This window comes from Telopea speciosissima, chromosome 11, assembly GCF_018873765.1.
Source record: "Telopea speciosissima isolate NSW1024214 ecotype Mountain lineage chromosome 11, Tspe_v1, whole genome shotgun sequence".
NCBI classification, from domain to species: Eukaryota; Viridiplantae; Streptophyta; class Magnoliopsida; order Proteales; family Proteaceae; genus Telopea; species Telopea speciosissima.
In genome coordinates, this window is record NC_057926.1 from 10844876 (window position 1) to 10906067 (window position 61192).

Sequence of the window (61192 nt, forward strand, 5' to 3'; positions counted from 1 at the left end):
GGAAATCTGGAAGAAATATTTAGCCCTATGAAATACTAATCAGATGGAATCTTGAACCTAAAATTAATATACAAGGCATAACAGATTGCAGCTATGCAAGACTGTTGCAATATTTAGCCCTGTGAAATACTAATAAGATGGAATCTTGACCATATATATTCTGCCATTAAATAGCAATGAACAATGCGCAATGAGCAATAGACCCAATTACATATAGAGACATAAAGAGAATGAGAAATGCATATATCTTATAAGGGTTAGATTCCATCTCTTTCTCCATCATCACCACCACCACAACCAAATAAAAGAGAATTTTAAACGACTCTTTACCTTGTTTTAGAAACAGAACCTTCGATCGTTCAGCCAGTGAGAACCTTCATTTCTCCAGCGAGTTAGAGAGAGAGGTGATAAAGAGAATCACTCCATGAGGGAGACGAGTTTGTCTGCTTTAAGTTACAAGCAAAGGGGTAGGGGCTTGGCATTCTCTGAGAAAAAAACTTACAGACAGAGAGGAAGAAATGAGAGATTCGCCACTGAAATCGCTGGCTGAACGAAGATAGAGAAGAAGAAGAGGAACAAAGTCTGTCCACACTCCACCGCTGCAGTCACCTTGGAAATAGATACTATATTTCAGCCACTGCAACTAATCGGAGACGGAGAAGGGGAAGGGAGTAGGATATTGAGTTTTTGAAGATGACTCGCCGGCTGCAGTCAACCTGAAACGAGAACGGCAACAGAGTAGAAGGAGGCAGCAACTAGGGTTCCAAGCATTTGGGTTTTGTTCGAAAGAGGAGATAAGAAAAACTTGACTGGGAGTTTGGGAAAGTGGGAATCGGGTAGGGCGAGGGTTTGTGAGTTGTGAGTTTTATTTCGTTTTTTTTTTTTAAAATAATATTAAAAACTTAAAAGCGAGCGTAGTATATGTTCTTTTTCCTAGTAGGAAGTGTATTATACGTTCATTATGAAAAAATCGAAAAAGAAATCAAACCAAACAACATCCCAATTCATAAATATAAATCACCCTATAAAATTGAAATAGAAATCATACCAAATCATCGCTTAGGCCATATTTGGTATTATTTTTATTTCAATTTTGCATTGATTTCATGAAATAGTCAACAAATAGATTTTTGGTCAAGAAATTGAAATTGTATTTCATTGAAAATAGGTGTAATTAGGGCTGCAACAGGGTCGGGTTGGGCCGGGCTTTTTAAAACCCTAGCCCAACCCTGAGTCCCCTTAGCTAGGCCCAGACCCGGCCTGACCCTAACTCAGCCTTGTCAAACTCGGTCAAGATGAGTCACATTTTTTTATTATGCTATAAATATGATTATATTTATATCATTATATGATTTGAACAATTTATGACCTTCCTCGTCGTTGGTCTTTTGCCGAGTTTATCATGACTTAGGTAAAATATCGAGTCTTATTTGACTCGGACAATTGATGACCCAATCTCGTCATTTTTACCCTGACCTAGTCTACAGAGTACAAAGTCTACAAACTCTGCACTTCTACAGTCTACCCGACTCTTGACCAAGTTTTCCAAAATTTGACTCGACTCGGGTGACTCGCCGCCCCAAGTCAAAACCCGATTTTCCAACTATGCTTTAAATAACTACTATGTTTTTTTAAGGTTTATGCCTATTTGATGAAGTGCCATCGTGTAGGTTTTATGTGCGTGAGATTCTTGGGATCTTCAATTATTTAATTGATTAAAAAAAAATCTTGAAACAAAAAGGGAAAATGTAAACAAAATACAAAAGTTGGAATCAAATATAGTTAGTAAATCAAACGTTTAATTGAAAAAGACGGTTTTTCCCATATAAAATGTCAGATATGGATCTATTATTTATACGTGCATTTTATGTTACTTTGCATATATATTTAGAGGTCATATTTTTTTTCTTTTATGTCCCCCTCTAGCCCCCAATACCTAAATTTGGCATTTTATAGTTTTATTTGTTTAATGAATTTGTACATTAATCCTTCGCAACTTGGTTATAATAAATAAATAAATAATATATATATATATATATATATATATATAATGTACTTAGAGGTCAAATTTATGAACCCTATTTTTTATTTTAAGAAAATCAAAATAATAGAAAAAGATTCAGAACAGTAGTTGGTGACTTGGTGTCATATTATCATATTTTGTAATATAATATCCCATATAATATAATATCATATTATCATTAATTCATTATATATAATCAGGGTCAAAATCAGGACCAAAACCAGGGTCGGGCCGACCCTAGGTCTCAACCCTGACCTGACCTGATCCTGACTCAGGGTCAGGAATTTTTAACCCTAACCCGCCCTCAGGGCCAGAAATCTTAGCCCAGGCCCTGTTCGGGCTTAGGGCGGGCCAGGGCGGGTTCGGGCCGACAGGGCCAAACTTGCACCCCTAGGCCTATCGATGTGTTACTCCCATCTATATATGTGTCTTAATTTGGAAGACACCTAAACCCCTTCAGGTTCAATAAAGCAATCAGTGTAATTCGTCCAATTCATACTAATTTACTATATATATATATAATATATTATATGGGAGTAGACAAAGGAGTTGATTTGCTCCCATTGCCTCTTCCCGCCAATGCCAAGCCCAAAGCCCACATTTATTTGGGCTTTTCTCAATAAAAACTTTTGAAATAATTTGTAAATCCCTTTTTTGTTTTCATAATAAATATAACTCTCCACTCACTCAATGCTAATTCCATTCCTAATTCTACCAACTTTTGATTATCTCTTAATAAGTTAGTTTCCTATAAACACTATCCATTGACTTAAAATGCTTATTAAATCCTAGTTAACACCGACTTCAGAGGGGAAAAAAAACCTGAAAAATTAACTTCTCATCACAAAAATTATCTGGAGATGCAGGGGATCGAACCCTGTACCTCTCGCATGCAAAGCGAGCGCTCTACCATTTGAGCTACATCCCCTTTATACGACTGATTATTATTAGTATCTCTCTCTCTCTCTCACACGTCTCTCTCTCTCACACACACACACACACGCTCTCTCTCTCTCTCTCCAATAAAATTTTCTTCCAATTGTGTTGTTGATGCCTCCTAATATCTCTCATATTGCAATTCAAGAGAAGCCCAAATTTTATAAACAAGCAGACCCCAAAGTTTGCTAATTCACATATAAAGTTTCCCCTCTATCAAAATATCCCAAGTGGCAAAGTAAATCTTTGAAAATCGACCACCGAGAGAGAGTGGTCGTAGATTAGTTAGCTCATAGTTGCTTGGTTGTTGGGTTTCTTTTCCGCAGCTTCTCAGGAAGATGGACTTAGTCTATTTATGAAAAAAGAAGTGAAGTGGACTTTCCCTTGAACGAACAATTCTTTCTTAAGATACCGTCGATCGAAACCTCGACCATAAGAGCCATAATACAAATATAGGGGACCGACGACTGCTGCTTCATCTTCTTATGCTGAATCGACTACTGCTCTTAGAATTGTTTGTCAAGCTACTGGATTAACGTTTCAACGTGTTTTAGGGCTATGACTAGAAATTCGGGTGTCTTCGATCTGCTGCTCGCTCTAAATCTGGGTCTGTCGTATCTGTCGTGTTGAAGGTAGTCAAAAGGTATGACTGCCTGGGTAGTACATTGGAGTATGAGAGAGTGCAAAGTAATGGCTAGAACAATTGTAGGTGTGCATGCACTAGGGGTGTTAAATGGTTATACAGGTCGGTTCAATGCAAAATAAAATATATAGAACCTGTTACCAAACTGTTTATTAAATGGTTTCAGTTTAAACAACTTTTAGTTGTTTTATTTATATCACCATTCACTCTCTTCATGGGTTGCGTTGCTATATTATAAATTGTGTGATTTACATTATATATATTTTCTCTCACTGACATGCTTATTTATATGTTATAAACTAGGGAAATTTATGAAACACCCCCTGAAAATGGGCCGATACTCAGATCACCCCCTCATATTTGAAAATACTCAGATCACCCCCTCTACACTAAGGGTGTTAGTCTGCTGTTAGTTATTGGTGTAAAAGGACTATTTTACCCTTGTACTAAAGCATTAGAATTAAATTTACAATACTACCCTTTCCTATTCTTCTCATCTTGTGTTTCTTCGAACCCTAGCTGACGCCCAACGGTGATACCCCTGCCCCATTGCTCAATGCCATCTCCGTCTCTGTTCACGGTGGCGGTCACCGGGTGGCCAGGGGGTGATTGCAGGTCCAAACCCTCGCCCTTCACGGCTTCACCCCTACCCTAACTGCTACTTCTGCTGCCCCTCCTTCTTCTCCGCTGTAGATTTTTGCTTGTTTTTGGGTAGATGGACAGGAAGAGAAGAAACTGATAAGACGTCAAATAAGGCAACAAATTGCTGTAAGAAATATCATCGTTGGCCATTACTAGAAACGAATTAAAGATTCAAAAGCTAAGTTTAACCCTTCAACTTGGAATTCATCGATATCTACATAGTCTTCATCACATCAAACAGAAGTCATGAAAAAAATGAGGAAAACAAAAAGGAATAAAAATGTTGCAATTTTGATACCTGCAGAAGTATAAGATTTCTCACCCTCTCTGATTTTTCTCACTCTCTCTCCCTGACTTTTCTCTTTGGAAATCCCTCCCCCGAAATCTCTCTTTCTGTTTGGGGTTCTCGGTTAGTGGAATCGAACCCCTGAAGTGAACTTTTAGAAACTCTTCGATGTGTACTGTTCCGAATGCAAGAAAAACACAAAGGTGGTGTTCGACCACTCTGCCGGCGACTCTCTCTAGCCCTAAATCAAATTCGAGTTCGTCTTTTTCAAAATTTGGAGTATCAATTCACACCATCAGAAGCACCACTCGACATGGTTATTGGCCTCTTCTAGGGTATGGTTTGTGAGTAATAAAAGATCTCCAAATTTAAGCCTAAATAAAGAAAGTTTGAGAACTCAGAAATCAGCCATTGGAATAGGCTAAAATTTTAAAGGATGGTTTCCCCTTGTAAGATCACCTCACGATGGTAATCCCTTCCCACTCTCACCCCTCCTCCTGCTGCAATTAATTTCAGACTTACTTTGTCGGAGCCCTTTGCGGCGGTGGCGGTGCTACGATCGGAGTTGCAGGAAAGAGGTGGGGTATTTTAGGTTGAAGATGATGGAAGGGTAGTATTGTAAATTTAGTTTTAATGTTTTAGCACATGTTGGGTTTTAAGATCTAAGGGTAAAATAGTAATTATACTCTTCTCAAGGGTAGTTTAGGGTTTCCAAAAAAATTTAACTAGCTGACTTCATCAGTTAACTAACGGTAGGGTCTAATTTGAGTATAGGGCTCTAATACAGGGGGTGATCTAAGTATTTTCAAATATGAGGGGGTGCTCTAAGTATCGGCCCATTTTCAGGGGGTGTTTCGTAAATTTCCCTACAAACTATATAGAGTCTCTCTCTCCCTACATGCTTTTACATTTCATATACACTATAGTAGTAGACAGTCTCTCATTTATTATATTAGTACATACACTCACTTATATAAATGGTTTAAAGTTGGTTTAAATGGTAGAAATCGTTACCGAACCATTTTTTAAATGGCTTGATTTTATTAAACAAGAAGCAAACTATTTAATAAACGATTTGCTGATTTTGATTTAAACGATTCGATTTTCAGTAAACGATTTGATTCGGTTTTGACTGCCTTAGCATGCACATGCATGGGATGCAATCCAACACAAAGAGGACAAGGATATATTATTTGATTGAATTAAAATTTGACACTTACAAATCTACATTAGTTCCTACATATTTAACTCTGGGAATTGCCATCTCATTTTTTCAAATGACAAAAAATAAAACATTTGCCAAGAGATCATTTTTTATTAAGTAGGGTTGTTAGAACAAAATATTTATCTATATATTTTTTATGGGGGAAAGAACTCTACTTGATCTTGTAGGGGGTGCATTTTCTACGCAAGCATCCTTTTAACTGTTGGATTAGGCAACTCATTTCAGACCTTTGATTTAGTTAAGGGAATAAAAAAAGACTAATTCAATTAAAACTAGGCCTATAAACGGATCGGGTGTAATCGGATTCAGATATTTCCTGGTCGAATACAAATACCTCTAAACAGATTCGGATGCGGACTGAATTCGGATTTTCGACCATCCATTGACACCTCTGCCTTGTGTAACCCGAACCTTCCTCCCCCTAGTGGATACAATTCACTCTCAATACATAGTTTTAGATCATGATTCTCTTCTCCTCATATTCTAGAACCTGTTGAATCTTCAAAAACCCACAAGATCGTTATTTACTTAATTTTAAAAAATTAAGTATTTGGATTCGGATTTTTATGGGAGTATTCGGATTTTTTTTCCGGATATCTCTAATCAAATACGGATGCCCCTAAACGGATACGGATACGGATCGAATTCGGATTTTCGATTATCCATTTACAGCCCTAATTAAAACATTAATCAATTTGGGAATGAAAAAAAGCTTTTACAAGTAATCGGTGTTAAGGTTTACAAATAAAACTAATTTAATTAAGGGAATAAGAAGAGAGAGTAGACACACACTACTTAGACCACCACCGGCACAGAGAATGTCAGCCCTTAGATTATGGGTTAATCTCGTTGGTTGCGAATAGATTAATGTGATCGGATTTTTAAAAAGAGTGGAGATGCAGGGGATCGAACCCTGTACCTCTCGCATGCAAAGCGAGCGCTCTACCATTTGAGCTACATCCCCCCATTGCAATCTACATGTAATTATATATTACACATTTACTTTCTTCCCCTCTTTCAAAGAACGATTTCTTTCATTTATGCTGTTTTAGGACGAGGTTTCTAGACAGCTTGCTTGTTAATGAATTGCTTGATGGCTCCGAAATATCAATCATATTATATAATTCAAGTGGAGCCTAAATTTTTTAAACAAGTACATCCCCAAGTGGCAAAATAAATCTTTGAAAATCTCAGAGTATGATTGAGTGCAAAGTAATGGATTGGAACAACTATAAGTGTACGTAAACATACAGGGGATGCAAGCCAATACACAAGGTGGGCAAGGAGATATTATTTATTTAATTGAATTAGGATATGAAATTTGATATTTAACAAAACCACATCATTTTCTAGAAATTTAACCATCAGAATTTCCATATCATTTTTCACATGACAAAAATAAAGCATTTGCCAATAGATCCTTTTGATTAGGTACGGCTGTTTGAACAAAAATTTTCTTATGTATTTTTTATTTTAAAATTCTTTAAGGCCTCATGAATTTTTTTGGGCTAAAGGTCAACAAGAAAAAATTAAGAGAAAATGGAAAAGTACAAGTGTTTAACGTCCAAACATATCGAGACGAATTCAAAAAAAAAAAAAAAAAAAAAACCAGAATAGGGAGAGAATTCCTTACAAAAAAATTAGTGTTGATTCCAACAAAGAAACTAAAAGCCAAAATAATAGTACACTGCTCGTCTCTGAGGATCCCACTTGGGCCCGCTCTAGGAAACCATCTACATTCAATTTGAGCTATCCCTTAAGACGTCTACACTAGAAGACCTCCCAAATTACCTGGGCCGGTTTGGGGACAATGGGTTTCAACCTTCTAGCACCAATTAGACTTTGGGTATTGCACACTGGAGAAGTGAATACTTATCAACTCATTAATTGATAGCTTGGCTATATTATCTATAATGTGGTCTTAGGAGTATTGTTGATGGTCATGGCGAAAGTGGTCTCTGAAGTCCAATCTTGTAAGACTTCCCCACTGCTAATGGTGATGCCCAAGTTAGAGGTCAAGTCTTTTTATTGTATTTGCTCAGTCTAGGTTAGCCCAGACTTTACTGGATCATTCTCTGCCCGCTCCTTTTCTCCAAGTTCTTCTAATAGGGGATGGAAATGGAGCAAATAAATTTGACGATCATGGATGGGTCATTCCAAGGGGAAAAAAAATCCTTAAATGGGTAGCATGTATAGAAAAGGATTAAACTTAACAGGGCACGGATTCTGAACTGGTTTTATCATTAATTTGTTTTTTTTTTAAAAAACCCAACAAAAGTTACAAAACATGGATTTATACAAATAGATCAAGTGACATAATGTTAGAAATTTGCAAGTCGGAATCACTAGTTTTACATACTTTTAATACATATAGCCATATAGGTCATGGTTGATGGACCCAAGGGAAAAATGTAGCATAGCTTACATAGGGCCAATCTATGTATTACTCCCACCTATATATGTGTCTTTGGAAGAGACTAGAACCCCTTCCCATTCAGTAAAGTAATTCCTGGACAACTTCCTACTTGGTCGTGTGCGGCACGCGGTCCTTGCGCTCAGACATAGGGCCTCAGGAATAAATGTCGCACCCCCATGAAAATATAGAAATTTATGAGGACACGGTAATCATTTGCGCGGCCCTATGTCTGGGTGCAGGGACTGCGTGCCGCATGCGACCAGGTAGTGTTCTCTTACCCTATTACTTATTTGGGAGATGGTTCTCTGAGTAAGCAGAATAGATGAGCCCACCAACAAAGTGTGGTAGAATGGTTTCATACATAGGAGGGCAATAAAGTAATTTCATGTGAGGGGGAGAAAGATAGATAGAGAGGGTGCTAGCGTACCCTCCTCTAGTGGTTGAGAGAACAACAACAACAATTCAACCTTATCCCAACTAAATGGGGTCGGCTACATGAAACCTTGCACCGATAAAAGATTGATAAAAGTTAAAAAGGAAAAAGCATAACATCAATAAAACACATCTCGAAAATATTCTAACTAAATGGTATTAGCAACATGGATCTTTGCCTGTTACCAAAAAAAAAAAAAAAACATTGATTATTGCCTTCCAATAAGCTTTATTCAAGATCATGCTTGAATTAAGACCTAAGCTAGACAATTTCCTATAATTGACATATCTTAATCTACAATGTCAAATTTAAACTAACTTGATTAATTGTCTCATTTGCTATACATGCCATTGACTAAATAAGCACAACCAAAATAATGATAGTTAACAAAAAAAGTTACTCTACCACCATGAAAAGAAATACACATGCCAGCATCACATAATAGGCTAAGTGAAATTAAATTATTTTCAAAATCAGGAACTACTTTAATATCTTTTAAAATTAAAGTTTTACCTGAAAACAAGACCAAATTTGTAATTTCTTTCTGAGTCACCTCCACTGATGCTCCATTGACAACTATAACCGTCTCTACTACTTTGGCTTCCTCAATCAGCAATTTTCTGTTGTTGCATACATGACAGGTTGCTCCAGAATCCAACTACCAATCTGGAGAAGATCTGGCCTAACCCTTTTCAATCATGACATTAAAATTGGTAGGCTCAGTCTTATCCACCATCATGTGGACTTTCTTCTTTGGTGTGTCAGAAGCCCCCTTTTTAGGGTGTCTACATTTAGATGCATAGTAAGTAACCCCACTTACCACAGTTGTGGCACTTGCCCTTCTTTTTGGCCTCCAATTGCTGTGGTTCATTTTAGATGGCTTCGATTTCTTAGAAAATTTCTTGGGATGTGAAATCATGTTAGCAGCTGACTGTTACTGTTTAACCATCTCCAAGTTATTTCTAGTCCTATTCTCATCTTCGATTCTGACGAATCGCTTGAGATCACCCAACCCCACTTGCACTTTCTTTCTATACATCTCAGTTTTAAAAGAATGTCAAGACGAAGGTAATTTAAAAATAATGGCACCAACTAGGAAAGCATCGCATACAGGTATTTTTTCTAGATTTAATTTAGACAGTAAATTCTCAAGATCAGTTGCTTGAGGGAGAAGGATTGCCTTGTCTTCCTGAAATTTGAAGTCTATGATCTTATCAACCAAGTGAGTTTTGGATAGTTCCTCCTCCTTCTTAAATTGAGTGTCTAAATTATCCCAGATCTGTCTTGTAGTTTCATATTTGTTGTAGGTTTCTGCAAGTTTATCTGATAGACAATTCAGCAAATAATCTTTGCACAAATCTTCATCACTAACCCATTGAGATTCCTCAATATCAACACAATCTTTGAAAGTAACCATTACGATATAAAAAAAATTCAAATATTTTAACCCAAACTGAATCTTCTGTTTCCATGCATTGAACTCAGATCCACTAAAAGTTTCCAATTTGATCATCTCAAACGGAACGACATGTTTCTCCATCTCAACGATTGCTATATTTTTTTTTTTTTGAAAAAAAAAATTTTAAGTAGAACAATCACACCTGTTGAGAGGAGAAGCGGAGGATACGGCAGATCAAGCATAGCCTACGAGGACCCGGTGGATCTCGTTGGTCGCTGGCGCTGGTCACTGGCTGGTGACCGAAGCCAAGAAGTTTTGACAAAAGGCTTTCTGCCAAATGAGTTTTTTTCCTTTTTGTCTTCTTCCTTTTTTTTTTTTTTTTTTAATCAATCAATCAAAACTGTTGAAGACAAAACACTAAAGCTGAATTCTCCAGAAACGTAAATGAAGACAAATACCAAAAAGGTGATTTCTCAAACAAAAACCGTGCAGTATCTCTTAAAAAAATCAGAACCGTCAGAGCATCCCTTAAAAAACCAGAATACTCCTTTTCGTAGAGAAAACAACCAACTTTCCTTTATCTTTCCTTGTGAATTAAGACAAAGACCAAAAGATAATTTCTCAAAAGGCCATAATCGTGAGTGAAGACGTCACGCACGATCGAGGAGATTTTGTAGACTTCCTTAACCGTGATTCAAAAATCCGAATAAATAACGCACGATTGAGGAGAAAAAAAAAATATTACTTTAAGATTGTTAAGGTTTGGGCTTAAGCACAAAGTTGCTAAAAACAATACACCGTGCATATCAAGTTTGGAATAAACAGGTTGTTGTCTCCAGCTAGTATTTATAGGAAAGACTAGGGTGTTAGGTTAGATGGGCTTTATCAAGTGAGGCCCACCATAGCCTGATTCCTTATTCAAATAGACTTATATTAGAACATATAAAAGGGTATAGAATATACCCAACACTACTAATGGGCAACACCCATGGAGTTGAGTACCTATCTCATCAGATCAGAAAAGAAAGAGAAGTGATGCAGCCTCGTTGGAAGCTACGGATCGGGAGAGTCAAGAACATGCGAACACGAACAAGAGAACAAAGAAATCGCAAGGGGAAAGCTACAACTCTTCGAGGTTGTAGTGAAACAATCTATGGTTTCAAGGGGATTAACGTGACTCTTCAAGGACACGAGAAAATTGTAAATTTTCAAGGATACAATGCAACTTTCCAGGATTACGGGGTAAAACACTTCAAGGTTCAAATTACTCAATTGAGCAATAATTCATTAATTCATTCCTCACTATCTCAGTGATTATAGCTCTTACATTTATATAAAAAAAAAAACTGTAATGTCTCAAGCCTACTAATTATAATCTAACAGTTGAGATTACATTTGAAGTAAAAGAAAATTAAAATATATAAATCCTAATTTAAGTTAGGCGACTAAGAAATACCAAAATTTTAACAAAACCCAAACTAAGGTTGTAGAAATTGGTCAAGGAATGAGTGCTTATCACCAAAACCGTCTCTCTCTCAGAATCGTCCAAGGCTTGCTGCCTTCATGAAATTCACCCTAGGCCATCCATGTGGCAAGGGTGGCGGCTAGGATTAGGGGTGTAAAAAAAACCCTGCCATCCCGATCCGGCCTTAACCAGCCCTGAGCCCGAATAGGGTTGGGCCAGGCCTGGGTTGAGGCCTTGACCCTGGCAGGGCCAACCCGACCCTGTATACACAATATATTATTTGTATAATGGGCTTTGTTAAGTGGGTTGGGGCTTTGTATTCATATATATATATATATATATATATATATATATATATTATATGTATAATGGGCTTTGTTAAGTGGGCTGGGGCTTTGTTATTTGTTAAGTGGGCTCATTAGATTGTTATAGACTGTTCACTATTCAGGGCCAATCAGGGCCGGGCCGAGCTTGGGAAAACCCTGCCAGGGTCAGGTTGGGTTGAGGGTATGCTTGACCCTAGCAAGGTCGGGTTGGGCTTGGGTTTAGGTTAAGGCTGCCAGGGTCAGGTTAGGGTTAAGACCAAGTCCGGCCCAGCTCGACCCATTGACATTCTTAGCTAGGATGGCTGCTAAAACCATTTTCTACAACTAGGAAACTGCATCCCCATAAATAGTAATCACCATAGCAAACGGTATTCCTTACTTGATGATGTGGCAAATCCTTTTAATAGTCTGAACTTGAGACAACTTTCCAAAATCGGAAGTCAATATATACTTCCCAAAAGATTAGGAAAACTAGTTACCATGGTTAACAAGGTCTCTGATGCAGATCCAAGGGCCTACATCTGTAAGAAGAAGAAGAAGAAGCAGCTCTAGGAGTATGCTTTAGAGATATGGTCCCTTGGGTGGGTCCGTAGGCAGCTGAAATGTGAATAAAAACTACAAGCTGTGGATTATTTGATAACTTTTCCTTTTCTTGCTTTGTTCTTGCTAAAGTTAGCATTTTTATTTATAGTCTTGAGCTCTTTTCTGTTCAACAAGAGTTCAGTTTCACAACATATTGGACCTAATTATTTATGAGAAAGTTTTTATTAAATATTGGTGGGTTTCAACTGAGCTTTCTCATTGTTGCAATTCAACCAGGTTCTCTGTCGTTTTCTGATGGTTTCGAATCTGTGTAAGATGGTTCTTTCGTGAATATTTGTTCTTGCAGCAATTGGGTATATGGTATCAGGGATGGGTTGTGCTTCGGCTCAGTACCCGATTGAAATTAAGGATTTGATAATTTATAGAAGCGGGAGTTTACCTCTCAACTCAAGTTCTTTTAGAGTTCCTTACCATCTGAGAGGGGAATCTCTGAAGTTGAAACTGTATCAACATCTTAGTTGGGTCGATTCTTCCAAGGTATGTTAACATTTCATAACTGCTTCCTGTGTGTATACGGGGTAGTTTATGCTTAGTTGAAGTTGAGGCTAGAAACAAGGGAAGAATTTATTTATTTTTAAATATTAAATTCGTATATGGATGGATACTCATCTGCAAAGGTTTCTGTATTTGTATGTTAATTCATATGTATGCTCTTTGAAACCCGAAGTAGTTCATAGATGAATATTGGCAACTCATAACTGTCTGAACTCATGTTTTAAAGAAAAAAAAGAACCAATTTTGTACTTTAGGGAAGAGAGAACAAAAGAATGGTTGTTAAAAATGTTGGGATCCAACCCAAAAGCTTATGCTATAAGTTGTAGATAGCCCAAGGTTATATGAAGACATCCAAGGTCCCAAACTTTAGCCCAAGTGAGGGAATCCTAGGGCACCCAATAGTTTAGGTTAGGATTCTCAAGGAAACCAGGAACATAGGGCAACTGGGATATTTAATCCAGGTCGAAGGACACAATGAATATGTGGGTTAAACTCTCATAATCCAACAGTTGGATTAAGAATTGTGGCATTGACCAGAAAATAGCGACTTTCCCAAACAGATTTAGAAAGCAGTTGAAATTAGCAATAGATCTCAGAAATCAGAAACTAAACAAGATATAGAAACTTCCAATGCTAGAAACTGAAATTGGAAGTACTGAGGCAAAGGTCAACAATTTAGTGATATTGAATCAGAATTAGAAACTCAAGAATTAGGGGTTGATTCAAGAGTTTGAGAGCAGCTGTGAAGCTTGTCTGCTGTCCCTTTTGAACAGCATACACAGGTCACTTGGAGAAGATATGAGACTTAAATGTAACTATAAATTTAAAACAGATCATATTGAAGTATGCAATAGGACTGAACACAAGAGATTGATCAAATTGATGAAAGAAACAAAGGTATAGTGTACCAACAATGCAGTGATTCGATAGACAGAACAAGTGAGGCAAACCTTACCACTGAATGATCTGTGGACTAAATTAGAAACAAAGGAAACAAGTAAGAAGAAGGATATGGTTGAGCATCCCACTCGAACCTAGGCTAAAATCCCACTAACCTACCTATTCTCCCACTAGGGTTTCTGCAGCCCATAGATCTACATCTCACAGTACAACATCATAAGCCATTCTTTTCTCAAACTTCAATTCGTGGCTGTCCATCCATTCTCTTTATTAAATAAGCATCTATTACAATTTTAGGAACTTTACAAATAAAAACTACTCCTTTTCTAAGAACTATCTTCTAGAAATATTACAAATTAGAAACTAAGACTCCAATATTGCTATTACATAAAATGGAAAGTCTACTTCATAGTTATCAAGGCGTCTCCTAGGTGGGCAGCTTGCTGCCTTGTTGGTGTCGGCTTGATTTTAGACCCTCTCCAACGCCATGGTCGCCTTGCCGCTTTGATAACTATGGTCTACTTTCTAAAAACTGAAAATAGAAACTAACTAAAATGCAAACTTCAAAAAATCTTAGCAGCATCTCTCTTTCCACGCAATTTGGCATCATACCCACAGAAATCTTCTAAATCTGCTGGAAATTCTTCTCCACGCAAGTCAACATTCATTCCAGAAAATATCTCCACGCAAGTCAAGGATGAGACCTAAAAGTCTGTTCCGATATTCCAATTGATCGATAACAGCACAAGGCATGATATCAGGGCTTAACTAATATCAGAATATGGACCCATAAATACTGGTTTGATGGGTAAGAATCTGGATAGGCTACTGGTGTGGCTGGTTCTACCTCATCAATCTACATCAATCCTCCCCAGCTTAGGAAAAACTCGACCACGAGGTTTAGACATTCGAACGATCACCTTGGTGTGATAAAGGTCGAAATTCAGTCCTTGACAGAACTCTGACAGCTCTTGGAAATGGAGAATGTAATCTTCTAGGCAACGAGTTCGCTCTTCATTATATTTTGGTAAGATGGCAAACTCTGCATGTTCGTCTTCTAAATCAGAGATATAGTCAAGTGTCGTGCCCATAGAGTCTTTAACTTTGGGAATTTGCCCATCACATATTTGAGATATGTACTCCATATCTTCAAGGACCAAAGCATGCTTGTTAATGATTTCTTGTGGAGTGTTCTCAACCACTACATCATCTATCACTGTTTCAGTTGTATCTACTTTGATGTCTTTGACTTAGACCTCTTCGGTAGGACCTTCTACTTGTTGCTCTTCAATTTTCACAACTTCAATGGCTTCCATGGTAGCATACCTTGGCTGTTGAGGGCAGAGCTTGGCTAGGTGACCAAACTTGTCTAACTTTTGCTCAACAATGGTTATGCGATCTGATAAATGCTTCAACATCTCAATTACTTGTGCATGAAATTGAGAAGTCTACCCTTGTCCATAGCTTTGATACAAAAATGATGGTATCCTAGAGCACCCAATCGTTTCGGTTAGGATTCTCAGGGAAAACCAGGATCACAGGGCAGAGATGGAACCAAAGCTGGGATATTTAGATAACTCAAGGTGAAGAAATTTAATGTGGCTGTAATTGAGGTCAAAGATCACCATGAAACTGTAGGTTAAGCTCTCAAAATTTGGGTCCAATCCTACGGTTGGATAAAGAATTGTGGCACTGACCAGAAAATAGCAAGTTCTCCAAACAGATGTAGAAAGTAGTTGAAATTAGCAATAGATTTCAGAAGTCAGAAACTAAAAAAGATGTAGAAACTATCAAATACTAGAAACTGAAATTGGAAGTCCTACAGCAAAGGTCAACAATTTAGTAATACTGAATTAGAATTAGAAACTCAGGAATTAGGGACTGATTCAAGAGATTGAGAGCAGCTGTGAAGCTTGTCTGCAGTCCCTTTTGAATAGCATATGCAGGTCTCTTGAAGAAGAAGAAGATTTGAGACTTTATGTAATGAGAAATTTAAAACAGATCATATGTGAAGTTTGCAACAGAATTGGACACAAGAGATTGATCAAATGATGCAGATTCATCATCAAAAGAGGCTTATTTTGATGGGAATAAGTCTAGGGTTAGGTTTTATCCATGTTGGGCTTTTAATCCTATGGGTTTCAATGTAATAGGTCACTTTTATGGACCTAAAGTAGGGGTACAGAGGTTGCATACGGGATTAGCTCTATACTTAGTTTATTTTCATGTCTTTTTTTGTTTCACTTTTATTTATATAATGGGCTTTGTTAAGTGGCTTGGGGCTTTGTATTCATATATATATATCTATATATATATATATATATTATATGTATAATGGGCTTTGTTAGGTGGGCTGAGGCTTTGTTATTTGTTAAGTGGGCTCATTGGACTGTTATGGACTGGTCAATATTTAGGGCCGGGCTGAGCTTGGAAAAACCCTACCAGGGTCGGGTTGGGTTGAGGGTATGCTTGACCCTAGCAAGGTCGGGTTGGGCTTGGGTTTAGGTTAAGGCTTTCGGGGTCAGGTTAGGGTTAAGACCAAGTCCGGCCCAGCCCGACCCATTGACACCCCTAGGTAGGATGGCTGCTAAAACCATTTTCTACAACTGGGAAACTGCATCCCCATAAATAGTAATCAGCATAGCAAACAGTATTCCTTGATGATGTGGCAAATCCTTTCAATAGTCTGAACTTGAGACAACTTTCCAAAATCGGAAGTCAATATATACTTCCCAAAAGATTAGGAAAACTAGTTACCATGGTTAACAAGGTCTCTGATGCAGATCCAAGGGCCTACATCCGTAAGAAGAAGAAGAAGAAGCAGCTCTAGGAGTATGCTTTAGAGATATGGTCCCTTGGGTGGGTCCATAGGCGCTGAAATGTGAATAAAAACTACAAGCTGTGGATTATTTGATTATTTTTCCTTTCCTTATTTTGTTCTTGCTAAAGTTAGCATTTTTATTTATGGTCTTGAGCTCTTTTCTGTTCAACAAGAGTTCATTTTCACAACATATTTGGACCTAATTATTTATGTGAAAGTTTTTATAAAATATTGGTGGGTTTCAACTGAGCTTTCTCATTGTTGCAATTCAGCCAGGTTCTCTGCAGTTTTCTGATGATTTTGAATTTGTGTAAGATGGTTCTCTCGTGAATATTTGTTCTTGCTGCATTTGGGAATATGGTATCAGGGATGGGTTGTGCTTCGGCTCAGTACCCGATTGGAATTAAGGATTTGGTAATTTATAGAAGCGGGAGTTTACCTCTCTACTCAAGTTCTTTTAGAGTTCCTTACCATCTGAGAGGGGAATCTCTGAAGTTGAAGCTGTATCAACATCTTAGTTGGGTCGATTCTTCCAAGGTATGTTAACATTTCATAACTGCTTTCTGTGTGTATACGGTGTAGTTTATGCTTAGTTGAAGTTGAGGCTAGAAACAAGGGAAGAATTTATTTATTTTTTAAATATTAAATTCGTATATGGATGGACACTCATCTACAAAGGTTTCTGCATTTGTAAGTTAATTCATATATATGCTCTTTGAAATCAGAAGTAGTTCATAGATGAATATTGACAACTCATAACTGTCTGAACTCATGTTTTAAAGAAAGAAAAGAACCAACTTTGTACTTCAGGGAAGAGAACAAAAGAATGGTTTTTTGAAACTAGATTTATCTCTAATGAGATGAATGCTACCTTGATATGTCTTGTACCGAAAGTTGCTAAACCTGAAAGTACAGATCAATTTCAGCCAATTGCCTTGTGTAGTGTGGTGTGTAAAGTGATTAAAAAAATTTTGGCGAGCCGTTTAAAGCTTATTCTTCATGATGTTATTAGCTCTTATCAATCAGCTTGTGTTCTTGGTCGTTCCATTTCTGATAATATTCTTATGGCTCATAAGTTGTTTCATTATGTACAGAAGTGGAAGAAGAGTAAAAGGAAGTTTCTTGCTATGAAGTTGGCTATGAAGAAAGCCTATGATAGGCTGGAATGCGTGTTTATTGAGCGGCTTCTCTTACGTATGGGTTTTAGCACTCATTGGGTTAAGATGGTGATGGGCTGTTTACACTCTGTTTCTTATCAAGTTTTAGTTAATGGTGCTCCAAGAGGAAGTATTATTCCTAGTAGGAGAATTCGGCAAGGGGATCCACTGTCACCAATTTTATTCATTTTATGTTCACATGCCTTGAGTTGTTTGTTGCTAAAGGCTGAATCAGAAGGACATATACATGGAATCAGGGTACGAAATCGGGCACCAGCAGTGACTCATCTTCTCTTTGTAGATGATAGTTTAATTTTTTCAGAGGTAAATATTGATGAAGTTCATTATTTGAAGGATATATTATCTCTTTATTGCAAAGCCTCAGGACAATCTATAAGTTTGACTAAGTCTTGTATCACCTTTACTCTCAACACTCACCAAAATTGAAGTGTTGGTTTTCTAAGACACTCAAGATTCCTTATGGTTCACCCCCAAAAAAATATTTGGGGCTGCCAATGGATTTTGGTGTCTCCAAAGCTTCACTTTTTAAGGAGATTATTATAAACATTGAAGGGAGGATACAAGGATGGAAGTCCAAATTATTATCACATGCAAGGAAAGAGGTTCTTTTGAAATCTGTTGTTTTTCCTATGGGGAATTTTGCATCAATGCATTTTAAAATGCCTGCATCACATCACCATCATATAAGAAAGATTGCTTCAAATTTTTTCTGGGGAGTTAATGAAGGCTGGCCTGAGATTCATTGGATTTCATGGGATCGCCTATGTCAATTGAAGAGAAAAGGAGATTTGGGTTTTCGTGACTCCTCTCTTCATAACCGTGCTTTGTTATCTAAGACAGTCTTTAGACTATGGTCTGATCCTGATTGTCTTTTGGCACGTTTTATGAAGTCTATATATTACCCAACATCAAATTTTCTTCATTCTACTACAGGACATGATCCTAGTTGGGGTTGGAGGAGCATTATGCTTGGGAAGGAGGTCCTAGATGCTGGTCTTGGTTGGTGTGGTGGAAATGGGTCATCAACAAACCCATGGAGGGATAAGTGGTTGCCAACAAAAGTTGGAATGAAGACTGCTACTTCACGTTTATTGAATCCGGATCTATCTATTGTTGCTGATTTTATTGATCACTCAAAAATGACATGGAGGAAGGACTTAATTTCTCAATACTTTTATCCGGATGATGTGGCAAGGATCCTTGGGATTAATCTATGGATTTTTCCATAAGGGGACAAACTTCTATGGTGTGCCTCCTGTAATGGACTCTTTTCAGTGAAGAGTGCTTATCACTTATTATCCAATCGCTGTTATGAATTGGATTTGCAAAGGGCCTCTACTTCATCAACCAATGTATCATCAAGAAGCATCCCTGATTCAGTTTGGCAAATTATTTGGTCCAGCAAAACTCTTCCAAAAATACAACGGTTTTTATGGCGCTCGTGTGCTTCTGGTCTTGCTACAGGTGATGCATTGCAACATCGCCATATTGCTATTGATCCACTTTGTGGTCGTTGTGGATCAACAGAGACTATATCTCATATTTTGCTTGGTTGTAGTTTTGCTAAGGCGGTTTGGTTTGGCAGTGGTATGGGCTATGTTGTTCCAATTCAAGATGACTTACAGATTTCATCTTTTATTCTTGAATGGAAGTCATTCTCTGTTTATGGTAAGACGAAAAATAGGCAGCTCCCTCGCATCCTTTATCTTATGGTATATTTGGTTATCAAGATGCGATTTTATTTTTGGGCGGAGAACTTGGAGTCCTCAAGATGTCATTCTATCATCCGCTAAAGCCTATGAAGAATATAGAAGATCGGTGCTTGATATGCTTGGTGGAAGTGCTGTGTCAGTAACCACGCAACCTGTGGATTGGTTGGTGCAATGGGAGCCCCCACTACCAAATTGGGTGAAAGTGAATTGTGATGCTAGTCTAAAGCATAGTTCTGATTCAGGAGGTTTGGGATTGATCTATAGAAGCCATCATGGTGATATTTTGCGTGCTGTGTCTATGCCTTATCACTTTCATACTGCAATTGAAGGTGAAGCTATTGCTATACGGTCCGCATTATTGGAAGGAATTTCTGAAGATTATGATCATTTGATAGTAGAATCGGACCAGCAAGCAATTGTGAATTATCTTCAACACAATGATGCTTCTCCACCTTTAACTCTTAAGCCTATTTTGGATGATATTCATCATTTATCATCCTTTTTTATTGATTATATTTTCTCTTTTATTCCAAGGGAGCAAAACAGCTTGGCTGACTCCCTGGCAAGGAAGGCACTGTTGGTTTTGTGTGCGACAGTACGGCTTGTTTCCGATCCGTGGATACTGGAGTTGGTTTCTTCTCCATCCATGTGTAATACACGATGGTTAATAAATATGCCTATTTCTACCAAAAGAAAAAATATTTTGCTTAAAACCTTTTATATAGGTTGCTTGGATGGGATTTCATTGCTTCGGTAAAAGATTGGGATTTCGGATCTCCAGTGAAACAATCGAACTAGACCAATATAATGGTCTATTCGACCTCAATCTTCTACCTCCAAAAGTGAATCTAAAAAAAAAATGTGAAATGAGAAGATGAAAGATGAGATTATCTAAGGGTGTCAAAAGCAAACCGAATCTATTTACTGAAATGACCCGAGCCGGTTATACCGAAACGTGAAATTGTTTAATATAAATGTTTCGGTTTTGGTTTCTAAAATTGAGACCATTTAGCTAAACATTTTAAATCGAACCGAACTGTTTAAACTGATGATAATCGAAACAAATATTTGTAATATGTAATGACAATAATTAAGAATTAATGCTTTAATGGTAACAAACTAACAATAAATAATTAATAAATATATAATGGTACACATAAACAATCATTTAAAGAAATATATAAGAATTCAATTCATACCTCCATTTTAATACAAAAAAAATTAGGTGTCTGGTCTTTGGCCGACTAATTCCCCTAGGGCTCATGCACGACCCCGCAAAACACACGAACCGGGAGATATTAGGGCCCCCATGTTCACCAGGTTTGCTTCCGTAGGCCTCGTCCATTGCCAACTGCGCTGGCCCTTGGGTTTAAAGAGTTGGATTTTGAATTTACCTTAAAAAAACTTGCACCGAACTCAACCATTTAACACCATTAAGATTATCCTAACATTTTCTATTTTTTTTTAGGGGAAAGTTTTCATACACGATTGTGTAAGCCGTGTATGTGAGAGGGTGGGAGTTTCAAGGCATTAATTAATGGGTGGGGGTTTATGACTTTTCCAACTCTTTGTGAGAGAGGACATGACCGTGCATGCTTACACGACCGTGTAAGAAAACTTCCCCCTTTTTTTTTAAGTAGAAAAACTGATATTTTCTATTCGTGAACCATACATACTGTGAAACGCAAGAGAACTTCGCTCATCTCCTTCCCTCTCCTCTCCTCTTAAATCTCTACTCTACAAATCTCTCGCTTTCTTCTCTAACTGGATGCTCTAACCTTAGAGTAGAGCTCTCCAACAATCCAGTTTTCTCAAGATGTTATCTTAGGGCATCTACCATATATCATACGATTTGCAGGTACACTGTTAACCCTTGTTAAAATTTCTCGTTCATAGCCTCGCCATTTCACATTGCAGAATGCGAATTCAGAATTTTAGGATTGGGGTTTTATTTTTATTTGATTTGTATATTCTTAGCAAATGCGTGAATCCAGAATTGATGGCAAATGATATATAAATGTTAGTGTTGAGTTGATTATTCCTATTCCCTTCTTATTATATCAGTATTACTTAGTTAAGCTTCATTGCCATGAAAAAAAAGAGATTATACAAAAAGGGGCTGCGACCTGTGGGCCTCTGTGGTTTCGAGTTTGACAGTTTCATGGCGGTTGGGACTGGGCACTGGGAGTGGGGATTAGGATGTGGAAGCGTGAGAGACGTGGGTAGGGTGGCTGATTGTTTGCTGCTACACTTGTAGCAGGCAGCCAAGGAAACGGAATAATTCACTTTTCCTTTGGGTTCATAAATACCCTCCTAGGTTTTTGTATTTTCTAAAATACCCTTTAAGATCCCATTTCCTTGGCTGCAAGCCTTGTAGCAGGAACATTCCAGCTACAAATGTAGGAGCAAAATTTCATTCGGTTGATTGGGTAAAAAATCCTTCTTGAAAAGTATCTTTTCGAAGTATTCAGTGGCGTCTCTCTGTTATGTCTTCCCATTCAAAAGACAGTCATTGTCTAATGGGAGACTCATATAGGCTCCCCAACAAACTCTGTACAGGAACTCCATTGTCTTAAACTTGTTGATATAAGCCAAATCTCTCCTTTCTTTCTTGGAGTGATTATTGCTTTCGAAGGGCCTTCCTTCTGGGGTCTCTCCCTGGTTGATTCTTTAAATTTTTTTTGACTTGCATTTTCCTTAATTAAAGCTTGTAGGAACTTTTACCTATATGCTCGACATGACGGTTTCTTGCCCAACAGTTATAATTTAGCTTAGCAAGCAACCTCCATAGGCTTGGGGTCTTTTTTGTATTCTCTTCTTTCAGAATTGGTTGGTTGCTAAGTAATATGCTGCATCTTTTCTCTTGTTCATTCCTTGCTTTCCATTTATAACTCAATCTGTAAACGTTGATAGAATCTCCTGGTGATATGATGTCTTACTCGATATGATTTAAGAGGAATGTGACAAGCTTTATCAATAGATAGCTAATTCATCCTGCAGGCTAGTTAGTTGGAGGTTTTGTTCATCTGCTTTTTGTTATATTTAAAGTGGGAAAAGTGAACATTTTTAAGGTACAATTTTATTCTATATATTTTTCTAGTTAAATCAGAGTATTCTCTAGTTCTATGGTTAGTTTTAGGACAGTAAACTGAACCACTGATGGGCAACACCCATGGAGTTGAGTACCTATCTCATCAGATCAGAAAAGAAAGAGAAGTGATGCAGCCTCGTTGGAAGCTATGGATCGGGAGAGTCAAGAACACGCAAACACGAACACGAGAATAAATTAAGAAATCGCAAGGGGAAAGCTACAACTCTTCAAGGTTGTAGTGAAACAATCTGTGGTTTCAAGGGGATTAACGTGATTCTTCAAGGACACGAGAAAATTGTAATTCTTCAAGGTTGCAACGTAACTTTCCAGGATTATGGGGTAGAACACTTTAAGGTTCAAATTACTCAATTGAGCAATAATTCATTAATTCATTCTTCACTATCTCAGTGATCATAGCTCTTACATATTTAAAAAGAAAAATAAAACTGTAATGTCTCAAGCCTATTAATTATAAATTACATCCAAAATAAAAAAAACATGTAAATCCTAACTTAAGCTAGACGACTAAGAAATACCAAAATTTTAACAAAACCCAAACTAAGGGGTTGTAGAAATTGGTCAAGGGATGAATGCTTGTCACCAAAACCGTCTCTCTCTCAAAATCATCCAAGGCTTGCGGCCTTCATGAAATTCATCCTAGGCCATCCATGTGGCAAGGTTGGCGGGATGGCTGCTAAAACTTCTCAAAACTGCAATTCATTTTCCACAACTAGGAAACTGCATCCCCATAAATAGTAATCACCATAGCAAACGGTTGAAGGGGATTCCTTATTTGATGATGTGGCAAATCCTTTCAATAGTCTGAACCATAGTTAGTAAATCCACGTATTATATGTGTATAATATGCGGATCCAAACGTTTGATTGAAAAAGTTCTCATATGCCATATAAGTCGTCGGATCCGGATAAATATGTGAATGGAAAGGGGTGACGTATTATACACGTATAAAACGTGAATTATACGTGCATAATACATTTAGTTATTGAAAAAAGAAAAAAACACTCTAAACCAATCTAACGGATAACAAACCCAAGACCCAAGAACCAAACCCTTCGTCCCTCTCTTCTCGAGAGTCTTTAGCGGATAGCAAACGACAAACTCTGGTTCTCCAGTTCTTCGCTATTCTTCTCCATCTCTTCTTCCTCTTCTTCTGCCGGCGGCTACTCACGAGTCACGAACTGCGGTTCTTCCGTTCTTCTTCTTTGATTCTGTTAGGGCAGCTGATGTACAGTTTCCATCGGATCCTTGGGATCGCATATCTGCATTTGCGAAGGACTTAAGGTGTTTTCTAAAGGATCTATTCCAGATCACACCAGGACTCAGGAGGTAAGTAATCTGTTAAGCGTGCAGATTCCTCTTCGTCATTTGAGACGTGGAATGCTCTATTTTCCTTCTCTGTGTTTTGCTATGTTTTTATCTTTACACTTCCTTCTCAAAAATCTTTTTTTGGTAAAGTCCTTCGAAAAAATTTGTACATGGCGACTCTGTGCTTGTGCTCCCATTGATAGGTGAACCATGTTTTGTCCCTATTACTATTAACCTCGGATATTTATGTGGGATCTTTTGTAATCTGCTCATCTCACTCCACTTTTTTTTTTTTTTTTTTTTTCATATTTTAATCTCCTTGTCTCACTGCATTTCACTGCCTATTAATTTTCTTATTGAAGTAGAAACGTTGTGATAAGCATACTGGATTTGCTGAGTTTTAGTAAACAATGAGGTCATGAATGAATTCCTATGATATCCACCCACTGAACAGAGTCAAGGTCTCATTAGTCGTTACAATGTCCAGGGGCAACTAAAACCTCACCCTCTTCCCCCCAGCTCTTTTGTATAATTCCACCACATTGGTTTAGTTTCTGAAACCAAAAACTGTCCAGACAGTTAGACAGAAAGTGGATTTCCGGTGCTGACTTGAAACCCGAACACATTTTATCTTGGATGGATGGAGTAGTTCATGTTTCTATGGCTGAGTTTGGAACCTTTCCTTATATCCTTTGAAGAGTTATATGTCAATGCTAACTGGCAGTTTTGGTGCCGCCAAGTTGAAGGGATTAAGAGGAAATTCTCAGCCACTGTCCGTCGAACCCTTCCAGAAATTCTCAGTTGGCATTGGTTAAACCCAGGTGGAAGAGGGGTTTGGAAATAGCTTTCTACAAGTAATTGTCTTGCCTCGGGTAATACCTCAGTAGCTGATAAATTGACCCAGGTGTAAGGATATGAGTGGATTGAGTTTCTGTTGACAATATCTTGAATTGACAACGTGAATTAATAAATACAGGAATTATTTTGGTGATTTCAATTGTTTTTAGATCTAGGTCCAGGTCTATATCACTGGAAAAGTGGTCTTTGCTCATCTTTCACCAATGATAAAATCAAGCCTACTGTCAAATGAGACCTGCTATAGAGGCTTATTAAACCAAATGTATGTAAGCTTCAATGTACATGCCTGTTGTATAGTGAATATATGCCTGTATTTTTGCTCCCGGATTTTTACAGAGCAACCGTATTAAACACGTACCGTATCATTACTGTACGTGTTTTATTGCCCCAGATTTTTGAAAAGTGTTATTGCTGTATGGTCCGTTTAATTGCCGTACGTATCCGTACCCGTATTATTGCCGTTTCCGAACTTACTAACTATGGTCTGAACTTGAGACAACTTTCCAACATCGGATGTCAATATATACTTCCTAAAGGATTAGGAAAACTAGTTACCATGGTTAACAAGATCTCTGATGCAAATCTAAGAGCCTACATCCATAAGAAGAAGAAGAAGAAGCAGCTCTAGGAGTATGCTTTAGAGATATGGTCACTTGGGTGGGTCCGTAGGTCAGGGTGTTAAATGGTCCGGTTTTGGTTAAACGGTTTGGTTCAGTTCGGTTTTGACTGCTTGAGGGTAGAAACCGTAACCAGACCGTTTAACTAAACGGTCTCACAATCAAAACCCAGACCGTTTGGTAAACGGTTTTTAAACGGTTTCGGTTAAATGGTTCTATACGGTTTTACATAATTTTGGTTAGACAGTTCTATACACATTTTCTACTCTATTTATTAATACTAGTTATTAGTTAATAGTTATTACTTGTTACTTACTAAGTTATTAGTCTTTTTTTTGGAAAAAGGAAATCATTAATGAAGAAACATGACTGCTTAGTAGTTGCTACTTGCTAGGTTTTGACTTTTTGTTTATAAAAAATAATTTTTATTAAGTTTTTAAAGGGTTAGACGATTTGGTTATAATAGGTTTTAATTGGATTACACGGTTTGAAATCATTGGATTAATCGGTTCACACTGAATCAAACCAATTAAATAAACGGTGTCATTTCTAAAATCATAACCGGACCATTTAACTAAACGGTTTTCCCATTTTAGTTTAAATGGTTCGGTTCGATTTCGGTAAACGGTTTCGGTTTAGTTTTGACACCCTTATCCGTAGGCACTGAAATGTGAATAAAAACTACAAGCTGTGGATTATTTGATTACTTTTCCTTTTCTTGCTTTGTTAGAATTTTTATTTATGGTCTTAACCTCTTTTTCTGATCAACAAGAGTTCAGTTTCACAACATATTGGACCTAATTATTTACGAGAAAGTTTTTATTAAATATTAGTGGGTTTCAACTGAGCTTTCTCATTGTTGCAATTCAGCCAGGTTCTCTGCCGTTTTCTGATGGTTTCGAATCTGTGTAAGATGGTTCTCTCGTGAATATTTGTTCTTGCAGCAATTGGGTATACGGTATCAGGGATGGGTTGTGCTTCGGCGCAGTACCCGATTGGAATTAAGGATTTGGTAATTTATAAAAGCGGGAGTTTACCTCTCAACTCAAGTTCTTTTAGAGTTCCTTACCATCTGAGAGGGGAATCTTTGAAGTTGAAGCTGTATCAACATCTTAGTTGGGTCGATTCTTCCAAGGTATGTTAACATTTCATAACTGTTTCCTGTGTATACGGTGTAGTTGATGCTTAGTTGAAGTTGAGGCTAGAAACAAGGGAAGAACTTATTTATTTTTTAAATTATTAAATTCGTATATGGATGGATAGTCATCTGCAAAGGTTTCTGCATTTGTAAGTTAATTCATATGTATGCTCTTTGAAACCAGAAGTAGTTCATAGATGAATATTGACAATCCATAACTGTCTGAACTCATGTTCTAAAAAAAAAAAAAGAACCAACCTTGTACTTCAGGGAAGAGTGAACAAAATAATGGTTGTTAAAAATGTTGGGATCCAACCTAAATGCTTATGCTGTAAGTTGCAGATATCCCAAAGTTATATGAAGACATCCAAGGTCCCAAACTTTAGCCCAAGTGATGGAATCCTAGGGCACCCAATAGTTTAGGTTAGGATTCTCAAGGAAACCAGGAACATAGGGCAATTGGGATATCTTAGATAACTCAAGATGAAGCAATTTAATGTGGTTTTAATCCAGGTCAAAGGACACAATGAAGCTGTGGGTTAAGCTCTCCTAATCCAACGGTTTGATTAGGAATTGTGGCATTGACCAGAAAATAGCGACTTACTCAAACAGATTTAGAAAGCAGTTGAAATTAGCAATAGATCTCAGAAATCAGAAACTAAACAAGATATAGAAACTTCCGAATACTAGATACTGAAATTGGAAGTACTGAGGCAAAGGTCAACAATTTAGTGACACTGAATCTGAATTAGAAACTCAAGAATTAGGGGTTGATTCAAGAGATTGAGAGCAGTTGTGAAGCTTGTCTGCTGTCCCTTTTGAACAGCATACACAGGTCACTTGGAGAAGATCTGAGACTTATATGTAACTAGAAATTTAAAACAGATCATATTGAAGTATGCAACAGAACTGGACACAAGAGATTGATCAAATTGATGGAAGAAACAAGGGTATAGTGTACCAACAGTGCAGTGATTCGATAGATAGAACAAGTGAGGCAAACCGTACCACTGAATGATCTGTGGACTAAATTAGAAACAAAGGAAACAAGTAAGAAGAAGGATCTGGTTGAGCATCCCACTCGAACCTAGGCTAGAATCCCATTAACGTACCTATTCTCCCACTAGGGTTTCTGCAGCCCATAAATCTACATCTCACAGTACAACATCATAAGCCATTCTTTTCTCAAACTTCAATTCGTGGCTGTGTCCATCCATTCTCTTTATTAAATAAGCATTTATTACAAGTTTAGGAATTTTACAAATAAAAACTACTCCTTTTCTAAGAACTATCTTCTGGAAATATTACAAATTAGAAACTAAGACTCCAATATTGCTATTACATAAAATGGAAAGTCTACTTCATAGTTATCAAGGCGTCGCCTAGGCGTGCGGCTTGCTGCCTTGTTGGTGTCGGCTTGATTTTAGACCCTCTCCAACGCCATGGTCGCCTTGCCGCCTTGATAACTATGGTCTACTTTCTAAAAACTGAAAATAGAAACTAACTAAAATGCAAACTTCAAAAGATCTTAGCAGCATCTCTCTTTCCATGCAATCTGGCATCAGACCCACAGAAATCTTCTAAATCTGCTGGAAATTCTTCTCCACGCAAGTCAACATTCATTCCAGAAAATATCTCCACGTAAGTCAAGGATGAGACCTACAAGTTTGTTCCAATATTCCAGTTGGTCGATAACAGCACAAGGCATGATATCAGGGCTTAATCAAATACTGGTTTGATGGGTAAGGATCTGGACAGGCTGCTGGTGTGGCTGGTTCTACCTCATCGATACATCAATCCTCCCCAGCTTAGGAAAAACTCGACCACGAGGTTTAGACATTCGAACGATCACCTTGGTGTGATAAAGGTCGAAATTCAGTCCTTGACAGAACTCTGGCAGCTCTTGGAGATGGAGAATGTAATCTTCTAGGCAAGGAGTTCGCTCTTCATTATATTTTGGTGGGATGACAAACTCTGCATGTTCGTCTTCTAAATCAGAGGTATAGTCAAGTGTCGTGTCCTTAGAGTCTTTAACTTTGGGAACCATCAAATATTTGAGATATGTACTCCATATCTTCAAGGACAAAAGCATGCTTGTTGATGGTTTCTTGTGGAGTGTTCTCAACCACTGCATCATCTATCACTGTTTCAGTTGTATCTATTTTGATGTCTTCGACTTAGACCTCTTCGGTAGGACATTCTACTTGTTGCTCTTCAATTTTCACAACTTCAATGGCTGCCACGGTAGAAGCATACCTTGGGTGTTGAGGACAGAGCTTGGCTAGGTGACCAAACTTGGCTTCAAACTTTTGCTCAACAGTGGTCTTGCGGTCTGATAAATGCTTCAACATCTCAATTACTTGTGCATGAAATTGAGAGGTCTACCCTTGTCCATAGCTCTGATACAAAAATGATGGTATCCTGGAGCACCCAATAGTTTAGGTTAGGATTCTCAGGGAAAACCAAGATCGCAGGGCAGAGATGGAACCAAAGCTGGGATATTTAGATAACTCAAGGTGAAGCAATTTAATGTGGCTGTAATCAAGGTCAAAGATCACCATGAAACTGTGGGTTAAGCTCTCAAAATTTGGGTCCAATCCTACGGTTGGATAAAGAAACTTGGCACTGACTAGAAAATAGCAAGTTCTCCAAACAAATGTAGAAAGCAGTTGAAATTAGCAATAGATCTCAGAAGTCAGAAACTAAAAAAGATGTAGAAATTGCCAAATACTACAAACTGAAATTGGAAGTCCTGCAGCCAAGGTCAACAATTTAGTAACACTGAATCAGAATTAGAAACTCAGGAATTAGGAACTGATTCAAGAGATTGAGAGCAGCTGTGAAGCTTGTCTGCAGTCCCTTTTGAACATCATATGCCGGTCTTTTGAAGAAGAAGAAGATCTGAGACTTTATGTAAAGAGAAATTTAAAACAGATCATATGTGAAGTTTGCAACAGAACTGGACACAAGAGATTGATCAAATGATGCAGATTCATCACCAAAAGAGGCTTATTTTGATGGGAATAAGTCTAGGGTTAGGTTATATCCATGTTGGGCCTTTGATCGTATGGGTTTCAATTTAATAGGTCACTTTTATGGACATAAAGTAGGGGTACAGAGGTTGCATACGGGATTAGCTCTATACTTAGTTTATTTTCATGTTTGTTTTTTGTTTTAAATTGAACCGGTTGAACCACTGGTCCAATTTATGTGATTTTAGTAGTTTTCTTTTAATTAGGACTCTGTTTTGTGTCTTTTTCAGTTTCCTAGTCAGTCTAAGTTACTTAGTAGGTTAAGGATTGGGTTAGGCCTTTCCTTTTTAGAGTAGGAGTCTATCTTTGAGTCTTTTATATAAGGTTGTAAGGGGGGGGGCAAGTATTGAAGACGAATTTTGATATTAATGAAAGCTTTTGCCACTCTTCTTCGCCATTGAATATTTTTGTCTTGTGTTTGATCAAGGCTGGTGGGATTGGTGTTTGATTCGATTAACACCTTGCAGTGTGAAGCCCGGGTGGTTCGTTCAAGCTCTTGTTCCAAGTTTTCTGTCCAAGTTTCAATTTTTATTCAAGCTACTGCCATTACAAGCTGCTGCCGATTGCCCTCTGCTACTGCAAGTAAGTTTGACAGCATCCCCATCCCCATACCTCTTCTTCTCATCCTCTACAACTTAACCCTAATTTCCCCCCCTTTTGTTTTTCACTTTGCCATAATCAAGTTACTCACTGAACTAACCACCCATCCAATTCTGCCCATAGACTGATCGAATACTCCCTGCCTTATAGGAGCACTCAATCCTCTTTGTAGCCCCAACCCACCATCCTAACTCTAGATTCTATCTCTCCACTCCAAAAACCCAAAACCCTAATTTTCTGTCCAGCTAGTTCCAACCATTAAATCCCATCAAACCTTGGCCGAGTGTCCTTCTTCACACTTGGAAAATTCAATCCAAAACCCCTCTCCCAAATTCCCCCGTTAAATCCTAGAAATCTTCACTTTACACTAAAAAAACCCGAAACCCTAACCTGCTGCTAATCTGCTATTCTAGTTTACACACTTCCGCTCATCCAAACATCACAGGACCTTCACTGATAGACTCCCCTACACGTGCCTAGCATGACCAACATCTCAAACCCCAACCCTAATGCTAATTTTGACCTAAAACCATATTTTGACCTAATCGGACTACCAGTTCATATCAGATCCTTGATTACTGGCTCCTAGTTGGTCTTCTACCAATCTAGGACCTAAATTATCAAATCAATGGAAGAAACAATGGTATAGGTTACCAACAGTGCAGTGATTCGATAGATAGAACAAGTGAGAAAAACCTTGCCACTGAAGAATCTGGACTAAATTAGAAAGAAAGGAAAAAAGATAAGAAGAAGAAAGAAGAGTGGAAGAAGGATATGGTTGAGCCTCCACTCGAACTAGGTTAGAATCCCACTAAACTACCCCCACTATTGTTTCTGCATCCCACAGACCTGAATCAGCATTTTCTTTCCAAGCAATCTGGCATGGGACCCACGTAATATCTTCTGAATCTGCTGTAATATCTTCTTTATGGAAGTCAACATTCATTCCAGAAAACATCTTTGCGCAAGTCAAGGATGAGACCCAGAAATCTGTTCCAATATTCCAGCTGGTCGATAACAGCACAGGGCCTGATATCTAGGCTTAACTAATTTAAGATTATGGGTCCACAAATATTGGTTTGATGGGTAATTATCTGAACAGGCTGCTGGTGTGGCTGGTTCTACCCCATCGATATACATCACCAAGGGTATATGAAGACATCCAGAGTCCCAAACTTAACCAATTTGGGATTATACCCAACAATAATAAAAATATGCAAATTTTTCCTACATCCATCAAGTGGGAAGAATCCATTGTCCTCTGGTGATGTGACCATACGATGAGACTCTTGTCCCATAAACAAACTCTCACTCCCATTGACGAATTCAAAAATACCTTCCCTTTGGTCATCTGATGATACCAATGCCCATGGGCAAGGGATTCATGGTGATTGAAAACACAGTCCTAGGAGAGTTTTCCTCCACCTTGGGTGAAGGAAAAGTAAACACATCTATAGTCATTATTACTTACCACATCCTGTGCAAAGTCGATAATCCTCCCAATTGTTCCCGATACCCATCCCAAGACACCCAAGCCCACTGATAATGGATTCTTCGTTCACCGTGGGTGAAGGGAAACTTTCTACTCAATGGCAAAAGTTTTCCTTCAGCCATCAAGTGGGAAGAATTCCTTTCCCACTGGTTATGTGAACATATGATGGAACAATAGTCTCATCAACGAACTCCCACACCCTATTGATGAATTAAAGTATACCCTTCCCCTTGGTCATCTGATGGTACCAATGCCCATGGGCAAGGGATTCTTTTTTCACCCTGGGTGAAGGAAAACTCAATCCTTAGGCAAACGGTTTTCCTCAACCATCGAGTGGGAAGAATCCCTTGCCCACTGGTGATGTGACCATACGATGGGACTCTTGTCCCATCAACAAACTCCCATTCCCTATTGACGAATTCGAAATACCCTTCCCTTGGTCATCTGACGGTACCGATGGTCGTGGGCAAGGGATTCTTCCTTCACTTATTGAAAAATTCGAAATACCCTTCCCTTGGTCATCTGACGGTACCGATGGTCATGGGCAAGGGATTCTTCCTTCACCGGTTGGGGAGGAAGAATCCCCAATCCACTGGTAATGTAACCATACGGTGGGACTCTTTCGAAAATACCCTTCCCCTTGATCATCTGAGGAGTGAGGACTGAGTTTTGCTTCACTCATGGTGAACGAAGAATCCCTTGCCCATGGCCATCGGTAACGTCAAATGACCAAGGTGGACGGAATTTTCGAATTCACCGAGTTAGAGTGAAGGAAAAATCCCTTACCCATGGCCATCGGTACCGTCAGATGACCAAAGGAAGGGTATTTCGAATTCGTCAATAGGGAGTGGGAATTTTTTATGGGACAAGAGTCCCATCGTATGGCCACATCAGCAGTGGGCAAGAGATTCCTCCCACTCGATGGCTGAAGGAAAACTTTGCATAAAAAATATTATGGTTCTATGATCACAAAATTTCACAAGCCTCGTCTCCTTCAATTAGCACTTGCCTATCCACGGAAAATCAAGCAGTTCTATATGAATTTTTGAAAGTTGCATTCTGCTATTTTGAAAATGCACTAACAAGAGAATTTCATGGATGAGCAGGCTCTGACACCATCAAAATGAACCTAATTATCCGAACAAAGAAAATCTTGGGACCATCTCTGTGTAATTCTTTGGTTTACAGTACATTTGATTGTTGGAAAATACTTTCCAATTTTGATAAGCAAAGCCCCTACTGTTTGGATATCATATAATTAAGGCATTCAGCTGGAGTTATCCCATCAATGAAATTCAAAAGGAATGGTTCAAGGTCTCCCACGTCATTTAGAGTTGTAATGATGTTGCTGCTTGGCTGCATCTACCTTTTTCTGGGGAAATAGGTTGGTAGTCACTGGTGTTAGGGTGAAGATAAGTTTCGAACCTTTGTTTGTGATATGAATCACTCAACAGACACCTGGCTGGCCCTGTTGCCTATGATATACCTTATTTGTACATTATTGAGTTCCACTAGTACCTATCTTGGTATTCTTGTTTTCCGTTTCTCTTTGGTTCAGTTTGCCATGGTAGAAGGCAACTGAATGGTTTGTATGGATTAAGTTGAGTTCTTCCACAATTTTTGCTTCCTTGTGTAATAAGCTAGGATGCTGAACCTACTCTGGAGCCTCAGTTCATTCAGACCTCCTTGTTCTGACACCAACCATGCAACTCCACCACTGTTGTTCCAGTAAGAATCATTCTGATCAAGAATTTATATATATATATTTTTTGGGTGAATAGAATTTTTATATTTCTATAGCATAGTAAGCACTCAAACAAAATGATATGCCCTTCATTTATTACTGAATAAATAAATAGCTAAATGCATGTTTATCTTTGATATTTGTACATGGAAGGCAGGATCCCTGTTCATTTGGAAGAAAGGATCGAACAATTTTGTAAAGAATCTTAAGTTCAATCATCTCTATTTAGATTCTATCATCCTCTTCGCTTATTTCTTATCTCCCACATTAAATGTACCCTAAACATTTCCTCATGATTGATGCTTTTCTACAATCAAAGTTCTGTTCCTGTTAGATTTTTCCTAATTTTTATTGAGGGCAGTGATCTATTTCTCTGAGTGGTGAGTAGTAGCAAAGAGCTATTTTGATAGGCTTGGGGAATTAGTTCACTCCAACCTGGTCTGCCGCAGAAGGAGTTGATCTGATGATCCACCATCTACTATGGTCTATGTCATATAAATGGAGTGGAAGAGATGAATATTAGAGTACCAGTCACTATGGGAGGGAAGGAGGGAATTAGCAGCTTCACAGTACTTTATTTTTGTGAAAAGAAACCAAGTTACTTATTTCACAGATGTTAATGTTTTTATCAAATAAATATTAATACATATGATGTGTAAAAGAGTGCTCCTATCTATCCAATCCTGCTTGCACAATCTCCTCGCAAGTAATCAAAAAGTTAACATGCAAACAAAAGCACCAACTTCTCAAGAATCGGGAAAGACACAAAGGAAACCTGACATAGCTTTGACCCATCATCTAATTCATCAAATGACTACGAAGCTGTTTCCAAATGGTCTACGGTAAACTAAAACTTCAAACAAAAGGCCATATACAACCATCCCAACATGAAAACCCCTCAGTAAGAAATAATGTCTCTTACTCCAGAAAAAAATAACCTACAAACTCCAGGCAAAAAGAAAACAGAAAGTATTTCAAAATTCACACCTGAACCTACATCACAGCTAATGTAGATGGGGTTCAACTAAGAACCACTCTACCGTAGGATCAATTATAGGGTGCAGCAGAACATCAAATTAGAAACAAAATCAGAATTAGTAACTTAGTAAATAAGAACCAAACCAGCCAGCAAAAGGTCACCAAATGTCGAGTGGAGGTGATGTTGAACTCAGCCTTATGCCAACTAAATGGGGTCGGCTACACGGATCCTTTAAAAAAAAAATAATAAAATAATAAAAAAATAAAAGTAAGAGGAAAGAGGATAGCCCAAGAAAGTAGGAAGATCTCAGTTACATGGTGTCGATAACATAGATCCTTGCCCTCTAATAGGCTCTATCTGAGGTCATACTTGGCACAAGACCCAGACTAAGCATGTCATTCTTCACAATCTCACCTATTTAGACCTACCCCTAACTCTTTTAGCTCCTTCAATCGGCATCAGATCACTCCTCCTTATTGGGGCATCCCCAGGCCTCCTTTGCACATGCCACACCTTAGACGACATTCTCGAAGCTTGTCGCTAATTGGGGCAACTCCCACATCCGCTCTAATACACTCGTTCCTCACTTTATCCTTTCTAGTTTTGCCACGCATCCATCTTAACATCCTCATCTTTGCAACACATAGCTTCGGTATATGACACTTCTTAACTGCCCAACATTCCGCCCCATACATTATAGCAGGTCGAACAACAATCCTATAGAATTAAAGGAAAGGTGTCGCCACACAGTATTATGGTCGCACCTCTCGACTTCATCCATCCCACTTTAATTCTTTGTGAAACATCATCATCTATGTCACCTTCTTTGTGTATGATAGAACCCAGATACCTTAAATAGTCACTTGATGGTATCTCTCTGTCCTCATCTTCAACATGTCATCGTCCATCATAGTGTGACTGAAGTTACGCCTCAAATACTCCGTCTTTGATCTACTAATCTTAAAGCCTCTTGTTTCCAGGGTCAATCTCCACATCTCTAACTTAGCGGTAATCCTTACTTGGCTCATCCACCAAAACAATATCATTGGCGAAGAGCATACACCACGGTACCTCATCTTGGATGTTCTTGGTTAATTCATCCATGATAAGCGCAAACAAATAAGGGCTTAGAGCTGATCCTTGATGTAATCCAACCGTAATTGAAAATTCCTTGCCTTGGGCTCCCATAGATCTCACACTAGTTACCATACCATCATACATATCTTTAATTACCTTTATATATTTACTCGACACCCCTTTCTTTGTAAGAACATGCCGGATTAAATCTCTAAGGACTCTGTCATAGGCTTTCTCCAAGTCAATAAAAACCATATGGAGATCCTTCTTGCTAGCTCTACATCTTTCCATGAGCCTCCTCAGAAGGTAGATAGCTTCTGTTGTGGATTTACTTAGCATAAAACCAATTTGATTCTTCGAGATATGAGTCTCTCTTCTCAGACGGGTTTCAATAACCTTCTCCCAAAGTTTCATAATTAGTTTTATGCTTCTATAGATTTTGCAGCTTTGGACATCCCCCTTATTTTTGTAGACCGGAACTACAATGCTTCGCTTCCAATCATTTGGCATTTTACTTGAGATCATAATCATGTTAAATAAGCTAGTTCTGATGTTGAACAGGTTCTATGCTCCAAAATTCAACCAGTCCTGATCGCTGAAGGCTGAGATATGAAGGGGACTTGAAAATAGAAACTTAGCCCTCAAAATAGAAGGTTGTACAGTATCTTATAAACCGACAGCAATCTGGGCTCCAAACAGGGATCGAGTATAGGCCCTGGTAGCAGTGACAGCCCTCAAAATCTCAGCCAATTCTGATCGATCCTTCACAAGGTACAGCAGCAAAATCAAATCGCGGGGAGCAGCAGCAGCCTTCAATCGATTGTTTTGCAGCAACAGCAGCCTTCGGAGTTGATTGGGAGTGGATTCTGATCTTCAGGGTGTGTTCTCATAGAGATTTGTTGCAATCACTAGCAGCAGAAGCAATGGAGATCAAGTAGAGGTAAGAGAAGAAGATAGAAGAAGAAGGGGGTAGGGGGATTGATGCAGGTTTATCACCAAAATGGGCTTATTTCTTAGAAATAAGTCTAGGGTTGGGATATATATATATATGTTGGGCCTTTGATCTCATGGGTTTTGTATATAATAGGCCGCTTTAATGGGCCTAAAATATGGGTACATAGGTTGCATACGGGATTAGCCCTATACTTAGTTTATTTTCATGTTTTAGTATTTTAAATTGAACCGGTTGAACCACTGGTCCAATTTAAGGGATTTTAGAATATTCTCTTAGGATACTATCTTTTTAACTTAAAGTCATATTTTAGGGTCCACACCTCTACACGAATTTAGAGGGAGTGTTTGTATTTAGACTCAGCATGGGATTTATTATTCCTAGGCTGAATAGGAATTAGGCCATTGACCATATTATAAATAAAACAAATCGTGGGAGGCTCCCCTACACAATTCAGACTTCAAAATCTAATCTCATTGCTTGTTGCCTTTGCTGCTGCTGCCTTGCTCAATTGAGTATTGCCTTGTGAGTAATATCAAGGTGAAGGAACTGATGGATCTCCAGTTGACTCCTTGCATCTTGTAGATCGGGAGGATTTGCTTCTAGTCTTCAAGCTGCTGCCATTGAAGACCTGCAATTCCAAGTAAGTTGTTACTGTTATTAGCCATTACACTTCTTCTCCTAGTCCTCTAAACCTAGTTCCATCGATCCCCATTGTCATTCCACCATTAAAACCAATCGATCAATTAAACCCTAAACCATCTACATTCTGTCCAGCACTATTCCACCATCCAAATCCATCCATATTTTGACCACAGCTCCCTCTCATCACCCCCTACACTCGATCGAGCTCTCAGCCCCTTCCCTCCTTCAAAACCCTAGAAATCAACATCCCCCACAAAACCCTACAACCCTAAAAATCCACCTAGCCTATTCCCGCCATCAGAATCTGTCCAAACTTGGATCGAATCTTCCCCTCACCATTAGGGAAGCTCTACCCAAACCCTTGCCCAAAATTCCTAACCTAAACCCTAGATTCCTTCACTCTCATCTTTCCCAAAACCCGAAACCCGAAACTCAAAACCCTAATTTTCTGTTTTTACTTCCACTCACCTAATTAACATTAGACCTTCACTGTTAGCTTCCCCTACACCTGCCTAGCTTTACCATATAAGATACCTATCCATTACCCTAATCCTAACCCTAAAATTGACCTAAACCCTCAATTCTGCCCCCATCGAACCAACAATTTATAGATCCTGGTTGTGTTGGCTCTTAGTAGATCTCCTATCTTTCTAGGACTACATTAAGTGGTATCAGAGCCATGGCTGAAGATGGCAATCTAGTATTGCCACCCCCACCCGATCCCATGGCTGCCATAATGGAGATGCTCCAAAAGTTATCTGCTAACCAAAAGATTTTTAATGACATAGTGTTACGATTAGAAGAACAGAGGAATACCTCTATTAGGGACAACAAGAGTCCTCTAGAAGAGGACATGTATCAAGTAAATTCAGTGGTGCAAACTGCAAAGAGCCCTGGGCAGAGATGGGAATCATAGAGATCGATCCAGAGATCCCAGATACAGACACAAGGAAGACAGGGATAGTTATAGGGAATATAGAGAAGACAGAGAAAGGTATAAAGATCACGGTAAAGATAGGAATAGAGAGTTCAGAGACTACAAGGAATGACCTAGACCTCCAGAGGCGTATGAATTGTGGGACTTTGATGGCAGATCAGATCCATAGGTATTTTGTGATTGGTTAACTGCTTTAGAGACTATTTTGATTGGTATGATCTATCTGAGCCTAGGAAGGATGAGGTTTGTTCGTACTAATCTAGTGGGGCCAGCCCCTGAGTAGTGGAGAACTACTGAGAGGAATCTTCAGTATGAAGGCAAAGCTTCTATTAATTGGGTAGAGATGAAGGAAGACCTGAATAAAAAAAAAAAAAATTTGCCACGAGCATTCAGAGCTCGACGACAAGGTCAAATAAATTCCCTTCGACAACATTACCACCAAATGGCCTTCAAATCTGAAGACAACTTGAAGCCTCCATCAATGAGATTCAGTTTGCAAGTTGAAGAGTGTTGGAAATCTAACACCACCAGTGTTAAATCGGCGGCTGAATACAAATTTATATTGCCAAAGGAAATTGAGAGAGCACAAGTTGAAGATACAGTTGAAGTGCTCACAGTGAGTTGTGATGATAAGGAAGAGATAGTGCTTGAAGCTTCAAAGATGGAAGGTCAACATGTGGAAATTCTACTGAAGAAGTCTACGCTGAAGAAGTCAAAGTAGACAATGCTGAAACAGCAGAAGATGACGAGGTGGTTGAGAACTCTCCACAGGAAATCATTTACTTGGGCCTTTGATCCTGTTGTAATTTGGGTTTAAAGGGTAGAATTGTCCATATGGGTATTTCTGTCCTGTAACCTTTCTAGATTGTTCCATTCTTCATTATAAATAAAGATCGGCTGTGTCTCATGACACAAGTCCTGTTTTCCCAAATCATCATGGTATTAGAGCGGGAAAGATCGACCTAGGGAATCAACCCTAATCCAGCCTCCCTTCCTCTCTCTCTTTCTCGTCCTCTCTCGATTTCAGTGCCTTCCGCAGTCTAGCACAACAACTCTGCCTTCCATCTTCTTCTAGCAGCAGCCCTTCTTACCGCAACCCTTTCTCACAATCCATCCACCTCGGTGGCTCTTTTCTAAGCCACCGAGGGCCTTTTTTTCCCTCTTTTTTTTGTGGTTCCTTCGATTACACTAATGCTGTGAAGGACCTAATCTTTTTTTTACTCTTTGATGGGATCCAGACTTTATCCAATCTATTTTTGATCTGACTGGCATCGTTTTTTTTTTTTTTTTTTCTGGTTCCCCTCTTTCTAATCGAATCTTTTACAGTTTTTGGAATCGGTTTTTTTTTCTGGCCATTGTTTCCCTGTGTCTATCGATTTTTGTTCAGGATATCACCTGAAATCGATCTCTGTTTGCAGGTTTATCTCCGATTTCTTACAGTCGATATTTCTTTCCTGGTCATGCTCAACTTCCTTGGAATCGTTATTTTTTCCTGATCCTGTTTTTATCAGTTATACAAGATTAATTCTTTAGGTTGTTCTATCCAATTTGAGATGCCTGGTTCAGAGGTAACTTCTGGTTCTTCTGGAGAGGATGGAGGTCACCATTACCCAACTTTTCCCCCTTGTATTGTTAAACTCGAGGGGGGGAAATTATCTGAAGTGGTCCAAGTCAGTCTACCTCTCCATTGATCCTCATGGATATTGTGACTATCTCACTGGTGCTAAGCCAAAACCCACTACTGAAACTGATCAAGCAAAATGGAGTTCCGCCAACTCTCTGGTTATGTCCTTTCTCTTCAACAGTATGCAGCCAGAGATTGCTGATGGTTATATGCTCTTGGATACTGTTGCCAAGATCTGGAAAGCAGCTCAGGCAACCTATTCACAAGTCGGTAACGATGCTCAAGTCTATGAACTACGACAGAAGCTTCATGCAACTAAGCAGCGTGATCGAACCTTATCTCAATATTTCTCTGAGTTGCGATCTCTTTGGCAATCCATGGACTATTATGATGACTTTTAGTGCTTCACCACCGGTGATGTTATTGCATTTCAGAAATGGAAGGATATGTTCCGTGTTTATGATTTCTTGGCTGGCCTTAAGGTTGAGTATGACCAGCTTCGTTCATAGATTCTCAGCCGTGAACCTTTTCCTACTTTGGAGCAGTCCTGCGCCTTACTACAACTGGAGGATACTCGCCGATATGCTATGCTTCCGCATTCTGTCCCTTTTGCACCAGAGCGATCAGCCCTTACTTCTGGTCCTGCTGTACCATCTCAGGGAAGTAACCAGAAGTCCACTGATCGCACTACTTCTGATCGGCCTCCTATCAAGTGTAACCATTGTGGTTGAGAGAGACATACTAAAGATTTCTGCTGGAAACTCCATGGTTGTCCTATGGATGGTAATACTAAGGGCCGTGGCCGTGGCCGTGGCAGTGGCAAGCCATCTGCACATGTGTCTGAAACTACCGAGGCTGATTCACCAGCCCCTATTGCTCCTTCTGCTGCTCCTTCAATGCCAGATGAGGTCTCTATGCAGCTTCGCCGCTTGGTCACAGAATTGGATCAACGTGCCCCTGCCAATCCTGCCACGGTTTCCTCCTCTTCAGGTATATCTTTTTCTGGTTGTGTCTGCTGCTCCCAGTCCATGGATTATTGACTCTGGAGCCTTAGACCACATGACCGGTAATTTCAGTCTTTTTCCCGGTATTCTCCTTATTCTGGTAAACACAAGGTTCGCATTGCAAATGGGTCACTTTCCTCTGTCTCTGGACAAGGATCCATTCGATGCACTCCTACTTTAACTCTAAATAATGTCTTACATATTCCTGATTTTTCTACCAATCTACTTTCTATTCATCGTCTTATCACAGATTTAGATTGTAAAGTTATTTTCTTCTCTTCCTACTGTTTGTTTCAGAATCTGGTAATGAGGGAAACGATTGGCTCTGGTAAGGCTCGTGGTGGTCTCTATTTGCTCGAAGAGGATACATCTTCCCAAGCTTATCACACCAAATCTGATGTTTCAGCATCTCTCCTTCTTTGGCATAAGCGTTTGGGTCACTCGCTTGTGGGGACCTTAGTTAAATCTTGTCCTAGTTTATTTTCTGGATGTAGTTCGAAAGATATTTTTTGTGAAGCTTGTGTTTTAGCCAAGTAAACCTGTATTTTTTATTCTGTTTCTAATAATAAAAGTCCAAATCCTTTTATGTTAATTCACTCGGATGTATGGGGTCCAGCTCGATGCACATCTATTTCGGGTTTTCGGTGGTTTGTATCCTTTATTGATTGCCATACTCGGGTTACCTGGCTCTATCTGATGCGACATAAGAATGAAGTGTTCAACTGTTTTTCAGTCCTTTCACATCATGGTCCGGACTCAGTTCAAGACCAACATCCAGATCCTTAGTAGTGACAATGGGCGAGAATATTATGATGGTCAGTTTCGGGCATACCTTGATTCCCATGGCATTCTCTATCAGACTAGCTGTGTGGATACACCTGCCCAAAATGGTGTGGCTGAACCGAAGAATCGCCACTTGCTTGAGGTGGCTCGCTCATTGCTTTTTGAGATGCATATGCCATTGCATTTTTTGGGTGAAACCGTCCTTACAGCTGCCTATTTGATCAACCAGATGCCCACTCGTGTGCTAAATTTTACTTCACTTCTCTAGGCTCTTCAAGGATCAACAACCTTCATTGTTCCTCCAAAGGTTTTCGGTTGTGTGTGCTATTCTAAGAACCATCACCATCCTAGCAAATTGGAGCCCAAGGGACTGAAATGTATCTTTGTTGGGTATTCTCCATCTCAGAAGGGCTATCGGTGCTATCACCCACCTAAACAGTGTATGTATGTCACTATGGATGTGGTTTTTAATGAGGCAGCTCCTCAAGAGAGGCCTTGGTACTTGGTGATGACATGCCTCAAGGTTCTTCTCTTCCTCATCTATCTCCTGCTGTAGTTGTTCCTATTCAGGGGGAGAATTCGGATAGCACTAATGCTGTCCATGGTCGTACTCCAATCCATGGTCGTCAACCAATTGTTCCTTTTGAAATTGTCTACAATCATCGACCTCGTGAGCAGCAAATAGAACCTACCACAGCTGCACCAACTCTACCTAGTCAACTATCATCCCCTGCACCAGATCCGGTTACATCAGGTAATGATCCTTTTGAGCCCATTATTTCAGATCCCAGTAATTCAGATTGTCCTTCTCTTGATGCTTCCCTTGACCTTCCTATTACCCACCGTAAGGGGACTAGAACTTGTACGCGGCATCCTATCTCTAAGGCTGTCTCGTATGGGTGTCTGTCTCCTACTTTTCGTGCCTCTGTATCGTCTTTGTCTTCTGTTTCCATTCCTCAGAATTGGCAGGAGGTTCTTAAAGACCTAAAGTGGAAAGCAGCAATGGTGGAAGAAATGGAAGGCCTTGAAGAAGAACAATACATGGGACTTGGTGAGTCTTCCTCCCCAAAAGAAGACTGTCAGTTGTAAATGGGTGTTCGTTGTTAAGCAGAAGGCAAATGGATCCGTACATCGTTACAAGGCTTGGCTATGGTTTGGATTATCAGGAGACCTTTGCACCGGTGGCAAAAATGAACACCATTCGGGTCATTCTCTCGTGTGCCGTCAATCTTGGCTGGACATTGCAACAACTAGATGTCAAGAATGCCTTTTTACATGGGGAGATTTAAGAAGAGGTGTATCTTGACATTCCTCTTGGGTTTTATAGTGAAGCAACTGTTGGTAAGGTGTGCAAACTCAAGTGTGCTTTATATGGACTAAAACAGTCCCCTCGGGCCTGGTTTAGTAGATTTCATAGTGCTATGATCTCATTTGGCTACTCCTAGATCAACGTTGACCATACTCTTTATTAAGCATATTGGGTTAAAGATCGCAATTTTGATTGTTTATGTCGATGACATAGTGGTAATTGGTGAAGACACTGAGGAAATAACACGCTTCAAGGCGTATCTTGGTCAAGAATTTGAGATCAAAGACCTAGGACACTTGCGATACTTCCTGGGCATTGAAGTGGCTCACTTTACTAGGGGCGTGTATCTCTCTTAGCGAAAGTACGTCTTGGATATTCTGATTGAGATTGGCATGTTGGGATATAGTCCAGTTGATACACCAGTTGAAGCAAATGTTCGTTTATCTAGTCAAACAGGTGAACTTGTGGACAAAGGACAGTACCAATGTCTGGTAGGAAAATTGATCTATTTATCCCACACACGACCTGATATCACCTTTGCTGTTAGCATGGTCAGCCAATTTATGCATGACCCATACTCCTCTCATTGGGAAGCCGTCATTCGGATACTCCAATACTTGAAGGCAGCTCCAGGTAAAGGAGTCCTTTTCTCGTCTCATTCTCATCTTCAAATTGAGCCTTTACCGATTCAGATTGGGCCAGTTCTCCTGACGACAGATGGTCTACATCGGGTTATTATACATTGGTTGGAGGTAACTTGGTCACATGGCGCAGCAACAAGTAGGCTGTGGTTACCTAATTAAGTGCTGAAGCCGAATTTTGTGCCATGTCTCATGGCATCTGCGAGCTGATGTGGATTAAAGGCTTATTATAGGATTTGGCTATTGCTGTACCTTTGCCTATGATGTTATATTGTGACAAGTCAGCCATTAGCATTGCCCATAACCCTGTTCAACATGATCACACAAAACATGTGGAGATCGACAGACACTTTATCAAAGAGAAGTTAGAAGCAGGACTAATTTGTACTCCCTTTGTAAAATCTGAAGAACAGTTAGCTGATGTGTTTACAAAGGGGTTAAGCAGTAAACTTTTTTGTCCTCTAGTGTGCAAGTTGGGCATGCATGATATCTATGCTCCAATTTGAGGGGGAGTGTTGTAATTTGGGTTTAAAAGGTAGAATTGTCCATAGGGGTATTTCTGTCCTGTAACCATTCTAGATTGTTCCAATCCTCATTATAAATAAAGACTGGCTGTGTCTCATATGACACAAGCCCTATTTTCCCAAATCACCAGATCCCATGGGTTTTCTATGTATAGGCCACTTTAATGAGCCTAAAATATGGGTACATAGGTTGCATATGGGATTAGTTCTATACTTAGTTTATTTTCATGTTTTAGTGTTTTAAATTGAACCGGTTGAACCACTGGTTCAATTTAAGTGATTTTAGAATATTCTCTTAGGATAGAATCTTTTTAACTTGAGTCATATTTTAGGGTCCACACCTCTACATGAATTTAGGAGTGCTAGTATTTAGACTCAGCGTGGGATTTATTATTGCTAGGCTAAATAGGAATTAGGCCATTGGCCATATTATAAATAAAACAAATCGTGGGAGGCTCCCCCACACAATTCATACTTCAAAATGTAATCTCATTGCTTGCTGCCTTGCTCAATCGAGTATTACCTTGTGAGTAATATCAAGGTGAAGGGACTGGTGGCTCTCCAGTTGACTCCTTGCATCTTGTAGATCGGGATGACCTGCTTCTAGTCTTCAAGCTGCTGCCATTGAAGACCTGCAATTCCAAGTAAGTTGTTACTGTTATTAGCCATTACCCTTCTTCTCCTAGTCCTCTAAACCTAGCCCCATCTATCCTCATTGTCATCCCACCATTAAAACCAATTGATCCATTAAACCCTAAACCATCTACATTCTGTCCAGCACTATTCCACCATCCAAATCCATCCATATTTTTTCGTAGCTCCCTCTCATCACCCCCTACACTCGATCCGGCTCTCAGCCCCTTACCTCCTTCAAAACCCTAGAAATCAACATCTCCTACAAAACCCTAAAACCCTAAAAATCCACCTAGCCTATTATCACCATCAGAATCTGTCCAAACTTAGATTGAATTTTCCCCTCACCGTTAGGGAAGCTCGACTCAAACCCCTGCCCAAAATTCCTAACCTAAACCCTAGATTCCCTCACTCTCATCTTTCCCAAAACCTGAAACCCGAAACCCTAATTTTCTGTTTTTACTTCCACTCACCTAATCAACATTAGACCTTCACTGTTAGCTTCCCCTACACCTGCTTAGCTTTACCATATAAGATACCTATCCATTACCCTAACCCTAACCCTAAAATTGACCTAAACCCTCAATTCTGCCCCCATCGAACCAGCAATTTATAGATCCTGGTTGTGTTGGCTCCTAGTAGATCTCCTATCTATCTAGGACTACATTCGGGCTGAGCTTTCTCAGCCCTGGGTCTCTCATCTATAGCTATCCTAGCTGTTGAAACAAGGATTTACTCCCATAATTGAGTGCAAGGATGCCTCAAAACTTCATTCAGTTATTCACTCTCTAACTATTACAAAAAGGGCTGCCTATTTAATGAAGTAGGCTAGCTTACAAAGTAGAAGGTAGGAAAATAGAAACTTTCTAAAAATCTAGCATCCTTGTTTCAAACTAGAAAAACTCCCTATTTTAGAGAACCCAAAAAAAAAAAAAAAAAAAGTACCAAACTGAAAATAGAAGCTAAACTATGGCAGAATTAGGATAGAATCTTCCTCCTCTTGATGGGCCCACAAATCTTCTAAAAATCAATTCCAAACAAGGCAAATTTTTGTCTTTGATACTGTTCATGTGAACAGTGTTTTAGTCTTCAACTTGGGTCTTTTGGAAGGATTCCCATCAAGGCAATATGGGCTGACACTGTTCAGATGAACAGTAATTCTTGACTCTTCTTCTTGTTTTTTTTCCATGCTTTGATCTACATCAACTCTCCCCCTCTTAGAAAAAATTCGACCTCGAATTTTGAGAAGAGTAGGACTGATCTTCTTGTTGTGCATATCTGTCTTCAGCCTGTAGCAGAAATCAGGTAGTTCTTTGAAGATACGAATGTAGGCCAGAAAATGTGGAGTTCGTTCTTCGGTGTACTATGGTGGAATAACAAATTCCACATGTTCAACTTCAACATCCTCAAACGTACCCATGGGATCATACTTGATGTGTCGGCAACCATTTCGATTGTGGGTCTCTTCCTTTACAAGTTTACGGTGTTGCATCGATTCCTTACTAGCTGTCAAGAACTCCGTGTGTCGGCAACCATTTCTGTTTCAGACTTTTACTCTTCCTGTAAAGGTGCTACATGTGATTCCCTTTACTCGTGATTGCATTCGTATGCTGTAGAAGATGTTTACTTTCCTCTCTTACTTGTTGCTTCTCAAGAATAGGCTTCAATAGTTGTTGGCGCTTAGCATGGGCAACCTTCAATTTTAGTTTCATGGCTAGCACGTTGAGTGGATTAAGTACCAATGGTTTTCCCTTGAAATCAAAGAAACATTAGTTCTTGAGATCTCCCACCAGCACATTATTGTCATACATCCATGGTAATCCAAGTAAGACATCAGTCAATACAATGGGTATGATGTCGCACCAAACATCTTCATATTCTCCCAATTTCAGCGGTACCGAATATGATGTTGCACCAAACATCCAGTACCGAACATCTTTGATTTACCTCCAAAGTGTGGTTGTTGAAGAGGGAAACATTATAAGGTTGTGGATGAGCCTCTCTTTTCAACTTTTCTGCTGTGACAAAGGCTTGAGATACATCATTTACATAGCTTCCACTATCCACGATCACCTGTGATGTAGGTCCACTAGCCATTAAAGTATAAAAACTACAATGTCGGTGCCAATCCTCACCTTTTGCTTCTGTAACCAAAATTCTATTCACCACATTGACTTCATGGATCTCTTTAGTTTCATCATCCAAGAGGTCATCATCATTGTCACCATCAAGGGCTGCATTGACTGCCCAATCATCATCGAACTGAGCTCGCAAATTTGTTCATAGGGGTTAGCTTCCATACCCACAATGACTGAATTTAGTGTCTTCATGGCTGGTCACGGTAGGCTCTGATACCAAATAATGTAGGAGGGGTTCAATTAAGAACCACTCTACTGTAGGATCGTTAATAGTTGCAGCAGATCATCAATAATGGAAGCAAATCAGATTTAGGAGGTAAACACCACAATAGAAGGTAACAAATACTAGACAAATCAGTGGTGAGAATGGGCTCTAAGGTTGTTCGAGTGGAGTACGCAATGAGGAGAATCTTTGCTGAAATTTTGGTTCATTTCTGATGGACAGAAGTGGAGATGAGTTGGGGATGAAAATAGAAGGTTGGTGCTGTAGAACAATCCAGCCAATAGAATAGTCCAGAACTGGGATCGAATGGGGTGGTTAGTGGTGTCGATCTATACTCTAAAACCCAGTAGATTATGATGTAAGGTTGTGAAGTTATGGGGCTCTGAAGTTGCAGCAACTATCAATTCGCAGGACAGCAGCAATCTTCAATCGAATGGAAGTAGCAGCAACAACAGCTTTGTATATGCTTGGAGAATAGCAGCAGTCTTCGATGGATCTTCACAGCACTTGTGTTAATCCAAGGGGAAGCAGCAGCAGTTGTTGCAGTCACAGATTAGTAGCAGCAGTACTAAAGGAGATCGAGCAGGGTAAGAAAAGAGAAGGGAGAAGAAGATAGAAGAGCGGGGGTAGGGGATGGGCTTTCTCAGCCCCGGGTCTCTCACCCATAGCTATCTCAGCTGTTGAAACAAGGGTTTACTCCCATAACTGAGTGCAAGGATGCCTCAAAACTCCATTCAATAATTCATTATCTAACTATTACAAAAAGTGCTGCCTATTTAATGAAGTTGGCTAGCTTACAAAATAGAAGGTAGAAAAATAGAAACTTTCTAAAATCTAGCTTCCTTATTTCAAAATAAAAAAACTCCTATTTTAGAGTACAAAACAAAAAAAGTAATAACAAACTGAAAATTAGAAACTACCTATTATAAACTGAAAATAGAAACTAAACTGTGGCAGCATTAGGATAGAATCTTCCTCCACTTGATGGGCCCACAAGATCTTCTAAAAATCAATCCCAAACAATGCAAATTTTGGCTTTGACACTGTTCACGTGAACAGTCACAAAACAATGTTTTAGTCTTCAGTTTGGGTCTTCTAGAAGGATTCTCATCTAGGCAATATAGGCTGTGACACTGTTCACGTGAACAGTAATTCCTGACTCCTCTCTTCTTCATGCTTCGATCTACATCAACAGCTCGGTTAAGAAGCTTCCTGTTATTCTGTTGTTTCTTGCGTTTGAACTGTCATTAAAGTTTCCCCATTTCATTGTTTCCCCTCTGCATGTATGGTAGCAATGGACATAAATTGTCCTGCCTCCAATATTAACACAAGAAGCTTCCTTCTTATTGTCTTGCTCCCTGCCCTTGGGCTGTTAATAATATTTTTTTCTTTGTCAATGTTTTCCCTCTACAGTGTGGTGGCAATGAATATAAACTTCAAGTGATGTTTAGATTTCCACCTCAAATTCCGTTTCAAAATTGTTCCCATGTGTTGGTTGTGAAAAGCAATTATCCCCAAAATGCGGATTTTCCTCCTTACTACTCAAAGAAGGAGAAGAAGCCCTTCCCAATACCTGTACTTGAGCTCAGGCGAGCTGCCAGAGAGAGGAAGAAGAAAAGCATGGGCCAACCTAGGAGACTAGTCCCTCCTCCAAGAAATGGGTTGCTAGTTCAGAGACTGATACCAGTTGCATACGAAGTGTTAAATGCCAGAGTTACATTGATTAACAATCTCAAGAAGCTTATGAAAGTGGTGCCAGTACAGGCTTGCAAGTAATTTTCTGCCCCTCCTCCTACGGATTACCTTCATTTTTATATTTACTGGTAAATGGGCATATTTTTGGAAATGGCTGGTTCATTCCAAAATATTGACATGCTGCTGCATCAAAGTTTGAAATGAGTGAGTGCCAAAGAAAAAAGAGTATGAAAATGAATCAATTGATTTGCAGTTTCCTTATTTAATGGTTTCATCTAAGATAGATCAAAATTCTCTTTGCTATTTTTCAACTTGTATTCTCGAATCATAAATGAGGATGGGTCTCGGCGCAACGGTAAGGTTGCTCCATTGTTACCTAGTGGTCACGGGTTCGAGTCTGGAAATCCCCTCTCTGCAAAGCAGGGGTAAGGCTCCTGCGTACATTATGACCCTCCCCAGACCCTGCAATGGTGGTAGCCTTGTGCATTGGGTTTGCCCTTTTCTTATTCTTGAATCATAAATGAAGCCATGGCAATTCATTTCCAGGCTTTGAATCAGCAAGGAATCAACTCTGAAATGAAGCAGCAATTATTGAATTTGTCAAGAGGTAGTGATCATCTCATATGGTCATTGGATTTGGAAAATTCCTTATTGAGACCACCAAGAAAATGGACCTCTGCTCACTTGGAATTATTACTTCTAACGAGAGAGAGAGAGAGAGAGAGAGAATGTCCTTCAATATTATAAACTTTTTGAGTGTTTATTTTTCTATCTTGCCAAAATTGTTATTTAATTTGTTCTAATAACATCACCTTCTATTGGACAGATGGTGCAATGAAATCCATGTTGGATCTGTGGGTCATCCATTCAAGTCATGTAAAGGCCCTCGGACTGAAGTCCGCAGGGGTCGTCATGAGTGGACAAACTCAACTGTTCAGGATGTGCTCTTGCCAGTTGAAGCCTTCCACCTCTTTGACCGACTTGGGAAGCGTATTACCCACCAAGAGAGGTTCTCAATACCACGGATTCCAGCAGTTGTTGAGCTCTGCATCCAAGCTGGGGTTGATCTACCAGACCTCCCCACGAAAAGGAGGAGGAAGCCTGTCATCCGCATTGGAAGAAATGAGATCATTGATGCAGATGAAAGTGAGCTGCCAGACCCCACAGTGGAGGTTGATAGACCCATATTAAGTGAAGTGCCTGATCTGGAAATAGTGCCACCTTCCAACCCTGAAGAAATATCCTTGCTCTCTGAGGAAACTCTGCAAGCATGGGAGACAATGAGAGAAGGAGCCTTGAAGCTTATGAAGAGGTATTCAGTGAGGGTATGTGGGTATTGCCCAGAAGTGCATGTGGGCTCCAGTGGGCACAAAGCACAGAACTGTGGAGCATATAAGCACCAGCAAAGGAATGGACAGCATGGATGGCAGGCAGCATTGCTTGATGACTTGATACCACCAAGGTACGTGTGGCATGTTCCAGATGTCAATGGCCCACCATTAGAACTGGAGCTTAGGAGCTTCTATGGGCAGGCCCCTGCAGTGGTGGAGATTTGTGTGCAGGGTGGTGCAGCAGTGCCTGAACAGTATAAATCAACAATGAGGTTAGATGTTGGAATCCCTAGCAATGTTAAAGAGGCTGAAATGGTAGTCTGAGATGAAGTGTGTTCTTTTCCTCAAGGAATAAAGGTATAGTATATTATACTCAAGGAAGAGTGTATTCGTAAGAGTAGTAATTGAATAGAAAATGTTCTCATTTCCATGAGAAGAGGATCCCCATGACGCCATTGTGCAGATTCCATCCTACATCCTCACATCCCATGACTGAACCCCACACTCTCTCTACTCCATATTAAATGTTTCCTTATATACAAACAATTTCCGACGACGCTTATAGGTGGGAATCTGCACTCTTGCGTCGTGGAAATCTTCCCCCCACCCACCTTGTCCCAAATTCTTCATATGGTTCCTGGGCATTGATGTATCCTGTTATAGATTGGGCTGACAACAGCATTCATTCACTATGGCAAGACACCCTTCCTATGGTCAGGCTTTGTATGGTTGGATAAGCTTTTGTTGGCATCAATGAAATCATACATTATTACATTACACATTGGGATTTTTGTTGGTGAAAATCCATTTTTTTTCAGAGTCTAAAATCCCAGTTCTCTATGAAATTTCCCTTCCCCTCTATAAATACTAGGCCAAAAGAACGAGTGTTGGGGGTCGGGGGAGGGGGGTGTTGGATTGGTTGGGGTTCGGAAGAGAAAAGAGAAGGAAAATAGAGGAAATTTTGGGGAAATTTCCCTTGAAAATCCTAAAATACACTTTAGTGTTGGAATTCTGCTGGGATCAGAGCAGGAGCGTTGGAATTTTGATAGACTACGTTAGCAAGCCCCTTTTTGAGCCAAACAAGTAAGTTTCTCTCTCCTCTCCTGTTTTAAATTATTTAAACGGTTTATATACTATAGCACAAGTACTTTTTCAGTATTCCTAAAATACCCTCTTACGTGAATATAATATTGAAATTGTTATAAATAGGTTTTTTTTTTTTTTTCCTTTTTCCTTAATCTCTTATTTATCTTATAATGGCAAATTAGGGTTTTCAAAATAGTAAAATATAGGTTTACACTAAGAGGTTGCCAAAATGTTTAAATAACTGCCTTAAATGTCAGTATGCTGCCAAAGTAAAATTGTCGGTCCCTTATCACTAATCCAGGTTCCAAAGAGGATCTTCTTTTAGGGATTCTGTTTGATATGTGATCATCGTTAACAAACCTCAATCACCAAAATCAAGTGAGAAAACTCCTGATCATTCGATGTTATACGCAATATCTAGTGTATTTCGTTTACCGATAATAAAGGTCAAAAAAGAATCTTTTGTTGTGGATCTTTGATCTAGGTATTCCGTACATTTCCTAATTATTGACGAGGTCTATAAATTTATGTTATTTATTTTTAGTATCTTGCCATGCATAGTATAATCAAATGGCTTTTTAAAATACTTCCTGAACTAAGTGTACGTAGATAGGTTGGACAAATGTATATATATATATACATATATATATATATATATATATATATATATAGAGAGAGAGAGAGAGAGGGGTTAGATTTACTGTTTTATTATGATAGTTAGTAGGAATAGTAAAACTAGTAATGGTTCAAATAGAAAGCAACCGGCCTTTGGTCGGGGTGTTGTTGGATATGTAAAAGCTTTCCATCACGTAACTTCCCCCCTTTTTCCCCCCCCCCCCCCCCCCCCCCCCCCCCTTCCCCCCCCCCCCCCCCCCCCCCCCCCCCCCCCCCCCCCCCCCCCCCCCCCCCCTTCCCCCTTTTTCTCCCCCCCCCCCCCCCCCCCTTCCCTTCCCCCCCCCCCCCCCCCCCCCCCCCCCCCCCCCCCCCCCCCTCCCCCCCCCCCCCCCCCCCCCCCCCCCCCCCCCCCCCTCCCCCCCTTTTTTCTTCTCCCCTCCCCCCCCCCCCCCCCCCCCCCCCCTCCTCCCCCTCTCCCTCCTTCCCTCCCCCCCCCTTTTTTCTCTTCCCCCCCCCCCCCCCCCCCCCCTCCCCCTCCCCCCCCCCCCCCCCCCCCCCCCCCCCCCCCCCCCCCCCCTCCCCCCCCCCTCTCTCCCCCCCCCCCCCCTCTCCCCCCTCTCCCCCCCCCCTTTTTCCCCCCCCCCCCTTTACGGGACAAACAAAAAAAAAGAAATTCATTTGTGATCGAGGAAGTCAATGGAATGAAGGATGTGAATAGGATAAAAAGGTTTAGATTGAAACTAAGAATTTCTTGCTTTCTAGATCCTCCAGAGCCAAAAAGAGATGTAAATTCTCAAATTTTCAGGACAATTATTTTGAAACATAACATGAAGAAACCAAGAAGGAAAATGGAAACTCATGTTGAGGGAAGTGAACAAATAGGTAAATATGATGGAGATGGATTTGCAAGGGTAATAATTTGGAGAAGAAGAAAAATAAGTATTCAGTAATCCCAGAACTTGAGGAGATTCACATAATGTGCATGTTGAAGGAAGTGAACAATAAATTTGATGAAGTAGACATATAGTGAGTAATCTATCATAGAGAGTATGCCATAAGAATAGGTGCATTTTTTGGGGAGCATGGAAATTTCGTAAGAAGGATCAGTTCCAATGAGGACCAATATCAAGGGATAAGTGAGAAAGAAGAATACGATAAATGGATGTTACAGTAGGAATGCCACTTGATGTTGATCCCTAGTGTTTTATTATGCCGAATTTTTGAAAGGTATTATTGTCTTCTATTTCGTTTAATTGTCATATATATCTATACCAGTTCTATTGTTATTCCCCAGCTTACTAACTAAGCTTAGTAGTGGATGTAGGCAAGATTCCTGAACCACTCTAAATGTCATTGTCTCTTTCCCTCATTCTCACATTTCCTTTTATATTACCTTATAACCTTGCATTCATCCTTTGTTTTAGGTAGTTGAGTTTTATTTATCAATCATATTTGACATACCCAATTCACCCCCTCTTGGGTTGCCTACCAATCTTACAACACTCTAAACATGAGCAAGGACCGAAGATTCCAAAACATATTGCAAAGAAGATAGGTCATAGTAACCATGTGAAATGATTTTCTAAACCATATGAGGAAAGCTAGGTTGGAAAGGAAGCAGACAATAGAGAGATATGAGTTGAGGAAAAACCCAATTAGAGGACCAAAAGTCAATAGATTTTCTCGAGCCTATAAGCCACTGAAGGCCTAATTACAATATATCATGCCCAATCAAAAGGCCTTTTCATCCCTAAGAAGCAATATGGGACAGTGGAATGCCCTAAATGGTGGATTAAAGGAAGTACTTTTGCCGAAGAACCTTGCCCACAAATGATGTGGAAACTGATATAGTCAACACACGGCTTTTGCCAGAAAAACTTTGTTGAGCATGGGAAAATGAGGAATTCCAAACATCCTATGCACCTTAGAAGCTTTGTTATTGAGTTGCGTGTACCTTCGGAGGTCAAGTGAGTGACATACATCCCTTAGAGGGGTGATGATGATGATGCCAAGACTTTAGATATTCCTTTGGTTTATGGTATGGTAAAATGTAATGTTATACAGTTGTTGGAGGTTTACTTGAGAAGGTATAGATACACTGTTAGATATGTCTTTTTGGTAAACAAATATGTCAGGTAATAATTAGTAAACAGTATGGTGAACGAGACGGATGTTATGATGTCAAAGTTGACAATGCGTTTGAATGAAATTATTGACATTTCAATCTTGTGGAGATTTTGGGCCACCTGAGCTATCATTTTTAGATGTTTAATGATATTATAGACTTTCATTGTGGTGTTATGATTATGATTGTAATTTATCCGCTGTAGAATGTATATAAATTGAAGAACAACCATTATCATACAATAGACTGTGAAGATCAGCACCCATATCTTTTACCTAGATTTGGGACGCTATAAAGACCCTTCAACATAAGTAGCGTTTGATGATTTACCTTCATTCTCCTCCTCCTCCTCTTTTCTATCCTCCCTATACATTAACAATTATTCTTTATATGACTTTTCTTTTCAGAATAATAGCAAGTTATTTTGTGACCTTTCGACTTTGAGTGACCCTTGTACTTGTCGAACTCCTTCAATCTCTCATTTGATCTGCCTCTTCCCTGATCACCAAGTGTAACCAAGACACTATCCTCCTTTGATGCCCTATCACTGCTATTTTTTCATCGTATCTCATTCATCAATAAAACAACAATAACCTTGTCAAGTTTGAGAGTATCTTACCAAACAGTAGTATAGTCACAATATGATCAAATGAATGAGGTAGTGACGTCAAAAGGAGAAGTGACATGTCCTCCTTTTCAATCTTAATATTAAGAGCCAGCTAATTCCATCAATGTCCGGTTGAATTCATCCAAGTACACGTCAAACTACGTTCCCTCTAACAATCAAAGGCCATTTAATTGTTTCTTAAAAAAAATAGTCGATTTGTCAACAACCTGAACTTATACTTGCTCTCCAACTTTCCAAACTTTGTTTGGATCCATCAACCCGATGACCTTATGAAGAATGTTATCCGCAAGATAGAACTAGATTGTGCTATTTGCTAAATCTCTCAACTCTTGCCACTCATCTTCTCTAATTTTTTTATTTCTTTTTAAGAGCCTTAACAGTCCCCTCCCACGTCAGAATATTCTTCACCCGTTGTCGCCACACGATCTATTCCAATGGAGTAGAATCTATATAATCTGTCCCTTCCATTACATCTAGAATACCAAAAAACCTAAGGAACACATAACCTTTGTACCTCAACCTTGGCACAAAAACAAATTTTCCTATAGAACCTAAACCCATATGATATTGACTCGGAACACACTTTAAAAAAAAAAAATTCTTACGAATTATTCTTTGACCTTCTTCCCTTCGTATGATTTTTACTTTCTTAACTTCATATTCCTTTCGTAATGATTACTTTTCTTTTAGAAAATTAATCATTACTTACTTTTTTTACACGTCTTTTTCTTACTATTAGGAATCCATATATGTACTACTTTTTTTTTTCTTCTTTAATGCTCCGTATGATTACTTTCACATTCAGGTTTTGTTCTTTCTCATATCAACATAACATTGAGTTCATGTCCAATATTCTACTAATGGGAGAAAGAAAAAATAGATCAATGCACGTTCGATCAATTCACGTTGAGATTTGTAATCTTTCCAACTATATGATTTCGGAAACCAAATTTCTTAGACACGTGATGCCTGAAATCAACGACAAGTATAGCCCTACCTGTCGTCTTCTACCTCCCTCACAGTTCCAAAATCAAATTTTGGCATTGTACCTCCGATCTGTACTTCAAATACCTCTTTCCTTTGCTCTCCTTGTGCACCACTCTTTCCTCAGATCTTCGTGCACACCCTACAACAATCTACCAAGCCTTGCTTTGATACTGCTTGTTGGGACTTGGGAAGAACTCATCCTTAAAAACTATTCATTAAGGAGAGGGTGCCCAAGTACCTATAAGTGTCTACATCGGTTTACTCACTTCGGATGTGGGATTATTACTTATATCTCCACGTGGAACCTCAATAATCTCCCTCCCTCTATGCGAGAGCAACCAAGATCTTCCTCATACTTGTTGGGACTTGGATAGAACTCATCCGTAAAAGCTAGTCGTTAAGGAGAGGGTGCTCAAGTACCTATAAGTCTCCTCATTGGGCTACTCACATCTGATGTGGGATTATTATTTTTTCATTTTGCGTGGAACCCCAACAATCTTCCTCTATCCACATGAGAGCAATTGAGATCTTCCTCATCTCCCCCTCTATGCGGGAGCAACCGATACCTTCTCCAACTTCATTCTCGGAGGCACACTGGGTTGCCACAACCTTGGTTCTGATACCACTTGTTGGGGACGAGTGCACAACCATAAGAAAGAAATCAAACAAACAATCACACACAACACGAGGAATTTAACGTGGTTTACCATGAATGCTTACATCCACTGAAAGAACCCGAGATTTTCCACTAAACCTAAAAAACTCTCTACACTACTCTCCACCTCACAGAGTGCTCCTCTTTGCTTGTGATTAGATTTTTCCTACATAAATAATATATGGGGAGGGGAAAAAAATCCCCCATTACCCACAAAATTACAATTTCCCCCACATACATGTAATAGACCTACGATCCGACCAATTACAAATATTGATCCAATAATAATTATGTAGACCCGTAGAATACTTGACACCCCCCAAATAAAAGCTTAAGAAGGAAAATAATCTTAAAAGAGCATGCATCAACTTAAGGTTTGGAGTTGAGTTTTCTTTTATTTAGATTTATAAATGTATCCTTATAATAAGTGAAATAGGGTCTTAAATATAAATGAGAATACTGATGGAGGATAGGTCAACATGATACATATTATTTTATATAGATAGAGATAAACATTCTTCAAAGAAAATTTAATGTAAAATTCTGCACAAAATATTAGTTAATTGTTGGTTAGCAAACATAATAAATAAAAGCATTCTTATAACTATATTAGTATTTAAAAGTTGCCTTAAATTATTGGGTAGTTAGCTTAAAGTATTAATTGGTCTCCACCAAAAAAATAAAATATTAATCAATTATATTCCTTGCTACATAAAGTATTAATTATAAAAATTTCTAGCAACTTGGTTCTTAAAAAAATAACTATTATTATTATAAAACATTAATTATGAGGAGGTTTGCAATATTTCAAATGCTGCCAGTACATTCTCTCTCTCTCTCTCTCTCTCTCTCTAAAGTGTCAAGTATACATTATAGTTATAAATTATATTGAGGAAGAAGTACACAGGGAGGGCTATGATGGCAGAAAGCTAGAAAACAATGAGAGAGACTTTGCATCCATCAGCTCTTGTGGGCATGGAAATGGACAGTTTTCCTTAGTTGGAGGATCCTTTTGTTTGTTTGTTGGCTTTTTCCAACTAGAATCCCAGCATACAAATGGCCATTGGTACCTAATTAGTGAAGCCTTGTTTGATGAACGCATGTGATCACTTTCCTAAATCAAGTTGGAATACATAGGTAATCACTTGGGGTGTTTGGCTTTGTGAAGTAAATTAGCTATTTGCCAAACCTCTATGAAATTCAAAAATTTTATCAGTATCAACTACATGGTCCATATTGTATTACATACAAAAATATATTGCGAAAAAAGGACTCCTAAGGACCCCTACACGTCTATTCTAGGAAATTTGTCTACACGATTCAATTACGTGGACAATTGATGTGACTATTCTGACCATTAGATAGAGATTTCACGGAACGTATCAAATTACATCATAATACTATTATGTATTGAAATAAATGTCTATAATACTCTTCTAATTACTGTGCATCTCCCATGGCCATGTAATTTTAAAGCTATGTTTTTGCCATGTGGCAAACTCCAATAAAATGAAACTCGACAGGTCAATAAGGGACCTAAAGGTCAACTTTTTTGTTCTGAAAAATTTTGGACCCTATTTGATGTGCAATGTGGCAATTATTGACTTTCAAAGTGGGAATGTAAGAAAGTATCCTACCAAAGTTGTGTAGGAACCGGGCCACCAATATATTATTTTGGAAATGGTTTTGAAAGTTTAAATAGAATATGAAGACAATTGGTATGGCAGTTGGTGGTATCCATCACAGTATATACGATGGCAACCATGGATAAGAGATGTGGTATTAAATATGAAATATATCTTTCTTGGATCTAAGAAAAATTCAAACAATTTATTGAAAAGGGGTTTTAAAATCGAAGGAGATGGAAGTGAAACTGCTCCTCTATATTCTAATGTCTTGAGCTTGATTTGATGCGAGGATTTTGTAAGACTTGCGTTTGAACATGGGTGCTTAAAGATTTCATAATATGGTTCTAGATTTCATGATGATTTGGATATTTTCTTTTAGTTCTCTAGTTTTAGAGATAGTTGACTTGTTTTTTTAATTCATTGCGATTCTATTTGGTAGCAAGGAAAATTAAAGGGAAGCGAAGTAAATTTTCAAGCTTAAAAAAGAAATTATCCTTCTTTTTTTTTTGGTTGAAAAGAAACTATCACTAGCATCAAATCATTCCATACTTGTTTACCCCCACACCCCCCACCCCCTTCCCCCAAAAAAATAAAAAATAAAAATCATTCCATACTTGGTTTTAAATTTCATTGAGTAAATTACTTAGACTTCCCATAACCTTTCTGACAATTCAACAAATCACCCCTTCATTTCTAACAATAACTCAAACCTCCCTTACTTTTCAGACTTTATTTCACTTAACCCCAGTCTGTTAACAGTGTTAGTAAAAAACCTACTGTGACCAAAATGCCCTTACTTATAAAGGACCAACATCAATGCACGCTTTCCCTTTCTTCTTCTTCCTCTTCTCCTCTACAACCCCATCCATGAGGCCGCAACCCCTACTCTCCTCTTATTTTTCTTCTTTCTTTTTCCTGCAACCGCACCCGCCTTCACCCCTCTATAACCCTGCAATCTAAACCCTAACCAATAAAAAACCTACCCATCCACGAAGGCTGCAACCCCTACTCTCCTCTTATCCAACAACGATGGCTTGAAATCTGTGTTCAGATTGGGGTTCTGAGTGATAAACAAGACTCAATTCATGGAAATTGAGCAAACCTACTGTTTACCTCTAGAAATTGTTTAAACCCTAACCAATGAAAGCTTGTTGTTTACCTCTTGTTATTGTTTCAGTTTAACTTTGGTAAATAGAAACACCTACACTAGAACTCTCTTTGTGTAAACCAATATACATTGATAGAGCACAGTCCCAAAAGAAGGGCAAGAACTTGCACGAGATAGAGCAAAGAGCCGCTGTTGCATCAAGAAACCTCGGGGTCCTCGGGTCCACCCATGGCAAATCTTGAACTTGTGCGTTGGTAGCTGGAGCATCAGGATCCAACGCCTCCGGTATCACCATGGCCAGAATGGGTGGTGGTGGTGGCAGTTCCACCGTCGTTGCAACGGCATGTCCCTCGGGTAGATTATCAGGGGTTGGCATCACCAGTTCTTCGGTTGGATCTTCCAAATTCGTCTGTTGCTCTACTTGTGAAGCTATCCTCCTGGGGCGGTTTGTTCCACTGGTGCTTCCTCTGGGAGGACGACCGCTTCCCCGCCTGTGGGAGGAGCTGGGCTGTAAGTTTACTGTCATCTTAGTCATTGACATAGGGTATTCAAGTGGGTTGGATTAAATAGTATCGTTCCCACAAACGGCGCTAGTCTGTTGTGTTAAGAAACCTCGGGGTCCTCAGGTCCACCCACGGGCGGTACCTGCACAGAATAGCAAATGGGCAAGGGTAAGGCAAGCGCTGGGCCGCGGATCACCGGCAGGGGACTCTCTAATGCCTAAGTCAGCTCTCTCTCTAGAAAACAGATGAAACAATGAGGGTTCTCAAAGCCTCGATCTCCTTCTATGGGGAATTACCTTCCATTTTATAGGGCTTGATCTCTTTGTGGTGTGGTGCCATTGTAAAGGTCCTGATGTGACCAATGGAGAAGCCTTCCTCAGGAGAGGAGGCGGAATATTTCTTCTGTCTCTAATGTGGAGAGTCCTGTATGGAGGGTTCCTTTGTGGAGAGTCCTGTATGGAGAGTTTCTTTATTGGGGCGAGGTCCCCTATGAGCGTAGGAGCTCCTTTTCGGGTGTGCATCATGAGATGCCAATAAATGTGATGGAGATTCGCGGCTGCTCTTGGAGAGTGGCTGCCCTTTCTAGAGAGTGGTTTTGCCCATTGCAGAGTGGTATCATCCACTTGGAGAGTCATACTGCCCACTTGATCACTGTTTTTGGTGGCTGAAGGTGTGCTTTAGGCCTTCCACCATACGACTGTCCCTATTGAGGGGTGATGTTTTGGGGTGTATAGGGCTGACGATGATAGGTTGATTGATCTGATAGGCGAGCCAGCTTCTTCATGCTTCTATGAGGGATCCGGTGGGTCCTCTTAGCTGTGGACCTCTGGGCGAATAGTTCTTACCCGTCGGGTCTGTAGTGGGTCTCTGGGCGAATAGTTCTTACCCAATGGATCTGCTGTGGACCTCTGGGCAAATAGTTCTTACCCGTCGAGTCTGTAGTGGGCCTTAGAGTAGATAGTTCTTACCCAATGGATCTGCCGCAGGCCTCTGGGCGAATAGTTCTTACCTGTTGGATGTCCCTCCTGATGCCACATGTCGGGAGTCTATTGGGTGGTCATTATATGGTATAACAACCACCATTAATATCACTTTGGCATTTCAGCCTCTTGGCATAGAAGAAATCATAGTTTAAAGAATTGGATTGGAATTGGGGATTCTAATAAATAAGAATTCCCAAAACTCTTCTTTGAATTGGCCTTGCTCGAATACGTTTTGATCTTCATCTATTTGATTTCAAGGCCACTTAGGGTTCAAGTTAGTGAGTAACACCCCCTCTTGTGAATCCGATCCGATTCTAAAACGTCTGGAAGTTTGATTTCAAAGGCAAGTTACATTTACAATCTTTGAATGATTCATAAATCCTTTCTATTTGCAGGTTAGGGTTGAGTTGAGAGGTTTTGGGAGGTAAAAGATGATGATGGGATTGGGATTGAGTTAGCTATTAATTAAGGGCAATAGGGTAACTTCTAAAAGAAAAAATATATATACTATGGTCAGGTTTCTTTCGTTTTTCAAATTTAGCTGTTAACTTACCTTAAAATACTAACGGACTAGGACTAAGTGAAACAAAATTTGAAAATAGGGGAGGTTTGAGTAATTATTAGAAACACAGGGGGAGGTTTGCTGAATTATCAGAAACGTTAGGTAAGTCTAAGTAACTTACTCAGTTTCGTTTGATCAAAAGTAAAATAAAAATATTATTACTAAGGGAAAAAGAAAACTAACTGGTCACGTAGTTCTTACTCGCCTCGATACAAACCAATGCTTTTGTGCACAAAAAAATCAAACCAATTCCTCTGCGTACACTTTCATTGGCTATTGCATCGATGCAAGGACTACACGACCAGTTAGCGTTCTCTTGCCCTATTACTAAATATGAAAATAAATTTAGGAAGCTTATACACCCCGCAGTGTCGGGAGCCTCGTGCACTGGGTACGTCCTCTCTTTTTTTTTGGGA

At 39.3% G+C, this 61192-nt stretch overlaps 1 protein-coding gene, 2 non-coding genes and 1 pseudogene across 4 annotated transcripts; 1 reads left to right on the forward strand and 3 right to left on the reverse strand.

The window, feature by feature from the left end:
• Positions 1 to 2878: 2878 nt before the first annotated feature.
• Positions 2879 to 2951, reverse strand: TRNAA-UGC. The gene has a single exon. It is a non-coding gene; the product is annotated as a tRNA-Ala (tRNA).
• A 3695-nt stretch (positions 2952 to 6646) lies between these two features.
• On the reverse strand, positions 6647 to 6719 carry TRNAA-UGC. Its single transcript has one exon. It is a non-coding gene; the product is annotated as a tRNA-Ala (tRNA).
• A 10223-nt stretch (positions 6720 to 16942) lies between these two features.
• On the forward strand, positions 16943 to 50326 carry LOC122645994 (APO protein 2, chloroplastic-like). 2 transcript variants are annotated; one of them, XM_043839439.1, is made up of 3 exons: positions 16943 to 17150; positions 48284 to 48642; positions 49392 to 50326. In XM_043839439.1, exons 1-3 carry the CDS (start codon positions 16971 to 16973, stop codon positions 50218 to 50220), a joined length of 1368 nt encoding a protein of 455 aa, XP_043695374.1. In that variant the 5' UTR covers positions 16943 to 16970; the 3' UTR covers positions 50221 to 50326. The 2 variants fall into 2 exon arrangements, with proteins under 2 accessions (XP_043695374.1, XP_043695375.1); XM_043839440.1 differs by lacking the exon at positions 16943 to 17150 and adding an exon at positions 26236 to 26530.
• On the reverse strand, positions 24693 to 24834 carry LOC122646971 (annotated as a pseudogene).
• Positions 50327 to 61192: the final 10866 nt, after the last annotated feature.

Coding starts and splice junctions, on each gene's coding strand:
- LOC122645994 (XM_043839439.1), top strand. CDS start 16,971: ATGGTATCAGGGATGGGTTGTGCTTCGGCTCAGTACCCGATTGGAATT. Junction 17,151..48,283: donor GTTGGGTCGATTCTTCCAAG/GTATGTTAACAT, acceptor TTCCCTCTACAG/TGTGGTGGCAATGAATATAA. Junction 48,643..49,391: donor GTGCCAGTACAGGCTTGCAA/GTAATTTTCTGC, acceptor TCTATTGGACAG/ATGGTGCAATGAAATCCATG.